The sequence below is a fragment of the Heteronotia binoei genome, chromosome 12, assembly GCF_032191835.1.
Source record: "Heteronotia binoei isolate CCM8104 ecotype False Entrance Well chromosome 12, APGP_CSIRO_Hbin_v1, whole genome shotgun sequence".
In the NCBI taxonomy this organism is placed as follows: Eukaryota; Metazoa; Chordata; class Lepidosauria; order Squamata; family Gekkonidae; genus Heteronotia; species Heteronotia binoei.
The window spans coordinates 69,841,604-69,902,696 of NC_083234.1; the positions used below are offsets into that span (position 1 = coordinate 69,841,604).

The 61,093-nt window shown below is 48.9% G+C and overlaps 1 protein-coding gene across 1 annotated transcript; it reads left to right on the top strand.

Annotated features, from left to right (window-relative positions):
• The first annotated feature begins 411 nt into the window (after positions 1–411).
• PIP5KL1 (phosphatidylinositol-4-phosphate 5-kinase like 1) lies at positions 412–35,799 on the top strand. The gene is given in 12 exon segments (XM_060250634.1): positions 412–612; positions 12,602–12,820; positions 14,519–14,569; positions 17,988–18,142; positions 23,565–23,629; positions 23,632–23,688; positions 25,358–25,419; positions 26,797–26,829; positions 29,260–29,315; positions 31,137–31,249; positions 33,737–33,899; positions 35,214–35,799. Coding segments are annotated over 12 exon segments (1,716 nt in total). The 3' UTR covers positions 35,755–35,799.
• The last annotated feature ends 25,294 nt before the right edge of the window (positions 35,800–61,093 follow it).

Here is a 61,093-nt window from a genome sequence, read left to right on the forward strand (position 1 = left end):
TGATGTTAACTGGGCTGCAACAACATGAAGGCAATATAAGGCAATATAAGTTAAGAGATCAGTATCTTATCTAAGCTACTGTGCTTATTGCAGGGTCTAAACTAGGGGAAGGAGATGTGAGCCAATGCTTGGCCTGCTTTGCTTCTCTGGTGTACAATGCCCTTTTTTTTTTTTTTTAAATGAATCATGCTGATGAAGCATCTCTGAGTGCTTACCTGACTTACTTTTGCAAGGCTACGGGAGCTTTGAGTGGAGGGGGGACAGAGGAAAAGTGCTGACTGTCGCTCTGGAACTTTTCCAGCTTTCTACACCTCTTTTGTTTCCATCCAACCAACTGCTGTGTTTTCAGCTCCATGGCCCTCTGCCTGGCTGCTTGCCTCCAGTCTTAGCTGCAGTGCTGTCGGACGGCTGATGTCACGGTGCTGCTGTGCTGTTCGGAATGACTGCAGCACGCAGCAGCCAAGAGAGGATGAAGAGGGGCAGAGAATTCCGGAACCAGATGAAGGATTTGCAGATGATCCTGAGCTTCAGAAGTTGACGGTCTTCCAAGCCTCCCTCTCTGCCTCCAGCGGATCTTCGAATAAGGTCATGTCAGAAGACCAAACTGTTAGCGTAAGGAAAGACTGGGAATCCGGGGGGATGGGGAAAGGTGTCTTGAGGGGAGAGCTGAGGTAAGCTCTGGAAAGAAAGTTGGAAGTATGGGGCGTTTCCCTGCCACCCCACTTTTTCTACCTTTAAAGCATTAGAACAACCAGTGTGTATGATAGTATGTTGGAATCGGGTCGGGGAGACCTGAATTCAGATCCTGCCTCTGCTGTGAAGGTCTCTGGATAATGCTTGGCCAATAATCCGTTTCTCTCTCTCAGGATTTGGCGTGATGGTAAAATGGGGAAGACTGATATGTCCCTCCTCCTAGTTCCTTGGAAGAAGAGCAGGATAAAAATAGAACAATGACAGAAAATATGCTGTTCTGAATGTATTGAAAACGTTAATTCCTGAGCTTTGTTCTTTTGCAGACTTCAGCTGGGTGGCTGTTTAGATGTACGCGTGTGTGTGTGTGTGTTTTCAATGTCTTTCTGAGTTCCAGAGAATAAATTGCCGTTTTCTCTGCAGCAAATATTGCAAGAATTTCAGCAATGGCATTTGAATTTCTGGACTTTTAAAGTGTGTGTGTGTGTGTGTGTGTGTTAGGGTTGCCAGCTCTGGGTTGGGAAATACCTTAGGGTTGCCAAGTCCAATTAAAGAAATATCTGGGGACTTTGGGGGTGGAGCCAGGAGACTTTGGGGGTGGAGCCAGGAGACATTAGAGATGGAGCCAAGATCAAGGCTGTGACAAGCATGATTGAGCTACAAAGGGAGTTCTGGCCATCACATTTAAAGGGACGGCACACCTTTTCAGTTCCTTCCTTCCACAGGAAATAATGAAGGATAGGGTCACCTTCTTTTGGGGCTCATAGAATTGGACCCCCTAGTCCAATCTTTTTGAAACTTGGTGGGTATTTTGGGGAGAGGCACTAGATGCAATACTGAAAATTTGGTGCCTCTACCCAAAACAACAGCCTCCCCAGAACCCCAGATACCCGCAGATCAATTCTCCATGATTTTCTATGGGAATAAATCTCCATAGGGAATAATAGAGTTCCCAGCAGACATTTCCCTCCCCCTCCCCCCCGCTTTCTGACGACCCTGAAACGGGGGGGAGGGTCTCCAAACCGGGGGATCCCCTGCCCCCACCTGGGGATTGGTAACCCTAAAATACCTGCAGATTGTTTTTGGAGGGTGGACCTTGCGAAAGTCAGGATTGGGAAGGGGTGGGACCTCAGCCAAGCAGAGTCCACCCTCCAAAGCAGCCACCGTTGGCTCCAGAGATCCCTCCTAATTCCAGGAGATCTCCAGGTCCCACCTGGTGGTTGGCAACCTAGTGTGTATGAGGGAGGCCAAACTGCCTGGTTTTCTTCCCCCCCCATGCTTTCTAGCAATGTTTACTTCCCTTGAGATGCTAGCATATAGTAAGAGTCTGTTGACAACTCCTTTGCACATTAGGCCACCCCCCCCCCCCCCCGTTATAGCCAATCTTCCTGGAACCTACAGTAGGCCCTGTACGAAGAGCTCTGTAAGCTCTTGGAGGATTGGCTACATCAGGGGTGTGTGGCCTAATATGCAAAGGAGTTCCTGCTACAAAAAAACCCCCTGCCTGCCTATCTCCTATAAACTCTTGATTGGGCCTAATATTAAGAACCACAAGTGATGTGTTGCATCACTGCTAGGGTTGCCAATCCCCAGGTGGGGGCAGGGGATCCCCCGGTTTGGAGGCCCTCTCCCCACTTCATGGTCATCAAAATCGGTGGTGGGGGGAGAGAGAAATGTCTGCTGGGCACTCCATTATTCCCTATGGAGACTGATTCCCATATGGTATAATGGTGAATTGATCTGCGGGTATCTGGGGCTCAAGGGGGGCTATTGTCTGAGGTAGGATCACCAAACTTTCAACATAGAATCCACTGCCTCTCTTCAAAGTACCCTCCACGTTTCAAAAAGATTGGACCAGGGGATCCGATTCTATAAGCCTCAAAAGAAGGTTCCCCTAACCTTCATTATTTCCAATGGAGGAAAAGCATTTAAAAGGTGTGCTGTCCCTTTAAATGTGATGGCCAGAACTCCCTTTGGAGTTCAATTATGCTTGTCACACCCTTGTTCCTGGCTCCACCTCCAAAGTCTCCTGACTCCACCCCCAAAGTCCCCATATATTTCTTGAATTGGACTTGGCAACCCTAATCACTGCCAAGTACAGATGTAACATCAACAGGAGTCCTGGAGGGTTTCTCAGCCTCCTCGTTTGAGCCCTGCTTCCTTTCATCAGTATAACCTAAATGACAGATGCACACAACAGTGAATGGAGCTCTTGTCCAGTTGTATTGCCATTGTCCATTTTTTCAAATGTGTGCTCATTGAATAAAACAAAAGGATGCCACATTGGTTATTTGTTTTAAATATGAATTTACCACATTTTAAAAAATAATTGAGGAAGAGCAGCAAAATATTATTATTATTATTATTATTATAAAATAGCATTAGCAATATAGGAGAGGTGGTGTGTGATGTCACAGGCACTGGCCATCCAGCCTTGTGCAGAGCTTTTGCTACAGACTCACGGTCCCCCACCCCCACCCCCGAACTCAATCTAGGAGAAAGAAGGGTTTGCTGAAAGGAATACTGTGAGTATATTTGCACAGTGGCCCCACTGCTCATTGTTTTTAGTGATGTTTGAGCAAACAATTTTAAACAGAGGTTAAAGTTCTCGACTCTCTTAACCAACTTCTGAAAGAGAACCAGACTGATGCCAGGCTTGGGGTGGGGGGGGGGAAATGCCGGTGTACCCCTCCCTAGGTTGTCACTTCCTCCAGTTGTCCTCTGTTATTCGGACATGAAACATACACAGAGGTTGTGTTTGGTCTCAGTGCAGTTCTAAGTGAAGTTTTTAGAGTGCTGCAGACAAAAGGAGGTCTTGGGGGAAATTGTGCCTACCTCAGGTGCTAACCACATCCTGTTAAGATTTACATTTTAGCATTTCAAAACTATGATTTCAGTATTCTAAAATGCTGTTCCTTTGACCCTTTTCTCTTAGATAGAAGTTGAAACTTCCTGCCAGAATCTACTATGGAGGCAAGTATAGTCACATGTCAGTGTTTGCATTGTGCCTGAGTTGCCAACCTCCAGGTAACGCCTAGAGATCTCCTGGAATTGTGACTAGATCATATATTTATTTATTTATTTATTGCTCTTGTATTGCCCTCTCCAAACGGGCTCAGGGCGGCTGACAACGGTCACAATTCAATGACAGATTCACATTATAACAATAAAACATTAATAATAATAATAATAATAATAATAATAATAATAATAATAATAATAATAATAATAATAATAATAATAATAATAATAATAATAATTTTTATTTATTTATATCCCGCCCTCCCCGCCGAGGCAGGCTCAGGGCGACTCACAGTCATGGAAAGTACCACAATTACAGTTAATACATTATATGATAAAATACATTAAAATACATTAGATAAATAAATTAATTAATTAAAATCACTACAGTTAAGGTGCTATAATGCCAGACAGTGTATATCAGATGGCTAGGTGTCATTTCAGGATTCCGTCTTATAGGCCATTTGGAAAAGGGTAGTTTTGCAGGCCTTGCGGAACTGATTATAGTCCCTCAGGGCTCGAACCTCTGCTGGTAATTGGTTCCACCAATGAGGAGCCGTTACTGAGAAGGCCTGCTCTCGGGTTGCTGTCAATTTGGCCTCCCTTGGTCCAGGGATTTTTAAGAGATTTTGGGAACTAGATCTCAGTGCTCTCTGGGGGATATATGGAGAGAGGCGGTCTCTAAGGTAGACAGGTCCTCGGCCATTTAGGGCTTTAAAGGTAATAACCAGCACCTTCTAACGAACATTAAAACATTAAACGATTAAACAGTTTAAATACAGTTCAGATGGCGTTCTGTTTGTTTTGAATTAATTTGTGAGGATATTGTAGGGTGGACAGTGCACACCCCCGTAGATGTTAAGATGTTACCTTTAGTTATTAAAAGCCTGCCTGAACAGATATGTCTTACAGGCCCTCTGGAATTGTGATAAATCCCACAGTCTCTTCAGGGAGGGCATTCCAGAGGGCAGCTGCAGCCACGGAAAAGGCTCTTGCCCTTATAGTAGTTGAGCGGGCTTCCTTTAGCCCAGGGATCTTTAACAGATTTAACGAGCTTGATCGTAGTGCTCTCTGGGCTCGTGTGGAGAAAGGCGGTCCCGAAGGTAGACAGGTCCCCTGGAGACAGGTAGGTAGATAGGTCCCCTAGATATAGATTAGTTCCCCTGGAGAAAATGGTGTCTTTGGAGGGTGGAGGTCCCTTTCCTAAATCCCACCCTGCTCAGGTTTCAAATCTCCAGGAATTTCCCTACCCTGAACTAGAATTTAGGAGATGCAGGTTTAAATCCCTGCTCTGCCATGGAGTTTACTGAGGGACCTTGGGCCTGTCATGCTCTCAGCCTAATCTACCTCACAGAGGTGTTGTGAGGGGAAAATGGAGTAGAGGAGAATGTTGTGAACCTTTTTGGGTCCCCACTAGGGAGAAAAGTCAGATATAAATGAAGAAAAATGAAACCAATCCCTATCACACACACTTTGTCCCTTCGTTTATCATTTAAAGAAGGATCAGACACTCTGAAACAATGGAACGGTCACGAAAGGGAGAAAGGAGAAGGGGAGAAAGATTAGAGGTACATTTTCATACTTCGGATACACTGAATTAATTAATTAACCCCAGAATTAAACTCTGTTAGTCTTAAAGGTGCCACTGGACTCAAACTTTGTTCTGTTTCCAAACTCAGGGCGTTTTCGCACAGGGCTTACCCGGAGCGACGTCCCTCTTCACCGCGCAGCATCTGCGCGGATTTTGCACCAACTGCTCCGCAGAACCCGGAAGAGCCGCGTAGTGCCGCGGCTTTTGCATCGCAAATGTAAACCGCCAAAAACCAACTTTACATTTGCGACGCAAAAGCTGCGGCTCTTCCAGGTTCTGCGGAGCAGTTGGTGCGAAATCCGCGCAGACGCTGCGCGGTGAAGAGGGACGTCGCTCCGGGGTAAGCCCTGTGCGAAAACGCCCTCAGTTGAACAGCTGCTAGGAGGGAAAGGTGTGAACTGTAAAGGGCAGCAAGATCCAGAGGAAAGAGTGAGAGGGACAGAGGGGTTGCTGTGTGGAATGAAACAGAAGTCACAAGCGGAAAGCCCCTCTGTGAAGAGAATGAGAGAGAAAATAGAAGAAAGGAGAGATTAATGTGGAGCCAGAGTAAAGGGACTGAAAAACAAGCAGGAGCAACTTAAAACTGGATCTGTTAAGGAAACAGAAGCCAAGGAAAGGAATGTGAAAGGTAGAATGTAAGCAAAATAAGGAATAGCAAGAACCAAATAGGAAGCAGAGTGAAGAATGGAAGAGAGCAGGAGAAAATGCTAAAGGCAACCCGAGGTAAACTGCTAGAGGCAACCTGAGGTAAAATACAATACTTGTGATAGAAAACTTGGGAAACAGTGAATGAATTTCCACTGCCAGAGTGGTGCAGTGCCTTACGTTGCCAATCCCCAGGTGGGGGCAGGGGATCCCCCGGTTTGGAGGCCCTCCGCCCATTTCAGGGTCGTCAGAAAGCGGGGGGAGGGAAGGGAAATGTCGGCTGGAAACTCTGTTATTCCCTATGGAGATTTATTCCCATAGAAAATCATGAAGAATTGATCCGTGGGTATATGGGGCTCTGGGGGGGCTGTTTTTTGGGGTAGAGGCACCAATTTTCAGTATAGCATCTAGTTCCTCTCCCCAAAATACCCACCAAGTTTCAAAAAGATTGGACCAGGGGGTCCAATTCTATGAGCCCCCAAAGAAGGTGCCCCTATCCTTCATTATTTCCTGTGGAAGAAAGGAATTGAAAAGATGTGCCGTCCCTTTAAATGTGATGGCCAGAACTGCCTTGATCTTGGCTCCACCCCAAATTCTCCTGGCTCCACCCCCAAAGTCTCCAGATATTTCTTGAATTGGACTTGGCAACCGTACAGTGCCTACAGTACAGGATGAAGACTGAAAAATCACCACATACTCACAACATTCCCTAGGAGACCTTGGGGTGGTCACTCTCTCTCTCAAGGCCAAACCAGACCTAAGCAGAAAATTCTGTGTCCAGCATTTTTAAAACCTAAATAAATTTGCCTTTGGGGAGCCATTTCAGATTGGGACTACAGCACAAGGGGCAGGAGGGTTTAATAATCCTTCCTCCTCACCTTTACATCAATGAGGCAAATAGGACTGTTTTAGGTTACGAAAACCTCATGCCATGATCTTTATCCAAACTGGGCTCCTACTCACCTGATGATTCACCATTTTTTCCTTTGTTGCACATCTCCTCAAATGAGCCCCCCCTCTGCAGCACTGTGGCCAGCTACGCAACATCTTCTTGTGATCCCTGGGCATCGACAAAGAAGACGTTGGATTCATATTCCGCCCTCCACTCAAGAGTCTCAGAGCGGCTCACAATCTCCTTTATCTTCCTCCCCCACAACAAACACCCTGTGAGGTGGGTGGGGCTGAGAGGGCTCTCACAGCAGCTGCCCTTTCAAGGCCAACTCCTACGAGAGCTATGGCTGACCTAAGGCCATTCTAGCAGGTGCAAGTGGAGAAGTGGGGAATCAAACTCGGTTCTCCCAGATAAGAGTCCGCACACTTAATCACTACACCAAACTGACAAGAGCCGGGGCCTTTTTGGTCTGGGCCCCCACCTGGTGGAATAAGCTCCCGCTGGAGATCCGGGCCCTGCGGGACCTATCCAAGTTCCGCAGGGCCTGTAAGATAGAGCTCTTTCACCAGGCTTTTGCTTGATCCAGATGGCATCCTATGAAATCATCGCTCCCCCGGCATCCAGCACCTTACCATCAAGCTGCACAAGTTGTTTTAAAAGCTTCCAGCCCACACGATGGTGTGTGGTTTGTTGTACTGACAACTGCTCTCAAATCTGATCGATATTTTTGTGGCGATGATGTTTTGAAGTGATTCGTTTTAATGTCGTTTTAATGTCGCAAGCTGCCCTGAGCCTACTTGCGGGATAGGGCAGGGTATAAATTGAAAAATTAAATTGGCCCTCTGCCTCACCTACCTCACAGCATTGTAGTGCAGATAAAATGGAGGAGTTCCTTGGAGGAAAGGGAGGATCAGACCAGAGGATCATAGATCTCTGGTGACTGGTAGACTTGGCATCGCTGTTAGGATCAGCAGCCCCCAGGTGGGGCCCTGTGTGTACGTCTGCCGTTGTAAAATAAAACAGAAGTCCAGTGACACCTTAAAGACTAACAGCATCGATATCAGTTTTTGTGAGTCCCAGTTCATTTCTTCAGATGGTTGCTAGCCTCCGGGTGTGGCCCGGAGATCTCCTGCTTTTACCACTGGTCTCCAGCTGGCAGAGATCAGCTCCCCTGGAGAAAATGACTACTTTGAAAGGTGGACTCTGCGGAATTGCACCATGCTGAGGCCCCTCCCCTTCCCTCCCCAAACCCCGCCCTCCCCCAGATTCACCCCCAAAGTCTTCTAGTATTTTCCAACACAGACCTGGCAACCCTATGCTCTATCGATGGGCAAAAGGAGACTTTGCCCAAGAGTTCTGGTGCCATCCTGAAAGGCGCTTTCCCTTCTGACTTCCTTGGCTAGGAATTTCCATACGCCAGCCGGTTCTATGGTCTCCGGGGAGATTAGAATTATCGGGTTCTCGTTCCACCCCCCCCACCCCGCATCAACTTATTTCCATCTGAAGGGATAGTACCATCAGTTATCATGTCTGCTTCACAACTTCAGGTACATAGACAGCCTTCCTTGACATCTATTCTCTTTCCTACCCCTTCCGTTTTTTCCCTGGTCTGTTTCTTTACGTATCTATGTAGTACATTTTTCTCCAAGGAGCTCAGGATGTTACACACGGCTCCGCCTTCTCTCACAACAGCCCTTTGAGGCTGATTAGGTTGGGAGAGAGCAACTGGCTCAAGGGTAACTTGTGAGCAGCATGTAGGGATGCCAGCCTCCAGGTGGGACCTGGAGATCCCCTGGAATTACAGCTCATCTCCAGGCTACAGAGATCAGTTCCCCTGGAGAAAATGGCTGCTTTGGAGGCAAAGCTCTATGGTATTGTGCCCCACTGAGGTCCCTGTCCTCCCCAGGTTCCATCCCCAAATCTCCAGGTGTTTCCCAACTTGGATCTGGCAACCCTACCCCATATCCCTCACCAGTGGCCAAGGGGGATCTGGGAGCCCCTAGCTGCATGGCAGAGCGGGTGTCCCATTTGGAGGGCTGTAGCCCTGTGGCGCAGAGTGGTAAAGCTGCAGGACTGCAGTCTGAGCTCTCTGCTCGCGACCTGAGTTCGATCCCAGCAGAAGCTGGGTTCAGGTAGCTGGCTCCAGGTTGACTCAGCCTTCCATCCTTCCGAGGTCGGTCAAATGAGTCCCCAGCTTGCTGGGGGGAAAGTGTAGATGACTGGGGAAGGCAATGGCAAACCACCCTGTAAAAAAGTCTGCCATGGAAACATTGTGATGCAACGTCACCCCAGAGTTGGAAACGACTGGTGCTTGCACAGGGGACTTCTCTCTTTTTTTAGCCCACCTTCTGCGCTAAGTAAGAGCCCTGTGTTGCAGTGTTAAAGCTGCAGTACTGCAGTCCTAAGCTCTGCTCACGACCTGAGTTCGATCCCATGCAGGAGCTGGGTTTTCAGGTAGCCGGCTCGAGGTTGACTCTGCCTTCCATCCTTCTGAGGTCGGTCAAATGAGTACCCAACTTGCTGGGGGGGAAAGCGTAGATGACTGGGGAAGGAAAGGAAAGGTTTCCTGTGCAAGCACCAGTCATTTCCGACTCTGGGGTGACGTTGCTTTCACGACATTTAAAAAGTCTGCCCCAGAGTCGGAAACGACTGGTGCTTGCACAGGGGACCTTCCTTTCCTTTCCTTTTTCGTGCTCTAAGTGGAGCTCCAGGCAGGCCTCCAGTGAAATTAATGGGTTGCAGCAGTGGTTCCCATAAAGCCCAGGTTAACCTTTGTACCCAGCATGTGCATTTTTAATGTCTATGAATTCTAAGTGTCAGAAACATATGGGGTCACTAAGCTTGGAGGCCTGGAGAGCTCGCAGAATTACAGCAGATTTTCTGGCTATAGAAAGCAGTTTCCCTAGAGAAGGTTTGCCAGCCTCCAGGGTGGGGCTGGAGATCCCCTGCTATTACAACTGATGTCCAGGTGACAGATCAGTTCCCATGGAGAAAATGGTTGCTTCGGAAGGTGGAGTCTACGGCATTCTACCCCATCGAAGTCCCTCCCCTCCCCCAACCCTGCCCACCTCAGCCTCCACCCCCCACATCTCCACATCTGTTTGGTAATAAACCCTGATGGGCTCCTCCCCAAACTTTGCCCACTTCAGGCCCTGTCCCCAAATCTCCAGGAATTTCCCACCCTGGAGCTGGCAGCCCTAGAAACATATAAGAAAGAATGAGTTTGAAGTTCAGAAACGCCTCCCTATTTATAACGTAACACTTCCTTTGTATAAACCAAGGGTTGGATCCAGCTTAATTGCCAGTTCCTACCAATTTCCCCTTCCCTCAGCAGACCCCTCCTCCTGTCATTCTTTTGGGTCCACGACCCACCACAACAAGCAGTGTTTTCAGAGATAAGTGGGAGGGGGGAGAGAGGAAAGTTTCATCCTGCTACTGGGAAATGCAGTCCAGATCCAACCTAATAGTTAGGTTAGCAGGAACTGCTTTCCATATTAGGCCACACACCCTTGATGTAGCCAATCTTTCAAGAGCTTACAGGGCATTTAGTACAGGGCCTACTGTAAGCTCCAGGAGGATTGGCTACATTGGGGGGGGGTATGGCCTAATATGCAAAGGAGTTCTTGCTACAAAAAAAAAAACCCTGGTTATTATTTCCCCATTTTTTTCTTTGGAACCCAAGGAAGCAAGCGTGAACTGGCCAGACAGTCTCCCGTCCCAGGCATTGACCCAGAGCCCCTTCGTGTCAGCAAGGCTGCTGCATCACGTTTCTTTAGGGAATTGTCTGGGAGCAGATCATCTTTAACTGGGTATCTGTGTACGTAGTACTTTTTTTTTTTTTTTGAAGAAAAAGCCCAGCGTGATCTCATTTGCCTATTCAGCCGTACTGCCTGGCCTCAGAGCGGGTGGCGTGGCTGCCACATGGCGGGTCGGGCTAGCCGGAGCCCTGGCCAACCCAGGAGGAGCTCCGGCAGGAAAAAAAGCCCTGTGTGTACGTCTGCCATTGCAAAATAAAACAGAAGTCCAGTGACACCTTAAAGACGAACAGCCTCAATACCAGTTCATTTCTTCAGATGGTTGCCAGCCTCCAGGTGGGGCCCAGAGATCTCCCGCTTTTACCACTGATTTCCAACCGGCAGAGATCAGCTCCCCTGGAGAAAATGGCTGTTGGGAAGGGTGGACTCTGTGGCACTGCACCCTGCTGAGGCCCCTCTCCTCTGCAAACCCGCCCTCTCCTGGATCCACCCCAGAGCCGGATTAACAATTAGGCCAAGTAGGCACTGGCCTATGTAGGGTTGCCAAGTCCAATTCAAGAAATATCTGGGGACTTTGGGGGTGGAGCCAGGAGACAATGGGGGCAGAGCCAGGAGCCAGGATGTGACAAGCATAATTGAACTCCAAGGGAAGGGAATTTAAAGGGACAGCACACCTTTTAAAATGCCTTCCTTCCATAGGAAATAATGAAGGATAGAGGCACCTTCTTTTGGGGCTCATAGCATTGGACCCTCTGGTCCAATCGTTTTGAAACTTAGGGGATATTTTGGGGAGAGGCACTAGATGCTATACTAAAAATTTGGTGCACCTACCTCAAAATGCAGCCCCCCCCCCCCCAGAGCCCCCGATACCTCCAGATCAATTCCCCATTATACCCTATGGGAATCGATCTCCACATAGGGAATAATGAAGTGCTGAGCAGACATTTCCCTCCCCTCTCCCGTTTCTGGCAACTCTGAAGCGAGGGATTGGCTTCTCTACTCACAAGTTGCTGCCAACTTCTTCAAAGTAACACAGACACACCATCCCAAGAGGAAACCTTTCCAATCGGAGACTGAAGCCTCCGGAGGTGGAAAGTCACATCGTGGCTGTGGGGGTGGGGCTTCCCACCTCTGGCCAGCTGACTGGGGGCAGGAAGGAGCCTGGGAAAGTGAGAGAACCCCCGCTGGGACCTGGGGATTAGCAAGCCTAGGCCTATGGGGGAGGGACGGTGGCTCAGTGGTAGAGCATCTGCTTGGGAAGCAGAAGGTCCCAGGTTCAATCCCTGGCATCTCCAAAAAAGGGTCCAGGCAAATAGGTGTGAAAAACCTCAGCTTGAGACCCTGGAGAGCCGCTGCCAGTCTGAGAAGACAATACTGACTTGGATGGACCAAAGGTCTGATTCAGTATAAGGCAGCTTCATATGTTCATATGTTCATATATGTTCATATATGAACCCCACGCTTTTATGGGCCCCAGGCCGGCTTTCCCTCTGCTTGCAGCCTTCCAGCCTGCATGAGCAGCCAGGAACTGAGCTGCTCTTTGCCTGACTTGCCTGGTGTGGCTGCTGCTGGTGTTGTCGCCAAGATTGCCTCTAACTCTCCCTCGCAGCTTAGTAAAAGGGGCTTTTTAAGAAGGTGCCTGAAGTGGGGGCAGTGGGCGATGGGGAGGGCATTCAGATGCTGAGATAATTTGCAAAGGGGCCCCCAAGATTTCAACGGCCTCAGGGCCTCCACAGGGTTTAATCCGGCACTGATCCACCCCCAAAGTCTCCAGGTATTTTCCAACACAGACCTGGCAATCCTAGCAGGGAAAATGATACCGGGAATTCCTATGGCAGGCGTGGGATGGGGAGTTGAGACAGTGAGGGATGGGGTGAGTTCCATCATGAATCTTTCAAGTGTAAATTCCCAGTGTAATGGGGGAAAGGAGGGGCTGAGGTAGAAAGGTTATGCCCGAGCCATTCTCTAACAACTTCCCTATTCTGTACCCCCACCACCCTCCTGCAGGTTAACTACCCAGAGAGACGTACGAGGGGGACGAGGACTCGTTCGGCAAAGCTTCGGCACCTCTGGAGAATCCGTGAAGAATGGAAGCTTCTGGGTTTCTTTGAGATCAACCGTGACCACGAGTTCTACGAGTTCACGTGCATGCTGAAAGAGGGGTTGAATGCGGCGATTCAGGAGGCAAGGGATAATCCACCAACGGCAGTGAGCATCGGTCAGGGTGCGAGGCTCTGACCCGCTTTGTCTTATGAGCCTTGGGCCAGGGTTCCTCCGTGAGCGTCTGCAGTTATGGCCATACGGTTGCCAATCCCCAGGTGGAGGCAGGGGATCCCCCGGTTTGGAGGCCCTCCTCCCGCTTCAGGGTCATCAGAAAGTGGGACGGGGGAGGGAAATGTCTGCTGGGCACTCCGTTATTCCCTATGGAGACCGATTCACATAGGGTATAATGGAGAATTGATCTGCAGTTATTGGAGGCTCTGGGGGGGGGGCTGTTTTTTAAGGTAGAATACCAAAGTCGCAGCATAGCATCTGGTGCCTCTCCTCAAAACACCCTCCAAGTTTCAAAAGGATTGGACCAGGGGGTCCAGTTGTATGAGCCCCAAAAGAAGGTGCCCCTATCCTGCATTATTTCCAGTGGAGGGAAGGCATTGAAAAGGTATGTGGTCCCTTTAAATATGACGGCCAGAATGCCCTTTGGAGTTCAATGATGCTTGTCACAACCTTGCTCCTAGCTCCACCCCAAGTCTCCTGACTCCACCCTCAAAGTCCCCAGATATTTCTTGAATTGGACTTGGCAACCCTACATGGCCATAGGTTTCTTTCCACCAGGAGACTCTCGGGGGGAAATGTCCACAGATTTGAGCTTTTAGCATGGATTAATGTTTCTAATGTTGTAAGAATTCATTTTAATACAGTAACTTCTTAAACTCTGCAGAGGGGCAAGTGTCCTCTTAAGAAGAGGTATTCCATCCTGGATGTGAGAGCCAGGGAGAAGGCCTCTTCTAAAACATCATCTGCTTCTGCAGCAGTATACCTTGTCTAAACATGGAGAATATTCTTTGTTTCTTTGAAACAATTACTCTTTTTCCTCGTGTTCGTATTGAACCGTTGAAGCACCTGATGCAGACTCCTGGTAGGCCTGTATTCCTTTAATGCAGGGGTGTCAAACATGTGGCCTGGGGGGGGGGGCTAAATCAGGCCCCCGGAGGGCTCCTATCAGGCCCCCAAGCAACGCTGTCGTTTGCTTCCTTCTCCCTCTCTCTTGCTTCCTTCTGCATCCCAGCTTGCTTTGCCAGGCTCACTCAATCGCACAGGAGCTAGTATTTTCTCCACTGGCTAAGGGTGCTCCCTTGGGGAGGAAGGGGGGAGGGAGAGCTTGCTTCAAAGGAACCTCTGGCTCTTTCCTTCCTTCCCCAGGGGACCAGGATGGGGAGGAGCCTCAGCCAAAAGAAGGAAGAGAGGTTTGGCTCAGTAGCTCTGCTGTGCAATTGAAAGAGCCTGGATTGCATGGGGGAGATACAAAGAGAGCACCTTTAAGACCAGCAAGTGCTAAGGTTTTAAGCATGTTTTATTTTAAGTTTTTTTTAAAAAAAAATCTTTGTGTTTGTCTACGTCCTTTATAAAATTTATATCTCTGCTACCTGCCCTTACATTTTCTGACACACATGGCCTGGTCTGGCCAGGTCTCATTTATGTCAGATCCGGCCCTCATAACAAATCAGTTCGACACCCCTGCTTTAACGAACGATAATCTGAGCCATATTTGACAAAACATGGGAAGTTTTCTGAAAAGGATGAAATGCAACAGTTAAATGGGAGGCCCAAGGGAAAAGATGGGAGATAGGAACGGTTTCTCTTGCCGATGTTCTGATTTGGGCACCTCGCCCTTTCCTCTCCCCGCCCCCCTTCTCTCTCCTCCAGGATATCCTTTGCGAGTCAGATTTTCGTGCAGTACATAAACAGGTTCATGAGGTAGGTGCATGATGTGAGGCTGAATGGACCACAGCTGTCCAGCACCACCCAGCCCCTAACTGGGAACCACTGCTTATCCAACTTCCGCAGGGCTCTTCCGCCAGGCTCTTAATTGATCCCGCGGGTGTCCCCTGAAGGCATCGCTTTCCCCAGCACTTTACTATCTAGGTTTCCCCAGCCTATATGTGGTTTTATGATTTGTAGCCAATGGCACGGATCTGGGTTTTTGATCTAATTTGACAATTCTGTAATTATGATATTGTTTTGTTTGGATGCGGTTTATTTAACGTTGCTGTAAAGTTTTGAATGTTGTAAGTCGCCCTGAGCCCGCTTGCGGGATAGGGCGGGATATAAATCGAAAAATTAAATTAAATTAAATTCTGCTCATACCTCAGCTCCCCTTCCTCCATAATAGAAGCAGAATAACTTTTGCCGTTAATGCAAAGAATCTGTGCAATGCTTTTCGAGGGGCCAGATTTAGTTTGTGCACACCTGTAAAGAGCCGTTTGTTCCATGTCATTCCCCCCATGTTGTTTTCTGTTCTGTGTCTCTATAGGCCTCAGGGTGGATTTTTTAAAATGAACCTAATAGAGGGAGTAACCTTCCTCTTCCTTCCCAGGGCTTTAAGAAAGTCCAGATGTTGAGCCTGGCACCCCGGCATGGTGGGGGCAGAGACACTGGGGAGCACTGCGAGATTAATGATGTAACTTCCGGGGAAAACCTGGAAGTGCTAGTGGTAGTTCTAAGAATCACCAGAAGATAGGGTTGCCAGGTGTGTGTTGGAAAATACCTGGAGACTTTGGGAGTGGTTCCAGGAGAGGGCAGAGTTTGGGGAGGGGAGGGGCCTCAGCAGGGTAAAAGGCCACCCTTCGAAGCAGCCATTTTCTCCCGGGGACCTGATCTCTGCCAGCTGGAGATCACTTGTAAAAGCGATCACTACCAAAAGCTATGGTTGCCAGGTGCTGCCTGGCTGCCATTGTAGGAGTTATGAGGAGCGCCATCACCAGCCATGTAACCATAGAGTTTTGGTAAACATGCTGACATCACTTAAGGGTGCGCAGGCAGTGACATCAGTGCATCAGGATGGTGCCTATCCTCCCCTGAGTTTACTGCCTTTTTTTCTCCCCGAGAGGTGGCAGGAAGCACCCTCTGGCAAAGGGGGAACTCCCCACCACCGGCAGGGGCTTGGCAAACCTAGTTCCTGGTGATTCCTAGACCTGCCCTCTGTCACTGCCAGGTTTTCCTCAGAAGTGATATAACGGCACATGCAATGCTTTTTTTAAAAATCCTGTCACCGCTTCTTGGAGTAACAGAAATAAACCAGGGATGGGAGATGTGAAACCTTACAGAATCAAAAGACACACACTCCAATTGTTATATGAAGAACAAACATTAATTATTAGAATAAGGTATATATATGAAAGCGCAATAAACATCAATATATAAAGAATATGGGTGGGGGGAATCAAACCATTCCAAACATGAATATACGGTAATGACAACTGCAGGAGGCTCTCCCAAGTCCTGAGGGGGCAATTTGGTAAAAACCAGTGCAACCTTATAAGTTGTAGCACCTTTTTAAAAAAAAGTTTTAACAAAACAAACTAAAGTTTTACCACAGAGTTTTCGTAAATTCTAGTTCACCTAATGATGTCATTTCTGACTTTAAAAAAACCCCACCAGAAGTGATGTCAGTAGGGTTGCCAAGTCCCCTGCGTTTTCCCTCCCAAATGGCTAGAGCATCCGGGAAAACCATAGAGCAGGGGTGGCCAACGGTAGCTCTCCAGATTTTTTTTTGCCTACAGCTCCCATCAGCCTCAGCCATTGGCCATGCTGGCTGGGGCTGATGGGAGTTGTAGGCAAAAAGCATCTGGAGAGCTACCGTTGGCAACCCCTGCCATAGAGTTTTCCCGGAAACGCCTAGAGTGGCTGCCGCACAACATTGCCAGTGTGATGATGTCACTTCCGGGTGATGTCATTGCGCCAACGACGTAGGGGAAGGTTCCCCCCACCGGACCAGGGGCTTGGCAGCCCTAGATGTGAGCATGCCAGAGCATGCCTCATTTTCACCACCCATTTGCTTCAGGCACTGGCAGACACAGCACCAGGATGCCAGAAATCCCTGTTTTCTGTACAGCTGAAGCTCATGGCCTAAACCAGGCCATTCCACTTTGGTTGGTTGGGCCTGTATCCAGGGAACCAAAGGGTGAAAGGAGGGGTAACCTAGGCCTGCTCTTCAGTAAAGCAAACCCCCTTAATCCAAGTTGGTGGTTAGGACTGCCAAGCCCCAACTAGGGGCAGGGGATCCCTCATTTTGGAGGCCCTCCCCTCGCTTCAAGATTATCAGAAAGCAGGGTGGGAACTCCATTATACCCTATGGAGACCAATTCCCATAGGGCAGGGGTGGCCAAAGGTAGCTCTCCAGATGTTTTTTGCCTACAACTCCCATCAGCCCCTGCCAGCATGACCAATGGCTGGGGCTGATGCGAGTTGTAGGCATAAAACATCTGGAGAGCTATCGTTGGACACCCCGCCATAGGGTATAATGAAGAATCGATCCATGGGTATCTGGGATTCTGGGGGGCTCTGTTGTTGTTGTTTTTTTAGGCAGAAGCACCAAATTTTCAGCATAGTGTCTAGTGCCTCTCCTAACCCCATCCCCAAAGTTTCAAAAAGATCGGACCAGAGGGTCCAGTTCTATGCACCCCAAATGAAGATGCCCCTATCCTTCATTATTTCCAAAGGAAGGAAGGCATTTAAAAGGTGTGTGGGGTCCCTTTAAATGTGATGGCCAGAACTCTCTTTGGAGTTCAATTATGCTTGTCACAACCTTGCTTCTGGCTCCACCCCCAAAGTCTTCTGGCTCCACCCTCAAAGTTTCCAGATACGTCTTGAACTGGACCTGACAAGCCTATTGGTGGCAGAGGCAGTGACCTAGTGCAGGGGTGGCCAGCAGTAGCTCTCCAGATGTTTTTTCCCTTCAACTCCCATCAGCCCCAGCCAGCATGGCCAATGGCTGGGGCTGATGGGAGTTGTAGGCAAAAGACATCTGGAGAGCTACCATTGGCCACCCCTGACCTAGTGTGTTCCCTCTAAGCTGAGTTAGTGTGAGCTAGTTCAGTTTTTTAGCCTCCAGCTCACACGTTTTTGTCTTAGCTCAGGAAGGATGGCCCCAGAGCAAACTAATCTATGCAGTAGCTCACAACTTTAATGCCAGGAGCTCACGAAATAGAATTTTTGCTCAGGAGACTTACAGCTTAGCAAGAAGCAGGGGTGGGAGGAAGCAGAAAGGGGGGTGCAGTTGGCAGCCCAAGGGAGGGGTTCTGTGGCCAAATCCTCCCACTCCAGGGGCTTCTCTACCCCCCCCTTAACCCTTTTTCTCTCCTTAGTCGTGTAACTCAGTTCTGTATGGCTGCAGGGCTTTGAGATGAGGACCTACGCAGGCCTCACTTTTGCCAAGTTCAGGCAGTTCCTTGGCATGATAGACAGCGATTACCAGCAATCTCTGAGCTGCAAAAGCTCTTACCTGCAGTTCATCAGCAACTCAAAGAGCACGGCCAACTTCTTCCTCACGTAAGTCTGTCCTTGTGGGGGTCATGGGAATGCAAACAGATTTGTCGTCATCCCAGTGGTGAGAGGCACACGGCTTGCTAGAGGTATTTTTACCTCCCCTAATAAGGTACACCCAGGGCCTTTTTTGTAGGAAAACCCCAGCGGGAACTCATTTTCATATTAGGCCACACACCCCTGACATCACCATTGTTTAGCATAGGGCATTTTGGTAGGAGCTAGGGTTGCCAATTTAAGTTGGGAAATTCCTGGAGATTTGGGCCTGGAGCCTGGGAAGGGGGTGTGGGTGGGGGACCTCAGTGGGATATAATGTCATACAGTCCACTCCTTCACTTGCACCTGCTGGAATGGCCTTGGGTTAGCCATAGCTGTCGCAGAGTTATCCTTGAAAGGGCAGCTGCTGTAAGAGCCCTCTCAGCCCCACTTACATCACAGGGTGTCTGCTGTGTGTGTGTGTGGGGGGGGGGGGGGAGGTAAAGGAAATTGTGACCACTCTGAGATTCATAGTATAGGGTAGGATATAAATCCAATATCATCATCATCTTCTTGAAACCAGTCATTTTCTTCAAGGGAACTGGTTTCTGAAATCAGGAGTTGTAAGTCCAGGAGATCTCCAGAACCCCACCTGGAGACTGGCAACACCAGTAACACAGGACAGTCAGCTGGCTTTCCCTGCTACTGGCTGAGCCCAACCTGCGGAGAGAACTGAGCCCAGTGTGCCTTGTGCCATCCCAAACCATCCAGGGAGGCTTGGCCTAAGAGCCAGTCCCATGGGCTTGGTTTGGATTTCTCATCACTCCTGTTATGGCTTGTTTTGATTTGGCTTCCCCCTTGTGCAAATGGAACTCCTTATCATTCTTTCCATACTACTTCCTGCTTCCTGTGCCCAAATTCCCTGCATTTTACTCTTTTGTGGCAGTTGTATCTAAAGCAGGGGTGGCCAAACTGCAGCTCAGGAACCACATGTGGCTCTTTCACACATATCGTGTGGCTCTCGAAGCCCCCACTGCCCCATTGGCTGGCTTGGAAAAGGCATGTCTCTCTTTAAATCACTTCTCCAAGCCAAGCCAGCTCTCTCTGCCTCCCCTACCATCCATCCATCCATCCATCCATCCACCCTCCCTCCCTCCCTCCCTCCCTTCCTTCCTTCCTTCCTTCCTTCCTTCCTTCCTTCCTTCCTTCCTTCCTTCCTTCCTTCCTTCCTTCCTCCCTCCCTCCCTCCCTCCCTATCTATCTATCTATCTATCTATCTATCTATCTATCTATCTATCTATCTATCTACCTATCATCATCATCATCTTCCTTCCCTCCATCCTCCTTCCTCCCTCCCTCCCTCCCTATCTATCTATCTATCTATCTATCTATCTATCTATCTATCTATCTATCTATCTATCTATCTATCTATCATCTTCCTTCCCTCCATCCTCCTTCCCTCCATCCTCCCTCCTTCCTTCCTCCCTCCCTCCCTCCTGTCTGTCTGTCTATCTATCATCTTCCTTCCTTCCTTCCTTCCTTCCTTCCTTCCTTCCTTCCTTCCTTCCTTCCTTCCTTCCTTCCTCCCTCCCTCCCTCCCTCCCTCCCTATCTATCTATCTATCTATCTATCTATCTATCTATCTATCATCTTCCTTCCTTCTCTCCATCCTCCTTCCTTCCTTCCTTCCTTCCTTCCTTCCTTCCTTCCTTCCTTCCTTCCTTCCTTCCTTCCTTCCTTCCTCCCTCCCTATCTATCTATCTATCTATCTATCTATCTATCTATCTATCTATCATCTTCCTTCCTTCCTTCCCTCCATCCTCCTTCCTTCCTTCCTTCCCTCCATCCTCCTTCCTTCCTCCCTCCCTCCCTCCCTCCCTATCTATCTATCTATCTATCTATCTATCTATCTATCTATCTATCTATCTATCTATCTATCATCTTCCTTCCCTCCATCCTCCTTCCCTCCATCCTCCTTCCTTCCTTCCTTCCTTCCTTCCTTCCTTCCTTCCTTCCTTCCTTCCTTCCTTCCTTCCTTCCTTCCTTCCTTCCTTCCTTCCTCCCTCCCTCCCTCCCTTCCTCCCTATCTCCCTCCATCCTCCTTCCCTCCATCCTCCTTCCTTCCTTCCTTCCTCCCTTCCTCCCTTCCTATCTATCTATCTATCTATCTATCTATCTATCTATCTATCTATCTATCTATCTATCTATCTATCTATCTATCATCTTCCTTCCCTCCATCCTCCTTCCTTCCTTCCTTCCTTCCTTCCTTCCTTCCTTCCTTCCTTCCTTCCTTCCTTCCTTCCTTCCTTCCTTACTTCCTTCCTTCCTTCCTCCCTCCCTTCCTCCCTATCTATCTATCTATCTATCTATCTATCTATCTATCTATCTATCTATCTATCTATCTATCTATCTATCATCTTCCTCCCCTCCATCCTCCTTCCTTCCTTCCTTCCTTCCTTCCTTCCTCCTCTCTCCCTCTCTCCCTCTCTCCCTCTCTCCCTCTCTCCCTCCCTCCCTCCCTCCCTCCCTTCCTTCCTTCCTTCCTTCCTTCCTTCCTTCCTTCCTTCCTTCCTTCCTTCCTTCCTTCCTTCCTTCCTTCCTTCCTTCCTTCCTTCCTTCCTTCCTTCCTTCCTCACAGCTCTCAAACATTTGACATTTATTCTATGTGGCTCTTATGTTAAGCAGGTTTGGCCACCCTGATCTAAAAGATACAGAGTAAAAATGGCACAGAAAAACCCCCCAAAAGGATCTGGAATGGCTGCAGTAAAGAAAGGGTGAAATGAAAAGGGCTTTGAGAATGAAAACAAAAGTATTTCTGTACATTCCCTCCTTGTTTCCTTGATAGATGTGTTTATTAGGAGCAAATGTATAGCCTGCGTACGTAACCCAGGGGGCTCATGAAACAGCTTCCAATGTGACACAACCCCCCCAGTAAAAGACAGGATAAGTCAATAATTAAAACACTACATCAAACAACAACCATAATATCAAATCAGAGCCTGCCATTAAAATGAAACCAGCTGTAAAATTTGGTATAACAACCAGCACTGACAGCAGCAATAAGAGGGTTTTAAAATCACAGATGCAGCATAAGAAAACTGTACTATTTAATTTATTTACAAATATGTGACTGGAATGTAAGGAGATACACAGAGATACTCCTCCAGGGCGAAATTCCTCTGTCCACATCAGATGAGAGGGAATGGGAGAGAGATCCTACACAAACAGGTGTTTTATCTTCTGCCAGATTTCTCTGTCTCTTGTAAAACTGCTTTTTCTCAAGGCCAAATTATACATGGTAGAGCAGGGATCCATATATCCATCTCTTCATCCATTCTTTGTAAAAAGGTGGGTGTCTCTGTTTTCAACAACAACAGCAAAACAAAATCAAGAGTCATGGGTCATGGTGGAAAGTGCCACAGCCAACTTATGGCAACCCCTTAATGCTTTCAAGGCAAGAGATGAACAGAGGTGGTTTGCCATTGTCCACCTCTGCACAGCAGCCCTGGACTCCCTAAGATCATCAGAAGAACCTTGCTGAATTAGAGGCCCATCTAGTCCAGCATCCTGTCTCACTCAGTGGCCAACCAGTTCCTCTGGAAGGCCAAAAACAGGGCACAGAGTAGGGATGTGCAAAAAAAAAAAAAATTCGGAATTACACGGATTCGGAAGTACACGGGGGGGAAAATTTCGGATTCCCATGCACTACTGAATACCGTATTCGGAATAGCCGCATATACGGTAGATGCACGGCTATTACCCTGATGTTGCCTCCTGGCTCTGAGATTCAGAGGCTTAGTGCCTTCCCCTCAGTCCTAATGGCTAGTAGCCCCTGATAGAACTCTCCCCCATGAATCTACTTAATCCCCTTCCTTGGTGGTCTCCAGGGCCTTTTTTGTAGCAGGAGCTCCTTTGCATATTAAGCCACACACCCCTGCTGTAGCCAATCCTCCAAGAGCTTACAAGGCTCTTCTTACAGGGCCTACTGTAAGCTCCAGGAGGATTGGCTACATCAGGGGGATGTGGCCTAATATGCAAAGGAGCTCCTGCTACAAAAAAAAAAGTCCTGATGGTCTCCCATCCAAGTACTAACGAATGGCCAACCCAGCTTAGGTTCTGACATCTGACAAGATCAGGCTAGCCTGGGCCATTCAGGCCAAAGTCCATGGGTGAGGGGAAATGAATCCTGGCCCTGTCATCCTTTCCTTACTAACTGTGCACCATTGAAAATGGGGTGGTGGGGGGGTTGGGGTTGGGGGGGTGCAGGGCTAGTGCTAGGGTTTTTGGTGCCCTCGGCAAGCTGCCCACCGGTGCCCCTCCCAATTTTTTTTCTTGAAAAACCAGAGAATCGTAGGAGAAATGAAGAAACTTGAAACTATTTACATTTTTAATTTACAGTTTTTAATTATAATTTTTTATTTTTATTTTTTTTAAATTGTGAGATGAAGCGATAAAAATTGGGAGAATACTCGTGGGCATTCGATGAAATTGCTGAGCAGAAAGGTTAAAACGGATAAAAGGAAGTCCTTCACCCAAAGGGTGATTCACACGTGGAATTCACTGCCACAGGAGGTGGTGGCGGCTACAAGCATAGCCAGCTTCAAGAGGGGGTTAGATAAAAATATGGAGCAGAGGTCCATCAGTGGCTATTAGCCACAGTGTATATATATATGTGTGTGTGTGTGTGTGTGTGTGTATATATATATATATATATATATATATATATAAACATTTTTTGGCCACTGTGTGACACAGAGTGTTGGACTGGATGGGCCATTGGCCTGATCCAACATGGCTTCTCTTATGTTGTTACTACTTGAACCTTTTAGCTGGAGGTGCCAGGGCCAAGACCTTCATTTCTACTTGATCCTTTTAGTTGGGAGGTGCCATTGACAAGACCTTGCGCATACGAGAAAGATGCTCTACCACGGAGCTACGGCTCGCACCCCATGGCTCTGTTAAAGTAGAGTAGGAAGGATGAGTGGCAGCAGACAACTTCAACAGGAGCTAATTTTTAGAAACTGTAATCGGTTCCACATCAGCTTTTACAATTGGTTAATTTATCCCTGTTGGACTTCAAGGAGCACGCTGCGCAGGCGCCGTCCGCTTTCACGAAACCGGCCGGGCAGTGTCTGCGCTCCATGGAGCCTGCTTTCCACTGGGGAAGGCAGGCTCCAAGGAGCACACACACTGCGCGTGGAAGAGGGGGCACCTAGCGGCGCCCTTAGGCCAGGTGGCACCCTAGGCGGGCTGCCTACTCGACCTACTCCCATGCACCGGCCATGGGGGTTGGGCCAGATGACCCTGGAGGTACCTTCCTACTCTATGATTCTGTGATGCTAGAGAAGTGTCTAGAACTGGCACAGGAACCTATTTGGGGTCCGTGGTGTGTGCGAACTGCGAGGAACCTCACCTCAGCCACTCGCGTGGTAACCCTCTTCTTTCCCCACAGCAACGACAAACGCTTCTTCCTGAAGACGCAGAGCAAGCGAGAAACCCATTTCCTCCTCTCGAACCTTTCAAATACTTTGATCACATGGAGCAATACCCCCACTCCCTTCTTGTCAAATTCCTTGGTAAGGACTCTGAGCACCCCCCCCCCCCATAATAACACTCCCTCATACAAGAGGTCATGATCTTATGGATCTGCTGGCACAAGATGTGGAGATGGCTGCTTAGCTTAGGTGGCTTCAGGAGGAGGCTGGACATATTTGCCATGATGCTGAAATGAAACCTCCATGTTCAGTATAGGGTTGCCAAGTTCCAATTCAAGAAATATCTGGGGACTTTGGGGGTGGAGCCAGGAGACTTGGGGGTGGAGCCAGGAGACTTGGGGGGGGGGGTGGAGCCAGGAGCAAGATTGTGACAAGCATGATTGAACTCCAAAGGGAGTTCTGGCCATCACATTTAAGGGAACTGCACACCTTTTAAATCCCTTCCCTCCATTGGAAATAATGAAGGATAGGGGCACCTTCCTTTAGGGCTCATAGAATTAAACCCCCTGGTCCAATCTTTTGAAACTTGGAGGATGTTTTGAGGAGAGGCAGTGGATGCTATGCTGAAAATTTGGTGCCTCTGCCTCAAAACACACTCTACCCAGAGCCCCAGATACACACAGATCAATTCTCTATTATACACTACAGGAATCAGTCTACATATGGAATAATGGAGTGCCCAGCAGACATTTCCCTTCCCCACTCCCGCTTTCTGATGACCCAGCAGGGGGAGGGCCTCCATACCAAGGGATCCCCTGCCCCCCACCTGGGGAAGCAACCAAAGTGAGACACAGGTAAGGGTGGCAGTGATACAAAGCAACGCTTCTGTGTATGAATTAGCCTCAATTGTGTTTCTGAAAGTGAACGCAAATAAAGTTACTCTAACACAAAAATATAACAGGCCTTATCAAAATATATTTATAGAAAATGAAACATCAGCAGGAGAAGAGCCAAACGTCTGTCTGTCTGTCTGTCTCTCTATCTATCACGAGAGCCCCGTGGCGCAGAGTGGTAAAGCTGAAGTACTGCAATCGGAGCCCTTCCGCTCACAACTTGAGTTCGATTCCAGTGAAAGCTGGTTCAGGTAGCTGACTCCGGGCTGACTCAGCCTTCCATCCTTCCGAGGTTGGCAAAATGAGTCCCCAGCTTGCTGGGGGGAAAGTGTAGATGACTGGCGAAGGCAATGGCAAACCACCCCGTAAAAAGTCTGCCGTGAAAATGTTGTGAAAGCAACATCACCCCAGAGTCGAAAACAACTGGTGCTTGCACAGGGGACTACTTTTTACCTTTCTATCTATCTATCTGTCTGTCTGTCTGTCCGGATGTTTGGCTCTTCTCCTGCTGATGTTTCATTTACTATAAATGTATTTTTATAAGGCTGTTATATTTTGTGTTAGAGCAACCTTGCGTTCACTTTCAGAAGCACAATGGAGACTAATTTATAGCACAGAAGCGTCGCCTTGTATCTCTGCCCACCTGGGGACTGGCAGCCCTTGTTCAGGGAGAGAGTATCTTTGAGGCTACTGTGGCTTGGTCCGATTGCCAGTTCTGGGTTGGGAAATTCCTGGGTGGAGGCCGGGAAGGCTGAGCTTTGAGCAAGGGAGGGAGGGACTTCAGAGGGCATAATGCCACACAGCCCACCTTCCAAAGCAGCCATTTTGTGCAGAGGAACTAATCTCTGCTGCCTGGAAATCCCTTGTAGAACAATCGCTCCAATCGAGCAACAGAAGTTTCTTTCCCTCCTTTCCAGCCCATCTCAATTTTCAGTTATCATACAAGCATGACAACACCACCTTTAGTATTCTCTGTAGGGTAAGGACTGAAGAAAAAAAATCCCCCCTCCAAAAAAAAACCTGGGTGGAGGGTAAATCTACTGGTGGTGGTGCCCGAAAAATATATCCTAGCAATGCTAGGACCAAAACAACCGCTAATTTTGTAATCGTTCTCAGAGTCAGTGGACAGTTTCTCACTTGCCTGCAAATTCCAGTCTGCAAAGATAAGATAAGTGGCTGCCAAAGCATGGAAGGTCGAGTCAGAGAGCCTCAGAGTCTTTACAAATTAGAAAGACCGTAGTTTCTCTCTTTGCAAGTCACAAATTTCAGGCCAGCTGTACCAGAAGAGCCAGTCTGGTGCAGCGGTTAAGTGTGCGGACTCTTATCTGGGAGAACCAGGTTGGATTCCCCACTTCTCCACACGTACCTGCCGATGTGACCTTCAGCGAGTCACAACTTCTCGCAGAGCTGTTCCTCTCAAGAGCAGTTTCTGTCAGAGCTCTCTCAGCTACACCTACTTCACAGGGCATCTGCTGTGGGGGAGGGGGGGAAAGGAAATGGAGATTGTAAGCTGCTCTGAGACACCAAGTAAGGTTGCAGTACAAATCCAATCTCTCCTCCTCTTCTTATCAAAATTCGGCACTCAAAGTAAAATATTTGTCGTAAACCAAAACATAGGCAAGAGCAACGCATTGATATATCTGCTCAGGATGCCATTTTTGAGATCACTAGTAATTTCAGGGTATTTCCTGTTACTCTGACTACGAGAAGCAAGATAATAAACTGGATAGGCACTTGGCTTTATAAATTAAAACAGCCTATAACAGTAATTGTCCTTCAAGTCACTTCCCCTTCAAGTCACTTCTTGAAGGGGAAGTAGTCGTCATTAATTCATTAAAGAGAGCCAGTTTGGTGTAGTGGTTAAGTGCGTGGACTCTTATCTGGAAGAACTGGGTTTGATTCCCCACTCCTCCACTTGCACCTGCTGGAATGGCATTGGGTTATCCGTAGCTCTCACAGGAGTTGTCCTTGAAAGGGCAGCTGCTATGAGAGCCCTCTCAGCCCCACCCACCTCACAGGGTGTCTGTTGTGGGGGGAGAAGATGTAGGAGATTGTAAGCCACTCTGAGTCTCTGATTCAGAGAGAAGGGCGGGGTGTAAATCTGCAATTCTTCTAATTACAAGGGCTTTTTTTGTAGCAGGAACTCCTTTGCATATATCCCCCTGATGTAGCCAATCCTCCAAGAGCTTATACTAGGCCCTGTCAGAAGAGCCCTGTAAGCTCTTGGAGGATTGGCTACATCAGGGGGGGTGTAGCCTAAGGAGGTCCTGCTACAAAAAAAAAGCCCATTACTTTCAGGGGGTCAGGTTGAAAAGATTTCCCTTCTCACCATCATGTGTTCTTCTTTTTTCCACAGGGTCCACAGTATCCTTGTTCCCCGGAGAAGAAGGTAGGGTCCCTTCAAATGGTTGCTATCTGGAGTTGCCAAATCTGGGTTGGGTAGACTGGGAGGGGACATCTTGGGAGGGCAGGGTTTGGTGTGGGAGCTCAAGTGGGAGTGGGAAGTTGTAGAGTTTGCTCTCCAGAGATTCAGAAATTAATCTCTGCAGTCAGAAATCAGCTATAATTGTGGGAGAACTCCAGCCCCCTCCTGGAGGTTGGCAGCCCTGTTAAAAGAGTCTGTTCTCTTTTTCCCCCTGGAACTATACTCAATTATATAATTTCATTAATTAAACATGCATGAATAGTAGGGTTGCCAGGTCTGTGTTGGAGACCTGGAGACTTTGGGGGTGGATCTGGGAGAAGGCGGGGTTTGGGGAGGGGAGGGGGCCTCAGCATGGTGCAGTGCCACAGAGTCCACCCTGCCAAGCAGCCATTTTCTCCAGGGGATCAAAACAACTGGAACTGGTGTAATCAATGGAAATAACAGAAAAACCACCGGAAGCGAGGAAATTTACACGGAAACGTCTATAAGTACGTTTTAGTGCAAAGCTTAAATGAAACTTAAACAAAACAAAACTAAGAAACACTGAGCTTTCAACATAAGAATTTTCCCACACAGTCTTTCAGTAAGCCCTGTAAATCAGCTTCCTCTGGCAGCAACTGATGAGAGCATGCGTAGACCCATGTTGAAAAAATTGAGCTGAGGCTCCATGTAACGTCAGGAGAAGGAGGCTGACGAAGTGATCAAAACCGTGAGGAGTCCTTTCATAAGCGGTTCCTTCCTTACACTCTCCGCATCATTAGCAGTCGGGAACTGAGGAAAAAAGCGTTCACCCACAACTGAGTCTACTCAAAGGAAGCCGATTTATAGGGCTACTGAAAGACTGTGTGGGAAGATGTATATGTTGAAATCTCAGTGTTCCTTAGTTTTGTTTCGCTTAAGTTTCATTTAAGTTTGCACTAAAACGTATTTATACACGTTTCTGTGTAAATTTCATTGCTTCCAGTGGTTTTCTGTTATTTCCATTTTCTCCAGGGGAGCTGATCAAAGCCACCAAGTAATACACTGTCTTTCAGTTTGCAAAAATATATTACAAGGACTGTGTACAACACATAATAAAAATTACAATAATAATAGAGGCCGGCGTGCTAGGGCCTTTATTCAGCGAGAGATTCAGCAAGAGATTTCTAAGATTTTGGGATATGAATTTAACAAAGTTGCAGAGACTTTTTTTGCTGGGATTACAAATGGAAAAATTTCCAAAAGAAGATAGAACTTCAATATGGTACTTGCTCTCAGCTGCTAGGACATTGTATGCACAGCTGTGGAAGCAAGAAAAAATACCAGAGAAATGGGACTGGATTATAAAAGTTATGTCATGAGTGAAATGGACAAATTAAGAAGAAAATGAAGAGACTATGATTTGGAGCTTTTTAAGTTGAGTGGAAGAAGTTCAGAAGATACGTAGAAAAAGAGTGGAAAATAAAAGGACATTGGACAATTTTTGATAATGATTAAGCTTTTCATTTCTTCTTTAAAACAAAAGTATAATTTTTGGTTTTTTAATAGTTAAAGACCTTTAATATTTGGGTTTTTTAAGTAAATAACACTGGCGGGGGTCAAGTAACGGGGGGAGGGGTGGGAGAAAAGTAAGATATGGGGTAGAAGAATTTCTCTTTTTTAAGTCTTTATAAGATGTAGATATAGTTTTGCTACCATATGTTACTAATAAAAATTGTTTATTACCGGGCCTTTTAAAGTAACAGAAACCTCAAGGGGGCCAAAACACCCTGTCCCCAAATGAATAGATATAAGTCCAAACCTGGAAATAGTCCAGCTGAAATTCACAAGGTGGGTGCTCCTGAGGAACATAGCTTCAATGCAGCCGCTTTCTTAAAAGACGTCTCTCTAGATTTTGATGACATTTCAATTCCTTCTTCAGTTTAATAGCTCAGTTATTTGGGAACTCCGTTCTACATTCTCTTATCACAGCATTAAGCTTCTCATTTCTGTGTGAACATCGGGCTCTTTCCTGGGAAGGGCAAATGATTGTAAGCCGCTCCGAGACTCTAAGCCGGGGTATAAATCCAATCTCTTCCTCTTCCTCCACCTTTACTTGGCATAAAGCTTTATTTCTTTAGCATGCCATCATGGGAGAGGGGGGACATGATCATAGCGATGGGTAGGAGAAATGTTCAGGAACAGACTTCCCTGAGACAGTTTCCAAAGAGGCAGCTTTTGGATGTGGTATAGCCCGCTTGCATCACAATGTGGTACAGTCCTCTCCAGCATGCCTGAGGATTGCTTTTTGTTTTTCCAGCTACAGCTTCTCAAGGCTAGTGTGTACGAGAGAGGGACACACCATGCCGGAAGCTGCATGTTTGACTCGCCTGCGAGTAGAACTAAACTTGCTTTGTTGTCCTCTTTTCTCCGTAGAAATATTTCATCATCATGCAGAGTGTCTTTTACCCTCACGAGAGGATTATCGAGCGGTGAGTGACCGGCCGAGACTTGAGGATGGTCAATTGTGACAGCTGCATGTGGTTGTATAGGGTGCTGTATACCTTTTGTGAAATGGCTTGCCAAGGATGCAGCCCTTCCCTTTAAGACCAGTGGGGCAGGGCTCTCTCCAGGTGCCTTTGGTACCCAATACTGGAAACCAGGCACAGAAGGAAGGAGATCTCTGCAATGGGATCCCATGGCCACCAGGCACAAGTCTTATGATGTGAAGAAACCTAGTCCAGACTTTTCAGGCTAGCAGTGATGGTGGTACGATCCCTGTGTTAGAACTGAGAACTGAGTAGGGTGTTCCTGCCTGCCTCATTGGAGCTTGAGGACCAGAGCTTGGGACTTGGGAACTATGGGCAGTAGGATCCTAAACTAGGGTTGCCAATCCCCAGGTGGGGGCAGGGGATGCCCCGGTTTGGAGGCCCTCCCCCTGCTTCAGGGTCGTCAGAAAGCGGGGGGAGGGGAGGGAAATGTCTGCTGGGCACTCTTATTCCCTATGGAGATTTATTCCCATAGAAAATCATGGAGAATTGATCCATGGGTATCTGGGGCTCTGGGGGGGCTGTGTTTTGAGGTAGAGGCACCAAATTTTCAGTACAGCATCTAGTGCCTCTCCCCAAAATTTCCCCAAGTTTCAAAACGATTGGACCAGGGGGTCCAATTCTATGAGTTCCAAAAGAAGGTGCCCCTATCTTTCATTATTTCCTATGGAAGGAAGGCATTGAAAAGGTGTGCTGTCCCTTTAAATGTGATGGCCAGAACTCCCTTTGGAGTTCAATTATGCTTGTCACAGCCTTGATCTTGGCTCCACCCCTAATGTCTCCTGGCTCCACCCCCAAAGTCCCCAGATATTTCTTAAATTGGATTTGGCAATCCTATCCTAAACCCTGCTGCCTTGCTCCAATCACGGGCCCCCTACTGGTTTGAATGGTCCAATCAAATGCTTGCGCGGGAACACTGGTGTGTATAGAGTTGGCTGCGTTGGCCCAGTGCAGCAGTCTTGAGTATGCTGAAATCAATCAAGAGCTGACGTTGCACTACCGCCTTGCCTCATCATTGCCTAGAACCCACTACATTATAGAACGCGTGCTGTGCCAGACTGGTTGAAAATGGGTTGTAGGACAGGAATGATTTCACCCAGAAAAGCGGTGGGAGAAAAGCTGAAATCTGCCCCCTTTCTCTCTCCTCCATTCCTCCCTCCCCAAGAATGGGTCTTACTACTACTTTGAAGCATACAGGGCTTTTTATTTTGTAGCAGGGACTCCTTTGCATATTAGGCCAACACCCCAGATGTAGCCAATCCTCCAAGAGCTTACAGGGCTCTTCGTAAGCTCTTGAAGGATTGGCTACATCAGGGGTGTGTGGCCTAATATTCAAAAGAGTTCCTGCTACAAAAAAAAAAAAAGCCCTGGATATCTGCATGGAAGGATCATTGTCCTGTTTTGCTTTCTAGCCTGCCATTGTGATGACCGAAGGCAGATGGACAAGAGCCTGGATTGAGCCTTCTGCCTTGTCTTATTTATGACTTTTGCAGCTGCTTTTGCATTTACACGGCACTCACTGCCTGCATCCATTCTCCATTCTCCCCTCCCCTCCCCATCTATATATCTCTAGCCAATTTCGACATACCCTCCATGCATCTGATGAAGAGAGCTGTGTTTCTCAAAAGTGTATGCTGCAATAAAACGTGTTAGTCTTAAAGATGCTACTGGGCTCGTTCCTATTTTGCAGCGGCAGACTAATACGGCTTAACTCCTCTGTGGGTTTGAAATCATCCCATCTTCCTCTTTCCCCCAAACTTGCAGGTATGATATTAAGGGTTGTGAACTTGATCGCTGGGCAGAGGCTGCCCCAGAAAGCAGTCAGATAATTGTGGTTTTGAAGGATCTCAACTTTGAAGGAAAGACCATCTGCCTTGGTAGGTTCTTTCTCTCTCCTCACCCATCAGTGTCAGATCAAAACTCCCTTCTCTGCCTGGCTTCAAAATGCTGCTTTTAATTTCAGTGCTACATCTACGCATCTCCCGACAACTTCTTGCTGCACTGAGCTGGCCACCTACAGGTCAAGCCAGATCAGACCCTGAGAAATTTGTGATGGATTTTCTGCTTTAAAAAGAAGCAGCAGCAGCAGCAGCAACAGCTCTGGGAGGCTGCAGTTTGGGGCCCCAATAGGAGGGAAAGTTACTTATCGCTTTGTGCATTTCCTGTCTTTTTTGTAGCAGGAACTCCTTTGCATATTTGGCTACAACCTCCAATCCTCCAAGAGCTTACAGGGCTCTTCTTACAGGGCCTGCTGTAAGCTCTTGGAGGTTGGGCTACATCAGGGGTGTGTGGCCTAATATGCAAAGGAGTTCCTGCTACAAAAAAAGCCCTGCCTGTCCTCATGAAGACACCTGCACCCCAGTGCCACTGTTAGCCAGGGCTGACATGAGTATGTTGTGGCACCAAGTGAGGTACATATGCATATTCCCAACTAGGACTGGTTCTGGACCTGGCTGGCAGTTGCTCAGATCCAAAAGGGGACATCGGTCTCTTCCCCTACCCCTGGCAGCCGGAGTGCGCAGTGCCTCCGCAACTGTTCTTCCCCGCCAGGACCGTTCTTCCCCGCCAGCACCGGCCCTGCCACTAGGCAAACTAGGCAATTGCCTAGGGTGCCGGCCTTCTGGGGGCACCAATTTTTTTTTTGTAGAAATAGCCCAGCAGGACCTCATTTGCACATTAGGCCCACCCTCTGATGTCACCAGAAGTGATGTCACTCGTTCAGTAGGTGACTTTCCCAATATTGACACAGAACAGCACAGTGCCATCAGCTGCATTTCATGGATGCATGTTCTCACATAGCCCAGTAGAGAGCCAGTTTGGTGTAGTGGTTAAGTGTGCGGACTCTTATCTGGGAGGACCGGCTTTGATTCCCCACTCCTCCACGTGCAGCTGATGGAATGGCCTTGGGTCAGCCATTGCTCTCGCAGAGTTGTCCTTCAAAGGGCAGCTGCTGTAAGAGCTCTCTCAGCCCCATCTACCTCACAGGGTGTCTGTTGTGGGGGTGGGGAAGGTAAAGGAAACTGTGACCACTCTGAGATTCAGAATATAGGGTGGGATATAAACTGTGACCGCTCTGAGATTCAGAAAATAGGGTGGGATATAAATCCAATATTTTCTTCCAACGAGATACCTCGTTTTGCCCCCCCCCCCAAAAAAAAACACCGCCAGAGAGAGAGAGCCACGTGCGGCGGAGCGGGCAGCAGCAGGCCCAGCTTCTTCTGGGAGGCAACACTTGTGGACAACTCTGCACCTCTCGCTCTCTTCAGAAGCCTGTTGGCAGAGAGGATGGAGGACATGATCTGGGAACACGTGACCGCCTGGTGCTTTCCTTCTGCTGGAAACCTTCCTTTGAGCCACAGCCCTGGCCAAGCCAGCCGGAAGAGTGTTCCTGCTTAAAAAAAGCCCTCCTGTCCCCCATGTGACTGGGTGATGTTGTCAGTGCAGGGGTGGGGGGCGGGGCTAGACATTAGCCTTGCCTGGGGTGCCTATTCCCCGCCAGGGACGTAGCCAGGATTTCATATTTGGTGGGGCCAGCCCCGTAGCTAGGGACTACAGAGCGAGGGGGCTGCAGGAAGCCCCTGGGGAGGAGACCGTGGGAGTGAGTGCTGAAAGCTGGAGAGGCTGGGGGGGGGTCATCCCTCTCTCCCCTGCATGATTTAAAGAGTCTACCTATCAACTGATTGGTGGGCCCTTTAAATAGCACGGAAGGAGCATGCATGCTTCTGCAAGCCCCTCCCACATAATTTAAATTACACAGGAAGGGGGTGGCCCTAGGATGGGGGCAAGCCCCCCCCAAACTGTCAGGGGGCCAGGCCCCGTGGGCCCCCGATTAGCTACAGGCCGGTTGGTGGCCCTGGGCTCTCGGCACTGTAAGCTGCTTTGAGTTCCACAAGCTAACCTTGACCCTTGCTCTGTGCGCTGTGTTAGGAAAGGGAAGAGGGGGGGAAAAGGGAAAGACCAGTGGCAATGCTATGATTTGTTCAGAGCGGCAGTGAGCAAAGGGGACAGATTGGGGGCCCTTCAACGGATTGGGGTCCATACGGTCGGAATTGGGGTTGAAGGGATGGGCCTGGCCAGGGCTTTTTTTTTTTGCAGAAAAAGCACAGCAAGAACTCATTTGCATATTAGGCCACTCCCCCTGACCTCACCATTGTTTCACGCAGGACTTTTTGTAGGAAAAGCCCAGCAGAAACTCATTTGCATATTAGACCACACCCTCCGATGCCAAGCCAGCTGGAACTGCGTTCCTGTGCATTCCTGCTCAAAAAGAGCCCCGCCCCCCTGGCCCACCATGTAGCTACGGGCCTGTTCCCTGGCCCTCTGCTCTTGCCACATCGCAGCTCATGTGTTCTCTTGCTTGTCAGATGAGCAGTGCGCCTGGTTTAAGCATCAAGTGGAGCTGGACACACGGTTCCTCAAGAAGCTGGCCGTGATGGACTACAGTCTCTTGGTGGCCCTTCAGCCCCTCCAGAAGGACGAGCAGTCCATCAACCGCACCTTGGCCAACATCATCGCCAGGACGCAAATGTGAGCCCTCGAAGCAAGGGTGGCGTGGGTAGGGTTGCCCAGGACTTTTTTTGTAGCCGGAACTCCTTTGCATATTAGGCCACACACCCCTGATGTAGCCAGTCCTCCTAGAGCTTACAGCAGTCCCTGTACTAAGAGCCCTGTAAGCTCTTGGAGGATTGGCTACATCAGGGGTGTGTGGCCTAATATGCAAAGGAGTCCATTCTACAAAAAAAGCCGACTTCCAGGCAGGGGCTGGAGCTCTCCCGTAATCACAACTGATCCTGCAGATTACCAAGATTGGTTCCCTTGGGTGGAAAAAACCAGCTGCTTCAGAGGGTGAAACCACAGCCTTTCCCAAATTCCAGCCTCTGCAGGTAGCACCCTCCACATTTCCAGTAATTCTGCCAAGCTGGAGTTGGCAACCCTAGTCTCCAGGGCCCACTGGAGCACCTGAAGTGGGAGGGTTTAGGGTCTAAGGCAGAAGGCAGAGCTGTATCATATGTGGACACTGCATCAAATACGTGGGCCTCCTAGGAAACTTCCTTCTGCTGAATCAGATACCTCATCCATCATGGTCAGTATTATCTACTCAGACTGGTAGCGGCTCTCCAGGGTCACATCACCTCCTTGCCTGGTCCCTTTAAACTGGAGATGCCTGGGATTGAACCTGGGACTTTCTGCACACCAAGCATATACTCTACTGCTAAGCTGTGGTCACTCCCCATGGATCTCCAGGGTCTCTGGAAGACACTTTAAGTGGAGATGCCCAGGATTGAACCTGGGAACTTCTGTGTGTCACGCAGAGGCTCTTCCACTGAGCTATGGCCCCTCCCTAGATCAGAGACAGGCTGAGAAGATAGTCTTGGGCGGGGTGAGGGGGTGGGATTCCTCTTGCACATCAAAGGGGAAGGGATTGGTTCCTGGAGGTATCTCCGCTTCCTCCTTCTGTGGCAGTGTCAGGGGCTCCGCACCCCTCTTCTGAGTCTTCCATCTCTCCCTGTCGAGAAGCAGTCTGCCCTCTAGCCCGTGAGGGCAGGCCAGGTTGGAAGAGCCCTGGCTGTTGCAGTTAATCCGAACGCAGAGGAGCGTGTCCTTTATTTATTGAAAACAAAGCCCTGCCCTCCAGCTAAGCTAATTAAGGGTCCATCGTAAAATAGCTGAAATCCCAGCAAGCCATGCTGCCATATATCGTCAGGCCTTTCCCCCCTCATTTAATTTCAGAATTAATTACTTGTGGCCGTCGGCATGCAGCAGAGTTGTTCTGTCAATGGGCCTCCCTTCCTTTCCCTTCTCACCGCTCGCTCTGTGGATTTTGTTGGTTCCTCCCGACAGGTCGCTCAGCCCTCACAGCTGCCTTCTCCACGGAGGCACCGAAGCCAGCGAACTCTCTTCCATCGTCCACTATCCCTCCAGCTTCGACCAGAGCAATTCCGCAACGGAGAGCAGTTTGCACGATTTTATTCACAAGTTGCAGAAATCCAGCTTTGACTTGCATACGGGTTCCCGCGGCGACCTGACCGACCGCTTCCAGGAGGCCCTGATCGCTTATCTGACGCAGGCAAGCAGCTATGAACAGCTGCCCGGGGCGGCCCCTGAAGGCAATGTCAACTTGGTGAGCCTCGCTGACTCCTGCCTGCACTTGGCACAGAACCGGCGTCTCCTACCTAGCTGCAGGAACCCCTTGCACGTCATCGACGGGCCCAGATTCCGCTACTTTGTGGGCATCATTGACCTTTTCACGGTGTACGGCTTCCGCAAGAAGGTGGAGCATCTCTGGAAAAGCATCCGGTATCGAGGACAGTGTTTCTCCACCGTTAGGCCCTCCTGTTATGCCAGAAGGCTTTGCCAGTGGGTAGAAGAACATACCACATGAGCACAGGTGGGTCAGAGGGGAAGGGACAGCATCCTTTGTCTTTCTCCAAGGATCCCTTCGAGCTCCTCTCCAGAAGTCAAAGCTACAGAGGCAACTTTCCAGCTCTGGGTGCCGCAGCATGCCTCCAAGAAATTCCAGGTTGGAGAGTGCAGAACTTTGCTGCAATTGTTTGGTGGTAGCGGTGGCCGGGTGTATTTGTGTGCAGCTGCGCTCCTTCACAACAGCTGTCAGCCTGAATCGTGGACATTGGAAGCAGCGGCGGTAAAACTTTGGTGGATGGTACAGACACTTTCCCGGGGGAGCCAAATGGAATGCGAGGACAACAGAAAGGAAGAAGCCAAGAGACTCAGATAACATGAGATGCTGTAATGTCCTTGAATGGTTCCCTGCGTCACTTTTGCGCTGGTGAAGAACGGCTGTGGGTTGGGTGGAACTGATTCGGAGCAGGGAAGAGAGGGAGAGGCCTTCCTCTTCTGCACTGTTTCCCTGAGCCAAATCCCACCCAGCGCTGCTATCTGCCCCACTGAGAGAGGGAGCTATACAGCTTGCCTGTGGAGTAATGGGGACCTCTCCAAGGGGCCTGTTTGAGTCCCTGAAAATGGTACGACTCATGTTACGGCCCCCCCTGTCCACACCAGATCCTTCCTCCAGCTGCTATTTACCAATACAGAAGTGCCCAGGGGATCTCTTCTCACCTGATTTGACCTTAAGAAGTGCCCCCCTCCCAATAAGTTGTACTGTTCCACTGATGGTGAAGAAGGGGGAGAGTTTGTTCCTCATTAAAAGATATAGACACTCAAGAGAGAGGGGATGGTTTTGTTTTTATTGAAGAAGAATCAATGACGTCTTAGGGTAGGGGGCAGGGGATCCCCAGGTGGGGGCAGGGGATCCCCCAGTTTGGAGGCCCTCCCCCCACTTCAGGGTCATCAGAAAGCAAGGGGAGGGAGAAATGTCTGCTGGGCACTCCATTATTCCCTATGGAGACCGATTCCCCTAGGGTATAATGGTGAATTGATCTGCAGGAATTTGGGGCTCTAGGGGGGCTGTTTTTTGAGGTAGAGGCACCTAATTTTCAGCACAGCGTCCAGTGCCTCTCCCCAAAATACCCTCCAGGTTTCAAAAAGATTGAACCAGGGGGTCCAATTCTGTGAGCCCCAAAAGAAGGTGCCCCTTTCCTTCACTATTTCCAATGGAGGAAAGGCATTTAAAAGATGGGCGGTCCCCACCTATTTTTGCCTACAACTCCCATCAGCCCCAGCCAGCATGGCCAATGGCTGGGGCTGATGGGAGTTGTAGGCAAAAGACATCTGGAGAGCTACCGTTGGCCACCCCTGCCCTAGAATTTTGGGAGGGAAAACTCTATAGTACAATAGAAAACAGTCCCCCACCAGAGGCCGTGGGGGGACTTGGCAACCCTAGGTGTCAGGGGGCATGGCCTAATATGTAAATGAATTCCTGCTGGGCTGTTTCTATTAAAAAGCCCTACGTGAAACAATGGTGACATCAGGGGGTGTGGCCTAATATGCAAAGGAGTTCCTGCTGGACTTTCTCTACCAAAAACAGCCCTGTGTAGCAGGAACTCCTTTGCATATTAGGCCACACCCCCCTGATGCAGCCAGTCCTCCAAGATCGCTCCATTAGGGCTGTGTGGCCTAATATGCAAAGGAGTTCCTGCTACACAGGGCTGTTTTTGGTAGAGAAAGCCCAGCAGGTACTCCTTTGCATATTAGGCCAAACACCCCTGATGCAGCCAATCCTCCAAGGTGGCTCTATTAGGGGGCTGTGGACTAATATGTAAAGGAGTTCCTGCTACAAAAAAAGCCCAGCAGGGCACCATCCTTGTCCCTCATCTGCTGGAGTTGCTGCTCTTTCTCCTATCTGCACCAAAATCACCTCCCATTTTGAAGGCTTTCATGTGCCACCTGTAGGCTTCCCAATCCCCAGGTCCCAGCAGGGGATCCCCCAGTTTTACAGGCTTCCCCCACACCCAGCCAGCTGGCCGATGGGGGAAGCCCCTCCCCCACATCCATCTAGGCTTCCCAACCCTCCCGCCCTGACGGGGGACCCCAGGATTTACAGCCTCTTCCCCCGCTCTCCAAAAAAATGGAAGCGGGGGGAGGGGGAACGGCGCCAAGGAGCGTGGTGAGCCGCCCCATCTCGGAGGAGCAGCTAAGGTGAACCAGAGAAGAGGCGGCAGCAGCGCAGCGGCATTGCCCGCTCCGCTCCGCCTCTGAGGTAAAATCAGAGAAGGGGAGGGTGGAGGCAGGCCAGGAGCGTGGCGAGCCACAATCTGGGTCCTTTTAGGACCCGGACTCGTGGTTCGCCACGCTCCTGGCCTGCCTCCACCCTCCCCTTCTCTGATTTCACCTCAGAGGCGGAGCGGAGCAGGCGATGCCACTGCGCTGCCGCCTCTTCTCCGCTTCACAGTAGCTGCTCCTCCGAGATGGGCTCAGCCTGAGCCCATCTCAGAGGAGCAGTTACGGTGAAGCGGAGAAGAGGCGGCAGCAGCGCAGCGGCGACGCCCGCTCCGCTCCACCTCTGAGGTGAAATCAGAGAAGGGGAGGGTGGAGGGAAGGAAGACATTTAAAAAGGTGTGCCGTCCCTTGAAATGAGATGGCCTAAACTCCCATTGGGGTTCAGCTGTGCTTGTCACACTCTTGCTCCTAGCTCTACCCCAGTGTCTCCTGGCTCCACCCCCAAAGTCCCCAGAGATTTCTTGAATTGGACTTGGCAACCCTACATCCATCAGGTACCTCTAGATCTTGGGCAGGACCTGCAAACAGGTCCGGTTTTAAAATGTGTGTGTGCCTTTAAATTGGCGCAGGAAGTACTTCATGGGGAAGGCTTAGCAACAGCAGACCTGGTCAGAGTGCAGCCCCTGCATTTGTTTTGCTTTCTTGTCGGACAAGTGTGTGTGTGTGTGTGTAAAAGAGCAGCGTAGCCCCTGTACTTTCCAGACCTCATTGTGGAGGCACCAGAGACTCCTGCTTTGTTCTACAAGCTTCAGACCAACACGGCTGCCCGCTTGCACCAGAGACAGTTAAGCGTGTGTGAGTGAGAGAGAGAAAACGGGGAGAGGGGCGGGAACTCTATTATTCCCTATGGAGATTTATTCTCATAGGAAATAACGGAGAATTGATCCGCAGGTATCTTGGCCTCTGGGGGGAGCTGTTTTTTGAGGTAGAGGCACCAGATTTGCAGCATAGCATCCAGTACCTCTCCCCAAAATACCCCCCAAGTTTCAAAAAGATTGGACCAGGAGGTCCAATTCTATGAGCCCCAAAAGAAGGTGCCCCTATCCTTCATTATTTCCTATGGAGGGAAGGGATTTAAAAGATGTGTGGTCCCTTTAAATGTAATGGCCAGAACTCCCTTGAAGTTCAATTATGCTTGTCACACCCTTGCTCCTGGCTCCGCCCCCAATGTCTCCTGGCTGTACCTCCAAAGTCTCTTGGCTCCACCTCCAAAGTCCCCAGATATTTCTTGAACTGGACTTCGCAACCCTAGCCCCCTGATGCCAGAAAACACGGTTTCCATTTGCAGCCTCTATGATCGTTCTAATTGGGGTCTTGTTTGGATCAAAATTAATAAGGTTCTATCAGGCTCATATTCGTTGGCGCCTCTCAGTTTGGTGTAGTGGTTAAGTGTGCGGACTCTTATCTGGGAGAACCGGGTTTGATTCCCCACTCCTTCACTTGCACCTGCTAGCATGGCCTTGGGTCAGCCATAGCTCTGGCAGAGGTTGTCCTTGAAAGGGCAGCTGCTGTGAGAGCCCTCTGAGCCCCACCCACCTCACAGGGTGTCTGTTGTGGGGGAGGAAGGGAAAGGATATTGTGAGCCGCTCTGAGACTCTTTGGAGTGGAGGGCAGGATATAAATCCAATATCTTCATCTACCTCACAGAGTGTCTGTTGTGGGGGAGGAAGGTAAAGGAGATTGTGAGCCGCTCTGAGACTCGGAGTGGAGGGCGGGATATAAATCCAATATCTTCATCTACCTCACAGAGTGTCTGTTGTGGGGGAGGAAGGTAAAGGAGATTGTGAGCCGCTCTGAGACTCTTCGGAGTGGGGGGCGGGATATAAATCCAATATCTTCATCTACCTCACAGGGTGCTTGTTGTGGGGGAGGAAGGGAAAGGATATTGTGAGCCGCTCTGAGACTCTTCGGAGTGGAGGGCAGGATATAAATCCAATATCTTCATCTACCTCACAGGGTGTCTGTTGTGGGGGAGGAAGGTAAAGGAGATTGTGAGCCGCTCTGAGACTCTTTGGAGTGGAGGGCGGGATATAAATCCAATATCTTCTTCTTCTTCTCCTCCCGAAGGCTGCCGTAAATGTGCCGTGTGCAACCAAAGAGCCTCCTGGTGATCTCTAGCAACGCAGGCCCAAAAGTGCCACAGTTCTGGGTGCACAGTGCTGATCCCAAGCCTGATGCACAACCAGCTTCGGATGGAGATCACAGCGCATCTGAAGCTGCTTGAGTGGAATACTGGTTTTGTTTGTGTCTTATTTATTAAAATTGTGTCCAGCAAGCCTCTCCTTCTCCAAAACAAACCTCTGAGCGAGTGAAAGCAATCGTAAAATGGTAATAAAATCATAAGCAGCCTCTAATTCCCTTAGCTGTGTCCTAAAATACAAAAGCATTAATGTCATCAGCAGTTAAAATGGGCATCCATCAAAATCCAGGCCGTTAAACAGCATCAAAAGCAATCCTCCCCAGCAGTCAGTGCGGCTCCTAAAAGGTTATGAGCATCTTTCAGCCTCTGTTGGGAGAAGCTATTTGGCTTTAGCTAATAAAAATGTAAAGGTAGTCCCCTGTGCAAGCACCAGTCGCTTCCGACTCTGGGGTGACGTCGCTTTCACGACGTTTTCATGGCAGACTTTTTATGGGGTGGTTGGCCATTGCCTTCCCCAGTTTCCCCCCCCCCCCCCCAGCAAGCTGGGTACTCATTTTACCGACCTTGGAAGGATGGAAGGCTGAGTCAACCTCAAGTCGCCTACCTAAAAACACAGCTTTCACCAGGGATTGAATTCAGGTCGTGAGCAGAGCTTAGGACTGCAGTAAAAAGACAAAGGAAAGGTCCCCTGTGCAAGCACCAGTCACTTCCGACTCTGGGGTGACGTTGCATTCACAACGTTTTCACAGCAGACTTTTTACGGGGTGGTTGGCCATTGCCTTCCCCCGTCATCTACACTTTCCCCCCAGCAAGCTGGGGACTCATTTTACTGACCTTGGAAGGATGGAAGGCTGAGGCAACCTCGAGCCGGCTACCTGAACCCAGCTTCTGCCGGGATCAAACTCAGGTCGTGAGCAGAGGGCTTGAACTGCAGCTTTACCTCTGTGCCACGGGGCTCTTTTGTCGTTAGTGAATACATCCCTGCATTTGCAAGGGTGGGGACTTGCTTATAAATTACCCATCACCAACACCCCTCACTTCATCTTTAGGCATCCAAACTTCACTGACTTACACATAACCACTAAGTTAGAAGCTAACGATAAAACCTCCACATCCAAAAGCAGTAGAAATCTGAATACTCACGCATTAGGGGTGTATCGATGCCTTCATGCCCGGCTTTGTGAGATGCATGGACGCACTTGCGAATTCTGGGCTTGATTAGAACTCTGAGCTGATCTTCCCAGTTTATCACTGTTCTGAATGCCAAATAGTATCCAAAGTAGTTCTAACTGTACAGGGGGGGGGCAGTTTTCTACCCAAGTGACCACTTGTGGGTGGGGGCAAAAAGAAAACTGTAGGGGGCTCAGCTCCCATTAAATGGCATGAGAGGTTACGGGCAGCCCTGGAAAATAGTGTAGTAGAATGGTTAGACTAGGATTTGGAGACCCAGATTCATACATTCAATTAAATTGCTGAGACGTTGGGTTAGAACTGATAAAAGGAAATCCTTCTTCAACCAAAGGGTGGTTAACACCTGGAATTCACTGCCACAGGTGGTGGGAGCTGCAAGCATAGCAAGCTTCAAGAGGGGATTGGATCAATGTATGGAGCAGAGGTCCATCAGTGGCTATTAGCCACAGTGTATTGATGGAACTCTCTCTCTGGGGCAGTGATGTTCTGTATTCTTGATGCTTGGGGGAGGTAGAGTGGGAGGGCTTCTAGTCCCCTGCCCCACCGATGGACCTCCTGATGGCACCTGGGTTTTTTGGCCATCGTGTGACACACAGTGTTGGACTGGATGGGCCATTGGCCTGGTCCAACATGGCTTCTCTTATGTTCTTACGTTTCTCACTTTGCCATGGACACAGACTGAGTGATCTTGGGCTAGTCATTCTTAGCCTAGCCTACCTCACAGGGTTTTTGTTGTGAAGATAAATGGAGCAGGGGTCATTTTGTAGAAAAAGAGGTGCCGGAGCTCATTAGCACAACTCATTTGCATAACTCATTTGCATATGCCACACACCCCTGTCATCTCCAGAAGGTGTGCTAAAGTCTATCAGCTCAGCATTTACCTTAAAACGCACTTTGAATTATGTCATAATAAAATCTTACTCCCGTCATACTTTTTAAATGTCTTTCTCCTAGGTGGCCACAGTGGCAGGATGAAGATTTCCATCTGTCTGCTTTATATGTTTTGGTTATTTCCCCATTTTTTTGTGGAAGGAAATATTAGAAAGTTTGTCAAATCTTCGAGTTCAGCAAAATTCTCATGAGGGGGGGGGGTTGAACAATGGGGCCCAGAAGCAAGTATCGGAGGGGGGGAGGGTTAAAGAAAGAAAGAGCACAGTAAAATTTAGAATTTCCAGAGCTCCACTTCCTGTGAGCTCCTGTCCAAAAGGAGGCCTGGAAGTAAGAAAAAGACCGCAGATTTATACCCCGCCCTTCTCTCTGAAACAGACTCAGAGCGGCTTACAATCTCCTTTATCTTCCTCCCCCACAACAGACACCCTGTGAGGTGGGTGGGGCTGAGAGATCTCTCACAGCAGCTGCCCTTTCAAGGACAACCTCTGCCAGAGCTATGGCTGACCCAAGGCCATTCCAGCAGCTGCAAGTGGAAGAGTGAGGAATCAAACCCTGTTCTTCCAGATAAGAGTCCACGCACTTAACTGCTATACCAGACTGGTGAATAAAGTGGTAAATAAGTGAAGTAAATTTATAAATAAATCTCCTCATTGGCCTGTAATCCAGTTGGGTCTAAGCCAGGACTGTATGGTGAGTCAGCAGTAGTCTTTAGGGCTGCGGGGCTGATTGCATTCTCACCTTCACAACTCCCTGCCCTCAAATTAGCAACCTTCCAGCCCTTCCTGAGCAACTGGCACAGTGAATTTTTTGGTGGACATCATGTGGCAAGCAGTCACCGGAGACCAGCCAGCCCACATTATGGAAAAAGCATTACGGATGCTGGAGATCAAGGTTACGATCTTGTGGGTGCCAGGAGTATTGGCTGTCAAGGGGATAAATGGCAGAGTTCAAATTCCACACCAAACGTTGTTGGTAGGACAGGTTGCTCCAAAAGTTCAAGTGTCTTGGGGAAGAGACAAAAGGAGTGCATCCAACCAGGGCTTTCTTTTCTGGAAAAAGAGGGGCTGAAAAGGGGGAAATAAGAACAAAAGAACATAGGAGAAGCCATGTTGGATCAGCCCAATGGTCCATCCAGTCCAACACTCTGTGTCACACAGCGGCCAAAAAAACCAGGCGGTCCACCAGGAGGTCCATCAGTGGGGCCAGGACACTAGAAGCCCTCCCACTGTGCCCCCCACAAGTACCAAGAATATAGAGCATCACTGCCCCAGACAGAGAATTCCAACAATAATGAAAGAATGAAAGACAACAATAATGAAAGAGAAACACATGGGGATTATTTGAAACAATATTATTTTCATGAGCTACGGACTTTAAAGTTTCCAAGCTTTAGACAGGTCACCAACTTCCTCAGGTCTTTTTTGGGTCTTGCTTTTGGTGCCTATAATATAGCGGGTTCTTTGCATGGCAGAGTCTCAGAGTAAATGATAACAAGCTCTTTAACAGGAATCACATAGTGAAAGATCACAGTACAAGACTGGCGTTGGGGCCCATGGGCCGAACTTATATACATCTCTGGGTTCCCGCACAAGCATGTTATTGGGTCATTCAAACCGGTGGGAGCTTGTGATTGGTCCTGGGCTGCAGGAGTTTGAAGCCTACAGCCCTTTGTTCCCAAGTCCCCAAGCTCAGTCCGTATGGCTCCAATGAGCCAGGCGGAAACACCAAAGTCTTCCCTTGAGTCTGCATACATAACAGTGCCTAAAAATGCTTAAGGATGACCTTGAAGCAACCGTGTTTTAACAGACTTTGTAGGATCAAAGACTGCTATGCATGAATTTTTATGCATGAACTTTTGGACGTTTTTGGAGGATTTTATTTCCACCGAGAGGTTCTGCAGTTCGGTTCCACTGCGTTCCCCCAGGAGAAAAGCCTGATCTCATCCGATTTCAGAAGCTAACCAAGGCTGGCCCTGGCTACTAACCACAGGAGAAACCGCTGAGGAAGTCTGTGGTCGATACACAAGGGCAGGCAATGGGAAATCACCTCTGAACCAGTGATCCCTCTAAGCTGAGTTAGCGTGAGCCAGCTCACAGATTTTTCGCCCCCGGCTCACACGTGGTTGTCTTAGCTCAGGAAAAATAGCCCGAGAGCAGAATAATTTATGCAGGAGCTCACAACTTCAAATGCCAGTCGCTCACAACTTTAATACCAGTCGCTCGCTAAGTAGAATTTTTGCTCACAAGACTCTGCAGCTTGGAGGGAACGTTCCTCTGAATGTCTCTTGCCTTGAAAAACCTGTGGGGTCACCATAAGTCAGCTGCAACATGACTGCACCGGAACAGGGTGCAACTGTAAGCAGGTATCGGAAAACACAAGCTTGCACTACTTGTGGCCTTCTACGGAGAAAACGTTTTGATAGCCGATCTAGGTGTGGGGCAATGTGTGAGCAGGCAACTCATCTAATCACATTAAGCCTCCTTTTACCGAGGCAGAGCCTTGCTCTCTCGTCTGTCTGGCTATCCCTAGTTCCTGCCTTTGTAGGTAGAGTTGCCAAACACTTGGTGGAGTCTGGTAGGGGTGACAGCCTCCAGGTGGGACCTGAGGGTCCCCAGAAAAGATAGCTCATCTTCAAACTGTAGAGATCAGCTTCCCGCGAGAAAATGGATGCTGTGGAGGGTGGACTATGACACTATTCCACTGAGGTCCTTGCCCTCCTTGCCCTCCCCAGAGTCCACCGCCCATCCCCAAATCTCCAGGAGATTTCCAACCTGGAAATGGAAATTCTACCCTAGCAGCCAGGGCTTGGCAATCCTAGAGATCTTGCGGTAGTCCAACTGATCACTTGGGAGAAAACAGCAGCTTTGCTGGTTAGCCACTACGGCATCGGGATCGTACCCGCTGAGATTCCCCTGTTCCCAAACTCCACTCCCCAAAACCTCCAGGTATTTTCAAACTCAGAGTTGGCAACCCGACAAGTTGCAGGGTTCGTGATGTCACAGCCTCTCCAGCCTTTCTCTGCTGTTCCTTCACCTCCAATCCAACAGGGCAGTTTTTAGATTTCTTTAAACATACAGCTAAACCCGAGCGACCCTTTCCCCCGTAGCCTCCAAAATGGGAGTGCCCTCTGCTGTTTCTGCACATTTTCTTGGCGTCTCGTTTTTTTCAGTCTCTGTTGGGTCCCAACCACCAGGGTTACTTCCCCTGATTTCATAACACCAGTTGAGGAGGGATGAAGGAAGAAGCGAGACGGCATCCAGATGTGCAAGCATGTATCACGTGTCTCAAGATGGCACCAGGAGCATCTGTTTGAGAGATTCAGGTGGGTGGCTCTGTTAGTCTGAAGCAGGGGTGGCCAAACTGTGGCTCTTTCACACATATTGAGTGGCTCTCAAAGCCCACACTGCCCCATTGGCTGGCTTGAGAAGGCATTTATCCCTTTAAATCATTTATCCAGGACAAGGCAGCTGGCAGCTTGGAGAATGCATTTAAAGTTAAAGTTGCTTTATTTCTACCTCTCCTCTTCTATTTGCCTTCCTTCCTTCCTGTCTTGCAGCTCTCAAACACTTGATGTTCATGTCTTGCAGCTCTCAAACATTTGATGTTCGTTCGATGTGGCTCTTCCATTAATTAAGTTTGGCCACCCCTTTAAGACCAACAAAATTGAACTCTGGATATAAGCTTTTGTACATGAAAACCTATACCCAGAATGAAGCTTTGTTGGTCTTAAAGGTGCCACTGGATTCAAACTTCGTTTCGGAGTAGGGATCCTTGATCTTCTGCCTAGATACTACTTTTGCTTTTTGTGCAAACACTGCCCATATGCCAGCAACTGTGTCTGTAAACACGGTTGAATGTCAGGTTGAAATTGCTGAACAAACAAAGTTTTAAGGGCAGCTGTAAACTCCTGCTCTTAATCCTGCAGAGTTAGAGGCGGATATATAATGATTTAATGAAGGATGTAATGATGTAATCTATTAGCAACCAGTATTAGATATGGGCAGGGCTCGTTTTGTAGAAAAATAGGTGGTGGAGCTCATCCAGGGATTGTTATGCAGCTGCACTTACTATTTAATGGACAAGGAGGTGGAACTCTCAGGAGGAGGAGGTGGAACTCTCAGAAAGGTTCAGGAGTGGCGGTCCTGTGAGCTCCCACTGAATCTGAGGCCTGGGTATGGGATCTATATTCCGTATCTGACAAACTCAGTATTGTTTGCTCTGACCAGCAGTAGTTGTTCAGGATCTGTTCAGGATCTTGATATCTGAGGTCTAGCAGCAGCGCAGATTAATGGTTAAAGTCTTATCGTGCTTGCAAACACATCAAACACCCCACTTTCAATGCACTTTGCAAGAGGATTTTACTGTGTGAAAAAGCAAAATCCACGTGCGACCAATTGATACGGTGCCTCGAAGATGGACTGAAAATACATTGTTCATGTGAAAGCACAGACTAGACTCGGGAAGACTTGCATTCAAACCTCCACTTTGTCATAAAGCCCTGTGGGTGACCTTCAGCTAAGCAGTTTCAGCGTGCCCTACCTCGCAGGGTTGCTGTGAGAATAAAATGTGATGTCTTCTTTTTTAGAAAACTCCAGCAGGAACTCATTTGCATATTAGGCCATACCCCCTGATATCACCATTGTTTTGCACAGGGCTTTTTTTGGTAGAAAAAGCCCAGCAGCCACTCATTTGCATATTAGGCCACACCCTCTGATGTCAAGCCAGCTGGAACTGCGTTCCTGCTGAAAAGAAAAAAAGCCCTGAATGTGACCAAGAAGAACACCGTCTCACAGGCGTAAACTACGCTGGGGCTGGGGGGCTGCAGCCCCTCCCCTCCCCCAGATTTTCCCGTCTGAGCTAAGCCCCAGCCGGGCAACCAACACAGGACTTGGGGCTTCAAAGGCATGAATGGGGAGATAAAGGCTATGTGTGAATTTCCCTCTGAGCCTCAAAATCAGTGAATGACTTTATGAATGACTTTACAACCCAACCTCAGCTCCTTAGAAATGCTAATTGAGCTTCTCCCGCCGGAGGCTAGGTGTCAATATGCATATTAACCAGTGTTGGTAAACTCTAATTTGGTAAATCAATACATTGGCAGACCGGAGTCAAGGGAGCGAGGAGATTATAGCTTTCGCAGCATAAATAAAATAAGCTGCAAAGTAACATTGTATTGTGATGTGTGAGCAATTGCCTTTAACACAGGGTAAGCATTGATTGGTTTGTATCAGAGAAATATTTGTTATGCTTTGTTAAGATGTGTATGGTAAATGATTATTTTATTTAAGTTAAAGTTCCAAAGCTAAAACAAAAGCGGCCAGTGGAAGGTGAACGCCGCCACACCTGTCAGACGTCGGTCTGCTACCCATAGGAGGAATCCTATACAAGCGTGGTGCTGTCTACCTCTTTCAAGCAAAGGAGAACTGAGCCAGCGGACTGTAAAGCACTACCTTACAAGAGTGATGTGAAATAACATTTTGATTTTGAAAGTACTACCTTACAAGAGTGGTGTGAAATAATTTTTTTTTATTTTTCTATGGGCATTTAATGAATTTTGGTTTGTGATGATAATAATATAATTGCATCATTATGAAAGAAATTGCTTAAGCATTTATTCGCAACATAAAAACTCAGTGGTTTATTTAGAGTGTTTGCTAATCCTCAGTTGGGGGCAGGGGATCCCCCAGTTTGGAGGCCCTCCCCGTACTTCAGGGTCATCAGAAAACAGCTGGCCCACCTTTTTCTGGGTTTGGCCTGGTCCATGGGCATTGTTGGGGGGGTGCTCCCTAAATTTATGGGGAGGGAGCTTCTTCATAAATTCATAGGTAGTGATAATGGAGGCCCCTCCCTGTGATGTTACTGGATCAAATGTCTCTGGCTGGGCTCCAGACCTCCCCCCCCCCCGGGAAATTGAAAAGTCTACGCCCCTGCACTGCCTATTGCACTGAGCTCCTTGGAAGAACAGCTGGTTAACAGCATAATAGATAAATAGTTCCGCAGATGCCAGGCCTGATTCTGAGACTGTGATCCAGGAATCCTTTCCCATCTCCCTCCAGTTTCAGAATCGAATCTCCTGAATTACTAGATGTGGAATAAGAACATAAGAGAAGCCATGTTGGATCTGACCAATGGTCCATCCAGTCCAACAATCTGCGTCACACAGAGGCCAAAAAAATCCAGGTGCCATCAGGAGGTCCATCAGTGGGGCCAGGACACTAGAAGCCCTCCCACTGTGCCCCCCCCCCCCAAGCACCAAGAATACAGAGCATCACTTGCCCCAAATAGAGAGTTCCAACAATAAGCTGTGGCTAATAGCTACTGATGGACCTCCGCTCAATGAGTTGTGCTAATGAGCTCTGGGACCTCTTTTTCTACAAAATGACCCCTGCTCCATTTTATCTTCACAACAACAACCGTGTGAGGTAGGCTAAACTAAAAGTGACTGGCCCGAGATCACCCAGTCTGTGTCTGTGTCCATGGCAAAGTGAGGAACGTAAGAACATAAGCGAAGCTATGCTGGACCAGGCCAATGGCCCATCCAGTCCAACACTCTGTGTCACACAGTGGCCAAAAAAACCAGGTGCCATCAGGAGGTCCACCAGTGGGGCCAGGACACTAGAAGCCCTCCCACTGATGCCACCCCTCCAAGCACCAAGAATACAGAGCATCACTTGCCCCAGAGAGAGAGTTCCATCAATACTCTGTGGCTAATAGCCACTGATGGACCTCCGCTCCATATGCTTATCCAATTCCCTCTTGAAGCTGGCTATGCTTGCGGCTGCCGCCACCACCTCCTGTGGCAGTGAATTCCATGTGTTAATCATCCTTTGAGTGAAGAAGTACTTCTTTTTATCCATTCTAATCTGACTGCTCATCAATTTTATTAAGTGCCCACGAGTTCTTGTATTGTGAGAAAGGGAGAAAAGTACTTCTTTCTCTACCTTCTCTATCCCATGCATAATCTTGTAAACCTCTATCATATCACCCCTCAGTCAACGTTTCTCCAAGCTAAAGAGCCCCAAGTGTTTTAACCCTTCTTCATAGAGAAAGTGTTCCAACCCTTTAACCATTCTAGTTGCCCTTTTCTGCACTTTTTCCAATGCTATATCTTTTTTGAGGTGTGGTGACCAGAATCCTACACATTTACCTGGAAATAAGCACCACTGAACATTGTGCGACTTAACTTCTGAATAAAAATGCATAGGATTTGACTGTTTTTGTTTTATTTATTGTCTCCCTTTCTTGCTGAGAATCCAAGATGGATTACACCGTGTAAATCAATTCAAGTCAACAGGTGAGACATCTAATAAGCAAGGCAATAGGAGTAGGATTACAGAATTTTAACACAACGCATAATGTATTAGATGAAAAATGTTACGCAATGCAAAAATGTCATTACAGAAGAATAAAACAAAGCCGCAAAAGCAGATAATATACCCAGCGACCAGATAATACATACTATACAATGGAACAGTTCAGACTCCCGCTCCCTTTCTAAAAATGCCTTGCTGTATCATTTCTTTATAACATCCTGCACTGATAACGTCACCGAGTCATATGAGGGGCCCAATGTGGTGCCCCCAGAAGGCCAGCGCCCTAGGCAATCACCTAGCTTGCCTAGTGGCAGGGGCGGCCCTGATTCTTAGCCATTTGCAGGGTGGTGCCGTAACTTCCTCTGGCTCAGTTCAGGCAAACAGCAACATAAGCCGGCAGAACAGATCACGGACGACCATTGGCAGCTCTGTGCGGCCCTTTGCATACAGCCTCCTCGCAAACAGAAAGCTAGAGCAGCAGGGAGAAAGGCTCCCACCTCTCTCTTTCCCTGCCTTGCTGGGTTTTGACTCATAAGAACGTAAGCCACGTTGGATCAGGTCAACGGCCCATCCAGTTCAACACTGTCACCCAGTGGCAAACAAACAATTGCCATCAGGCGGTCCACCAGCGGGGCCAGGACGCTAGAAGCCCTCCCACTGTTGCTCCCCGCAAGCACCAAGAATCCAGAGCATCACTGCCCCAGAGTGTTCCATCTATACCAAGGGTGTCAAAGATGCAGCATGGGGGCCGAAGCAGCCCCCCGAGCAACTGGCTGTCATCTGCTTCCTTCTGCGTAACAGCTTGCTTTGCAAGACTTGCTCAATCACACAGGAACTACAGAGCAAAACCTTTATTTCCTCCATTGCCTGAGGCTCCTTCCCTGGGGAGGAGGGACTGCTTGCTTTGCCCGGCTCTCTCAATTGCACAGCAGATCTACTGAGCCAAGTCTTTCTTCCTTCTGTTGGCTGAGTCTCCTCCCCCGCCTCATCCCCCTGGTGAAGGGAGGAAAGAGCCAGAGCTTCCTTCACCCAGTTCCCTGGATCCCATGGGAGAGCTACAAAAACCCCTTAAACTATACCAGGGGTGGCCAAACTGTAGCTTGGGGGCCACATGTGGCTCTTTCACACACGTTGTGCGGCTCTCCGCTCCCCACCGCTCCATCAGCTGGCTCCGAGAAGGCATTTGTCTCTTTAAATCACTTTGCCAAGCCAAGCTAGCCAGCGTTGCTTTCTTTCCATCTCTCCCTCCTCGCTCTCTCATCTGTTTGCCTTCCTTCCTTGCAGCTCTCCAACATCTGGCATGCATGTCTTGCGGCTCTCCAACATCTGATGTTTATTCTATGCGGCTCTTACATGAAGCAATTTGGCCACCCCTGCTCTATATCTTGTGGCTAATCGCCACTAACAGACCTCTGCTCCACAGGCTGATCCAATCCCCTCTTGAAGCCGTCTCTGCTTGTAGCCGCCGCCACCTCCTGCGGCAGCCCATTCCACGTGTTAATCGCCCTTTGGGCGAAGAAGGGCTTCCTTTTATCCGTGCTGCAGTCGCAGCCCTCCGCTCACGACCTGAGTGCGATCCCAGCGGAAGCTGGTTCAGGTAGCCGGCTCCAGGTCGACTCAGCCTTCCATCCTTCCGAGGTCGGTCAAATGAGTCCCCAACTCGCTGGGGGGAAAGTGTAGAGGACTGGGGAAGGCAACGGCAAACCACCCCGTCAAAAGTCTGCCGTGAAAACGTTGTGAAAGCAACATCACCCCAGAGTCGGAAATGACTGGTGCGTGCACAGGGGACCTTGCCTTTTCCTTTCCCTTTCCTAATTTTTATACTGTGATTTGCACAGGGGACTACTTGATCTTTTCTTTTCTTTTCACCCCGCTCCCCGGCGGTGTGCGAACAAGTCCTCACGTGCAGAAGCAAGGCTCCCCATCAGCAAGCGGCAGCCTGCCCGGCTGTCCCGTCTCTCTCCCGCTCCCCCCGAGAACCGCTGCTGCTGCTGCTGGGCCGAACCGTGGGCCGAGCTCCTCCGACTCCCCCTCTGGCCGAGCGGAGGCGAAGGGCCGCTAAGAGGGCGGCGTGGGAGGGGCGGCGTCGGGGGGCCGGGAAGGGGGCTGCCGGGGCCCGGCGCGTAATTGCGCAGCGCTTTGGAGAGGCGCCGCTGCCGTCGTGGTCGCCCCCCGCCCCTCGCTCGGATGTTGGCTGCCGGGCCCGGCGCAGGCTGCTCGGGACTGGGCAAGGCCTCTCCTCGCCTGGTCGGGCAGCCGGGGCGGCGAGGGAGAAGCGCCGCCTCCCGCTGAGCCCCCCAATCGGGCTCCTTCTCCCCCTCCCTCGCTGGAGTGGCGGCGATGGCGGGCGCTGCTTGGGGAAGCCTGCTTTGGCACGCCGCGCGGAGGCCGCCCGGGCTCGCTGGCCGCCGGGAGTAGGGGCTGCTTGCCTCTTGGGCTCCCGGGGAGGAGGCGGCTGCATGGCGTCGGCGCTTCTTCTGGCACGCCGGGGATCCCAAGCCGCCGTCGGGAGAACCTGCCCTCCAAGCTGGGGACCCCCATCCGGCGCGGGGTGGCTTGGAACGAAGCCCCCGCGGGCGTCCAAGGGGCTTTCGCCCAGGTAGTCCGCCTGGCATTCTTCCCAGGTAAAGCGCGACGGACGGGCAAGGACCGGGGGAGAGCGCCGCCGAGCATGTGCAGAGAGTGACTTCGCAGGGTGCTCGCTTCGGTGTTCTCTCTAAGCTGAGCGAGTGGGAGCTAGCGGGCAGATTTTTTTTGGGCCTCCGGCTCACACGTTTTTGTCCTGGCTCAGGGAAAAAGGGCCCCAGGGCGCACTCTTGTATGCAGCAGCTCACCACTTTAATGCCGGCGGCTCACAAAGTAGAATTTTTGCTCACAAGACTCTGCCGCTTAGAGGGGACGTGGGCTTGGCTTCTGCGCGCACGGTTGAGGTTGAGAAAGGTTACGCGTTTGGCACATTGCAGCCGCGCCAGTTTCTGCGCTTTTATAATAATAATAATAATAAATTTTATTTGTACCCCGCCCTCCCCCGCCGAAGCAGGCTCAGGGCGGCTAACAACACAGTGACCAATGGTACATTAATAAATAAAACATTAATAAACAACATAGTAACCAATGGTGCATTAATTAAAACCATTACATTAAGAGCATTAACTTAACCTTAAAAACCAGTAGAACATTAATTAAAATAAACTATAACATTATCACATTTTACTGGCACTTCGCACCCCAATAACTGTTAAGGTTCCCGTTAAACTGTGGAGGAGCTGGGTTCCCCTTAAAGGCATCGTCGTGATGAGTATCAGCGTTTTGGGGAAAGGATACTTAAGCTGGAACAGTTGGGGGATTGAGGTGATCATTTGACATGTTCAGTATCTTTTGTTTTATTTCAAATCTGTCTGGCCTTCTCATGTGAGCCTGCAGGGTGGAGGGGGGGGGGTCTCAGGAGGGATAGAGAAGGTAGAGAAAGAAGTCCTTTTCTCCCTTTCTCACACAGGACCGGATCGACATGTTTTTTGAGCGGGGGGGCAAAATGAAAAAATGGTGCCCCCTTATGAGCCATTCTATCTTATGGTCCCATAGAATACAATGGACTCCATACCCAATTTGGTGCCCCCCCTGTCAGCGCCTGGGGCAAGTATCCCCCTCTCCCCCCCCCCGCCCTTAGATCCAGCCCTGTTTTCACAGTACAAGAACTCATGGGCACTCAATGAAATTGCTGAGCAGTCAGGTTAGAAAGGATAAAAAGAAGTCCTTCTTCACCCAAAGGGTGATTAACACATGGAATTCACTGCCACAGGAGGTGGTGGCGGCTGCAAGCATAGCCAGCTTCAAGAGGGGATTGGATAAGCATATGGAGCAGAGGTCCATCAGCGTCTATTAGCCACAGGGTAAGAACATAAGAACATAAGAAAAGCCATGTTGGATCAGGCCAACGGCCCATCAAGTCCAACACTCTGTGTCACACAGTGGCAAAAAATTTTATATACACACATACACTGTGGCTAATAGCCACTGATGGACCTGTGTTCCATATTTTTATCTAAACCCTATATAGATGGAACTCTCTGTCTGGGGCAGCGATGCTTTGTAGTAGTGCTTGTGGGGGGGGGCACAATGGGAGGACTTCTATTGTCCTGGCCCCACTGATGGACCTCCTGATGGCACCTGGTTTTTTTTGGCCTCTGTGTGATACAGAGTGTGGGACTGGATGGGCCATTGGCCTGGTCCAACATGGCTTCTCTTATGTTCTGCTCTTGGCAGTGACCAGATCCTCAGCTTCATCTCCACTGATGGGTTGCGTCCTTCTCTCCAAACCTTTCCCCAGGGGGCCAAGCATTTAGGAATTGTTAAAGAGTTCTTAACAACCAGGCAGATTTCTGTTGGTTATACGAAACCCCAAAGGCCACAATCTTCACTCTAGGATTAGGTACAGTTTGAAGGAGTTGGTTGCCGTCGGTGTATTGTGAGCCAGTCTTACTGACTACAATGAAGTGCAGGATTTAGAATGGAATTAATTTACTGACATTTAGGGCCGACTTATGGTAAATGCATGCAAGCGGTATTTGAAAGGCTGAATTCCTGCTCGGGTAACATGACTGAATCCCTGGTTCAGATGTTACTTCACTGTAGATTTTATCTTCAAGCTAGCCTGGGTTAATTGGGACCTGTTTGGGCTGATTTAAAAATGCTGTTTTCTGAGGAGAGAACTCTTAATTTATTGGCTGGGGTTGACTGAAGAATCCCTGTACAAAGTTTCTGCCCTCTGCAATGTAAATACCAGCTGAGACGACGTGTTGTGTATACTTTATTCCAATAACCTGTAACTCCTCTCTTGTCTGATGGACTAAGTTAAATGATAGATCTAGAGATGTAATTTTAGCTAATTAATTAGTGCTCTTCTGCTTCTGTACGGCTTGTGGGCTGTAATAAAGAGAGAACTGACGGGTTCATTCCTGGAAATCCAAAGGAAGCCCAGATAGTTAACATGTTTTATTGAGTGTGAAATAACAATAGCCGTTTTCGAAAAGGGCATGAATAGGCCAGGCTTGCCAATTCTGGTAAGATCTTGGAAGCTAAGCAGGGTCAGCCTTGGTTGGTGTTTGGATTGGAAGTTGAGGGTTCTGACACAGATAAACCACTCCTGAACATCTCTTGCCTTGAAAACTCATTGGGGTCACCATAAGTCAACTATGACTTGATGGCAAAGGGGTGGGGGGAGATTGCACCATCAGGCAAGGATATCTTTGCTTCCGGATGAGGTGCATGAGTTGTATATGATTGCACTGAGCATTAATTGTGCATGGCAGGAAGCCAGAGGCCCACGCTGCTGTCCTTGCTATCAACAGATTGAGGACACTGTCCGGTTAGGCTGACTGTTTAGGGCAAAATAGATCCAGGCAGGTAGCCGTGTTGGTCTGAAGCGGTGGAATAAAGTTAAGAGTCTAGTAGATCCAAGCAGGTAATAATAATAATAATAAATTTTATTTCTATCCCACCCTCCCCGCCTCGGCAGGCTCAGGGCGGCTAACAACATTTTATGAAAACATACAATAATGGATAAAAGCCTTTAAATTTAACAATATAAATTTAACACTATAAAACATTAGCAATAAACTTAATAACATTAAAACCAGTCTAATAAATACAGTTATTCGGCGGTATAGATCTTCCAACCGCATTGGCGGATCTTATTAACCGATCTTCCTAGCAGTCCACGTGTGCAAGTTTAAAAAGGACGGTCTTGCAGGCCCTGCGGAACTGATCAAGGTTCCGCAGGGCCCGCACCTCCTCGGGGAGTCGGTTCCACAGGGTAGGGGCTGCGACTGAGAATGCCCGTGCTCTAGTGTTCTGGTATTTAATCTCCTTCGGCCCAGGGATAGTCATTAGATTTTTCCCAACTGACCTCAGTGCTCTCTGGGTTTCATATGGGGAAAGACGGTCCCTCAGGTAGCCGTGTTGGTCTGAAGCAACAGAATAGACAAACCAGGTTTTATTCAGGGTTTAGGCTTTTGCGTGTACACACACACACTTCTTCAGATACAATGAAATGGGAGAAGAGAGGCTTGGCTCAATAGCTCTGATGTGCGATTGAGAGAGCCTGGCAAAGCAAGCTCTCCCCCCCGCTTCCTCCCCAAGGGAGGAGCCTCAGCCAGTGGAGGAAATAGAAGTTTTGCTCTGTAGCTCCTGTGCAATTGAGCAAGCCTCGCAAAGCAGACTGTGATGCAGAAGGAAGTAAGAGAGCGAGAGAAGGAAGCAAATGACAGCCAGTCGTCAGGGGCCTGATAGGAGCCCTCTGGGGGCCTGATTCGGCCCCCAGGCTGCATGTTTGACACCCCTGTTCTAAATACTATACCAGTCTGTTGTTCTCAGAGGTTTTGTGTCTGAAAAAAATATATCCCTATATATTGCATTCTATTACAAAACAGTATTCCATTATATTATTCAAAAGAAAAAAAAAGAGCTAGGAATGCATAAAAATACATAGGATGTATAGTCCTTACAGAGGATGTATAGAGTCCAGGGGCACCTTTAAGATCAACCAAGTTTGATTAAAGGTTTTAAGCTTTTGTGTGCGTGCCGCTTCAGGCCAACATGGCTACACATCTGATTCCATTTAGACAAGACTACTCTTTTTAAGATGGCCTTCGCTGAATGCTGAGCTAATGACAGAAGAAGAAGAAGATATTGGATTTATATCCCCCCCTCCACTCCGAAGAGTCTCAGAGCGGCTCACAATCTCCTTTACCTTCCTCCCCCACAACAGACACCCTGCGAGGTAGATGAAGATATTGGATTTATATCCCGCCCTCCACTCCAAAGAGTCTCAGAGCGGCTCACAATCTCCTTTATCTTCCTCCCCCACAACAGACACCCTGTGAGGTAGATGAAGACATTGGATTTATATCCCGCCCTCCACTCCAAAGAGTCTCAGAGCGGCTCACAATCTCCTTTATCTTCTTCCCCCACAGCAGACACCCTGTGAGGTAGATGAAGACATTGGATTTATATCCCGCCCTCCACTCCAAAGAGTCTCAGAGCGGCTCACAATCTCCTTTATCTTCTTCCCCCACAGCAGACACCCTGTGAGGTAGATGAAGACATTGGATTTATATCCCGCCCTCCACTCCGAAGAGTCTCAGAGCGGCTCACAATCTCCTTTACCTTCCTCCTCCACAACAGACACCCTGTGAGGTGGGTGGGGCTGACGAGGGCTCTCATAGCAGCTGCCCTTTCAAGGACAACCTCTGCCAGAGCTATGGCTGACCCAAGGCCATGCCAGCAGGTGCAAGTGGAGGAGTGGGGAATCAAACCTGGTTCTCCCAGATAAGAGTCCGCACACTTAACCACTACACCAAACAGATTCGGCTGCTGTTGTATTCCGCCATCAATTTATTAAAAAACTGTAATTTAGCACCATAACTGTTAATTTTAATCGGGATGTTGATTTAAATGATGGTTTTATAATGTAGTATTTATTGAATTATATGATTTTATTGTATTGCATTGAACTAATACGTTGTGAGCCGCCCTGAGCCTGCTTCGGCGGGGAGGGCGGGATATAAATAAAAAGTATTATTATTATTAAGAGTGTCTTTGGCTTTGTGGAATACCTGGCCGTGTTGAAAATAACTTATAGGGCGTTTTTGCACTGACCTTAATCAGCAGCAACGCCGCTCTTCACCGCGCAGGATCGGTGCAGATTTCGCACTAATTGCCGTGGAGCACCCGGAAGAGCCGGAAAGTCCCGCGGCTTTTGCGGCGCAAATGGAATCTGGTTTTTGGCGGTTTCCGTTTGCGCCACAAAAGCCGCGGGACTTTCCGGCTCTTCCGGGTGCTCCGCGGCAATTAGTGCGAAATCCGCGCCGATCCTGCGCGTTGAAGAGGGGCGTCGCTGCTGATTAAGGTCAGTGCGAAAACAGCCTAACTATAAATGCATTCTCCAAACTGCTGGCTGGCTTGGCTTGGAGAAGAGCTTTAAAGAGAGGAACGCCTTCACCAAGCCGGCCAATGGGGCGGTAGAGGCTTTGAGAGCCACACAATATGTGTGGAAGAGCCACATGTGGCTCTAGAGCTGTAGTTTGGCCATCCGGGTCCTAGGGCTTTCAAGGCAAGAGATGCTCAGAGGTGGTTTGCCATTGCCTGCTTATAAGAACATAAGAGAAGCCATATTGGATCAGGCCAATGCCTTGTTGCGATCCTAGACTTCCTTTGGGGTCTCTCATCCAAGCACAGGGGTTGACCCTGTTTAGCTTCTGAGTTCAGCTGAGATTGGGGCCAGCCTGAGCCCTCCAGGTAAGGGGAGAAGAGCAGTAGTGAGGTGGAAAAAACAAGGCTGGGTAAAGAAAGAGGTGTAAACTTTTGAAGGAGACTGCAGATTTATACCCCGCCCTTCTCTCTGAATCAGCATCTCAGAGCGACTTACAATCTCCTTTACCTTCTTCCCCCACCACAGACACCCTGTCAGGTGGATGGGGCTGAGAGAGCTCTCCCAGTAGCTGCCCTTTCAAGGACAACTCTGTGAGAACTATGGCTGACCCAAGGCCATTCAAGCAGCTACAAGCGGAGGAGTGGGGAATCAGATCCCAGATAAGAGTCAGCACATTTAACCACTACGCAAAACTGGCTCTTTTGGATGGAGATGGGTGCTTCTGGTTTTGCAGCTGCAGGTTTAACTCCCTCCTCAAAGAAACTCAATAAAGGAATCTAAAAATCGTGAAAAGGAATCTAAAAACCATGATTTCTCAGCTTAGGCCCTGCGGCCAGGCAACTCTAGGCAGGATTAAAGCAAACAGTTCCCATGACAACTGGAAGTGCAGAACCGATAGGAAAGCATTCTTGCCTCTCTCTCTCTCTCCCTCTCCCCTATTGTCAGGAGCAGCTGTTTTATGTGGCAAAACAGTGTAAAGGGGTGGAGCTGATATCCCTGAAATTGGAGCCACAGGAGTTGTAACCCACAGGAGCTATTCCAGGTTGTGATCCTGCACCTGTCTGAAGCGGGACAGTCGATTGTGCTACCTCATCCCGCCCCCCCCCCCCGTGTGAGTGAATCGGGTTTGATGTCCCTCAGCTATGATGTCTGTTTCCAGCTCAACTCAAGTTGAGCGCGTGCAGAGTTCCTTCCGCAGGCATGCAGTTGCCCTTTCCTGCGAAATCTGAAAGGAGGAAGTACAAAATATACAAGCCTCATTTCCTGCTATGCTCGAAATGTAAACAGGGGCTCGAGGTGTTACACCCACACACTGTGTCTTCTGTATTTCCCCCCCCCCCTCCCTTCGTAATGGAACTTTCTCATACCTCTAAAACAACCCAGTTCCCCTGAGACCCGCTCTCTCTGATCTGACTTTGACAGCTCCTACGCTGAGTGTGTGTTTTGGGAAAGTGACTTCAAGCTCCGTTCTCCCTCACCAACATAAAATGCACTTGTCTCACATCATTTAACACTTGCTGGGTTTCTATATTATTTTTACGAGATTGTGCACGGGATAGAGAAAGCAGAGAAATAAGTACTTTCTCCCTCTCCCTTTCTCACAATACAAGAACTCGTGGGCGCTCAATGAAATTGCTGAGCAGTCGGGTTAAAACGGATAGAAGGAAGTACTTCTTCACCCAAAGGGTGATTAACATGTGGAATTCGCTGCCACAGGAGGTGGTGGCAGCTACAAGCACAGGCAGCTTCAAGAGGAGATTGCATAAAGGTATGGAGCAGAGGTCCATCAGTGGCTATTAGCCACAGAGTATTGATGGAACTCTCTGGGGCAGTGATGCTCTGTATTCTTGGGGGAGGGGGGCAACAGTGGGAGGGCTTCTAGTGTCCTGGCCCCACTGATGGACCTCCTGATGGCACCTGATTTTTTTGATTTTTTGATACAGAGCGTTGGACTGGTTGCGCTGTTGGCCTGATCCAACATGGCTTCTCTTATGTTCTTATGGGTGCGCGCGCATGCACGTGTGCCCATATGTGTGTGCATCCATAGTGTTAGTGAGCAGCAAGCTGTATTTCAGGCGGCTTTCTCACGTTATGCGGAGGCAAACCCAAGTTTCCTATTGAGCCTCCTCTCCCCTCTTGCCCTGTGCTGCCATCAACCCTCCCGTCCGCCTGCCTTTTGAGGCCCTGATCCAGACTTCAAGAACCACTCCCTTAGTCTATTGCCTGCTCATCTCACTTTTCCTCCAAAAAGCTCTGGGCTGCCTCAATGGTTCTCGTCATTCATGCTTGCAGCAACTGTGAGCAGCAGCTCAGGCAGGGAATGATGCAACGAGCTTTATGAGAAAGCAGGGACCTGAACTCGGGTTCATTAGTTGTAATCTGACGCTATAACTGTTGTACCACTCTGGGTTTCCAGTTTGCCAAGTTTTCTCTGTCTCCCATCATGGCAAAGGGCCTTCTACATCATTCTGTTCTCTTCCCCAACTCCCCTGTATCCAAATTCTCCCCCCAGACACTTTCCATATATTTTTTAATTGTTTACTATATTTTTTTATTTCCTTAAATTTCTATCCTGCCCTCTCCGCAAGCGGACTCAGGGCGGCTAGCAGACATTTATATTTACAATTTAAAGCCAATAATATGTCCTGCCCAGCGCAGCTGCGTCTTCAACAGCAGTGCCTCGATGCTTGTAACCTCCGCCCCCTTGAGGACTTCAGTGTTGGTCACAAAGTCACTCCAGTGGATGTTAAGGGTGGTGCGAAGGCAGCGCTGATGAAAGCGCTCAAGGAGTCGCAGGTGATGACGGTATAAAACCCACGATTCGGAGCCGTAGATGAGGGTTGTCATCACAACCACTTTGTAAACATTGATCTTTGTGCCTTTTTTCAGATGCTTGTTGCTCCACACTCTTTTATGCAGTCGGCCAAATGCACGGTTTGCCTTTGCCAGCCTATTGTCAATCTCCTTGTCGATCTTGGCGTCTGAGGAGATGATGCACCCCAGGTAGCTGAACTGCTGGACTGTCTTCAAAACTTATTCACCCACAGTGATGCAAGGAGGGTGATAATCTTCCTGGGGTGCAGGCTGGTGGAGAACTTCTGTCTTCTTCAGACTAACTTCTAGGCCGAATAGCTTGGCAGCCTCTGCAAAGCAGGACGTCATAAAATACAGTTACAATTAAAACCATTCCGTGGTGCTGTACCACTTCAATATAGTCGGGTTCTTCTTTCCTGGTGGTGATCATATGGTATCGTAGCTCTATAATGATGTGGGGCGGCAGTCCTCTCCCGGTTAGATATTAAAGGCCTGTCGGAACTGTTCAGTTTTGCAGGCCCTGCGGAAAGTAGAGAGATCCCGCAGGGTCCCTTACGACCTCCGGGAGAGCATTCCACATTTCTGGTGCTGCCACCGAGAAGGCCCTATCCCGTGTGGAGCATATTCCTTCCAGAAGAGGACATTCCGTCTCTTCCTTGCCACATGAGGCCTGCGCCCAGGGTACCCTCTAAGCTGAGTGAGTGTGAGCTAGCTCACAGTTTTTTAGCCTCAGGCTCACACATTTGTGTCTTAGCTCAGGAAAAATGGCCCTGGAGCAAACTGATTTATGCAGAAGCTCACAACT